At 38.3% G+C, this 72089-nt stretch overlaps 7 protein-coding genes across 7 annotated transcripts; 6 read left to right on the top strand and 1 right to left on the bottom strand.

Annotated features, from left to right (window-relative positions):
• Nucleotides 1-7682: 7682 nt before the first annotated feature.
• LOC131935782 (perlucin-like protein) lies at nucleotides 7683-8563 on the top strand. Its single transcript, XM_059292429.1, has 2 exons — nucleotides 7683-7762; nucleotides 8037-8563. Exons 1-2 carry the CDS (start codon nucleotides 7717-7719, stop codon nucleotides 8474-8476), a joined length of 486 nt encoding a protein of 161 aa, XP_059148412.1. The 5' UTR covers nucleotides 7683-7716; the 3' UTR covers nucleotides 8477-8563.
• Nucleotides 8564-17155: 8592 nt separating this feature from the next.
• On the top strand, nucleotides 17156-18261 carry LOC131935781 (ladderlectin-like). Its single transcript, XM_059292428.1, has 2 exons — nucleotides 17156-17288; nucleotides 17728-18261. The coding sequence occupies exons 1-2, from the start codon at nucleotides 17243-17245 to the stop codon at nucleotides 18165-18167; spliced, it is 486 nt and encodes a 161-aa protein (XP_059148411.1). The 5' UTR covers nucleotides 17156-17242; the 3' UTR covers nucleotides 18168-18261.
• A 10402-nt stretch (nucleotides 18262-28663) lies between these two features.
• Nucleotides 28664-30378, top strand: LOC131935780 (uncharacterized). Its single transcript, XM_059292427.1, has 3 exons — nucleotides 28664-28730; nucleotides 28936-29078; nucleotides 29865-30378. The coding sequence occupies exons 2-3, from the start codon at nucleotides 29033-29035 to the stop codon at nucleotides 30326-30328; spliced, it is 510 nt and encodes a 169-aa protein (XP_059148410.1). The 5' UTR covers nucleotides 28664-28730; nucleotides 28936-29032; the 3' UTR covers nucleotides 30329-30378.
• A 7279-nt stretch (nucleotides 30379-37657) lies between these two features.
• Nucleotides 37658-38962, top strand: LOC131935779 (perlucin). The gene is made up of 2 exons (XM_059292426.1): nucleotides 37658-37790; nucleotides 38449-38962. The coding sequence occupies exons 1-2, from the start codon at nucleotides 37745-37747 to the stop codon at nucleotides 38910-38912; spliced, it is 510 nt and encodes a 169-aa protein (XP_059148409.1). The 5' UTR covers nucleotides 37658-37744; the 3' UTR covers nucleotides 38913-38962.
• Nucleotides 38963-45080: 6118 nt separating this feature from the next.
• On the top strand, nucleotides 45081-46656 carry LOC131935778 (macrophage mannose receptor 1). Its single transcript, XM_059292425.1, has 2 exons — nucleotides 45081-45223; nucleotides 46141-46656. The coding sequence occupies exons 1-2, from the start codon at nucleotides 45178-45180 to the stop codon at nucleotides 46599-46601; spliced, it is 507 nt and encodes a 168-aa protein (XP_059148408.1). The 5' UTR covers nucleotides 45081-45177; the 3' UTR covers nucleotides 46602-46656.
• Nucleotides 46657-52035: 5379 nt separating this feature from the next.
• On the top strand, nucleotides 52036-54741 carry LOC131935770 (ladderlectin-like). The gene is made up of 2 exons (XM_059292418.1): nucleotides 52036-52159; nucleotides 54260-54741. The coding sequence occupies exons 1-2, from the start codon at nucleotides 52114-52116 to the stop codon at nucleotides 54721-54723; spliced, it is 510 nt and encodes a 169-aa protein (XP_059148401.1). The 5' UTR covers nucleotides 52036-52113; the 3' UTR covers nucleotides 54724-54741.
• A 3100-nt stretch (nucleotides 54742-57841) lies between these two features.
• Nucleotides 57842-58708, bottom strand: LOC131935771 (uncharacterized). Its single transcript, XM_059292419.1, has 2 exons — nucleotides 58663-58708; nucleotides 57842-58275 (listed from the first exon to the last, which is right to left on the bottom strand). The coding sequence occupies exons 1-2, from the start codon at nucleotides 58706-58708 to the stop codon at nucleotides 57842-57844; spliced, it is 480 nt and encodes a 159-aa protein (XP_059148402.1).
• Nucleotides 58709-72089: the final 13381 nt, after the last annotated feature.

Below are 72089 nucleotides of genomic sequence, written 5' to 3'. Positions count from 1 at the left end.
CGGGTTATTGTTAGGTGTATCCTAATGGCTGTGTTTGACATGTTGCTATATTTAACGCATCTTGCAGTTGCTTTCAAAATTAAATTAATTTAGAGACACTCACAAGCATACATTAATTCAGGGACCCCATAAGCATAAATTAATCAAGGACTCCCAAATATACATTAATTAAAAACCCAAAAAGCATACATTAATTCAAGACCCTATAAGCATATATCACATCTGAGACCCTACAAGGATACATTAATAAAGAGATCGTACAAGCATACATTAATTCAGGGACCCCCCAAACATACATTAATTCAGAACCCTCCAAGCATATATCAATTCAGGGACCCTACAAGCATACATTAATTCCGAATCCTAAAAGCATACATTAATTAAGGGATTGTACAAACATACATTCGTCAGGTACCCCCAAACATACATTAATTCAAAACCCTACAAGAATACATTAATTTAGGGACACTATAAGCATCCATTAATTCAGGGACCCTACAAGCACATAATACCATAACAACCACCATCGCTGTATTCTACGTTTAGGCCTACAACAATGACGTAATTAATCGTTTTCGCTTTTATGTAGCCTACACTCATAGGTTGATGTCGTGTTTACACAAGATTTAAAATAATGCTTTTGCTTGTGTTTAGTTCTTGTCAACATAGAATTTGAAAGCGATACACTTATTTGTAAAGGCAGCTTTTGTGTCATTTTATTACTTTTATTATCAAAACGAAAGTCCTAAAATAAGGGTTTGTATGCTGGCAACATTGGGTCGAGTAATTCTCGATTTTGTGTTTCTTTCGGTCTGAATAATGAGCAATGCTTCTGTCAGTATAAGCGTATACAAGAGAGAGATTAGCCAATTCACACTATTCTCTAATATGGAGATAGGGTAAAAGTGATAAAATTGGGAGCGAGAGAGTAGCAGTAAGAAATTCTACTTACAACTCTGCACACCGTACTAAAATAAACGCGGACGGCGGAAAAAATGGTCAATATTGCTACGCAGAGTAGCCAGCCCTGACGCTAAGTGGCGACACGTACATACACACACACACACAAGTCAAACAGAACACCACAACACCTTAGAAACGCACCAACGCCTCAAATTGTCTCACCAATCCCCCCCCCTCAGATGTTCTCGCCCTCACGACCAAACCCCTACAACCCCCATGTCCCTATTGGTGTCAAATTTTGTGTATTGTTTAATTACACAGCTTATAAATGTAAGCCTTGCCGTGGGAAGAAATGACTACACTATCTACCGTTCCCTAGAGTACAGCGCAATATGCTGGCATTTTTCAGTCTTATACATTTTATTATATAATCACAAAATGCGAGTACAATCACTTGAAAAGCTATCCAGTAAATTGTACACCGCAATATGATGGCATTTTCAGATATTACGCAATTTATTTGATTTAAAATACACACACGATCTCTTAAACATACTACTTAATAAATATCAGCACACATGTTTGTTTACAAATAGATCTAGAAATACAGTTAAAGTTCTTGTAGGATGTACTCCAGGTGGACTCGTTTCCTACATCTCAGATGTCTATGGAGGCTCAGCATCATATAGACAATTAGTCGAGAGAAGTAGAATTATTGATCTGTGTGAATCAGGGGACTCTATAATGGCAGACAAAGGTTTCAATGTTCAGGATTTATTTGCTAGGAAAGATGTAACTTTAAATATTCCAAGATTCTTTAAAAAAAAAAAAGGCTTCACCCACTAACTGTTATTCGAGATAGGTTCTTTTCAAGCAAAAGGGTTCATGTTGAAAGGATTATTGGCATGGCAATTGTTTACAAAATTTGTAAATAGCCTTTAAATTCAACAGAAAGTAGACTAGCTACTCAAATACTTAAGGTATGGTTTTTTTATGTAACTTCAGGAAGAATATTGTACTTTCCAATGCTTAAACTTAAATTTGTATTTTGTAAAGAACTGCTGTATTATATTAATGAACTACGGTCTCTAATTGCTAGTTTTTATGATTGCATCTGAAATTGTTAGGCGAAAATAGCCTGCATTCCAAATTTCAGATCTCTAGAGCAATCAGAAGTGGGCTAATTTTCGATATCAATTTTAACAACAAACATCCAAACAACCAAACAAACAAACAAATAAACGCGAAGCTGAGTTAAGAAAAACGTGTTAAAAAAACAGGGGATGGGAACTCGGGATATAGACAGGCATTTTAATCCATTTTAAATACTTAAACTTTTTAAATAGAATAAAATCTCGCAGAAAAAAGAATTGCACACCAGTGAACGCCAAATAAAATGTGTATAATAGTGCGCAATATTATTATTACTTTATAAATTTATATGCGTTTTATGAGAAATTTGAAACAGCGTAAATTACTACTTCCGGTCAACGGAAATTACTCAAAATAAGATAGAAGGTAGAGAATTAGATTTTTTACTTACATGTGAAATTTTATTTATCTATCTGAAACAGTACTCAAGTTATAGGCTTTTGAAAAATTCAACGTAAAAGAAGTACCACTTCTGGTTATCGGAAATCGCTCAAAAGTTGATACGGATCTACGATTTTGATAAAATACTTATATATGAAATTTAATCAACCTCGGTGTAACGGTACTCAAGTTATCATGTTGACAGACAGAAACACAGAAATACGGACACAATTCCAAAACTATGTTTTTCGACTCAGGTATGTGTAAAACGTCGAAATTTGTAAAAATCTCGATTTCGATTTTTTGCACGATTACAAACTTCTTCTTTACTCCGTAGACGAGAAAGTAAAAAGAGGAGAACGCTTTTAATAATTACTTAATCCAAAACGATGATGGCTGACATAATTTATTTCACTTCCTTCAGCCAACAGAGCATAAATATAAATTTCTCCACAACCAGCACTTCTACTTCTAAAAACGACTATACATCCTAAACCTCACCACAACTTCAACCACATACATAAACAAAAATAAAAACATAAACCATACATTAGCATCGAGACGGAAAAGGACGCTCTACATTGTAGGTCTTGATGTTGTCTTCTTGTGATGAAACAGATTGCAGATAGTGACGTAACACAACATGATTGAACATAAAAATGTACATCGATAATACAACAGAAAAAGAATATCAAGAAAAATTATAAAAACAAAAGCATGATCAGCTTAAAATGTTTAATCTACCATAGTGACAAGCTATTTCTCTAGGTCAGACAAATATTCAGACCAATTGCTCAGCCACATTTTTCACACATGAACTTGTAACCACCACGGTTTTGATCAAACATGTCATTCATCCTGAAGCTGTAATCGCGGTGGAGTGTTAAGTAATCATTTCCACCATTCCAGTTGTCCGGGTTACTTCCCCACCAGTCAAAAAACTTGACCGGCTCTTTGCTGAACTGGTAGATCCACGTACCCTCAAGTGCTTGGTCAGTTCCAGAAATCAGCAGGCCTGGAGGGTTATCTTACTTGACCAGGTCCTGGACAAACTTGTATTCGGCTGCGTCGTTGACCTCCACCAAATACATGCCGTAGGACAAACACACCTTTTCAGCATGTTCGGGATCCAGGTATTGAAACTTGGAGAGATAATATTTGTGTCCGTTGTAGGTTTCAGGGGGAGAAAACAGGTCACCGATTGGTGTTGGGTATCCATAGTTACAACTTGTAACTGTAGAGAAATAGTAAAATTATGGTTAATAATTTTAAGATTCTTCCGGGATTTTATTCGTAAATCATTAATAAAACAGATGGTCTGTCTACTATAGTGCAAAACTTGTAATTCGTAAACTTTACGACATATGGAACATATCAAAGCCGGAGAAGACCCTAAAACATTACATTTATAACTTGCCAAAGCCTTAGAAGGCCCTAAAACGTTACATTTATAACTTACCAAAGCCGTAGAAGACCCTAAAACATTACATTTATAACTTACCAAAGCTGTAGAAGGCCCTAAAACATTATATTTATAACTTACCAAAGCCGGAGAAGGTCCTAAAACATTACATTTATAACTTGCCAAAGCCTTAGAAGGCTCTAAAATATTACGACATTTATAACTTACCAACGCCGGAGAAGGCCCTAAAACATTACGACATATGGAATTTACCAAAGCCGGAGAAGGCCCTAAAACATTACGACATATGGAATTTACCAAAGCCGGAGAAGGTCCTAAAACATTACGACATATGGAATTTACCAAAGCCGGAGAAGGTCCTAAAACATTACGACATTTATAACTTACCAAACCAGGAGAATGCCCTAAAACATTACGACATCTGGAACTTACTAAAGCTGGAAAAGGCCCTAAAACATTACGACATGTGGAACTTACCAAAGCCGGAGAAGACGTGAAGCAACAGAGCGATGAACAGCAATATGTTGGTCGAATCTCTTCAGGAACAGCCGAGAGGGTGTATCCTAATGGCTGTAAGGGCCGTTTTTTATAGTAATGTAGCAAATTAGCTATGAATTATGCGTACAATTAACATGTGCACCCGGTGTTTATCACTTAGACTATCAATTGTGATAAACAAAATCCAAAAGGGAATGTACCAGACTAGTCTGATCAGAACAATTTTAACCATAGACAATTTAACATACGTGGCAAGCAACATTTTATCATTAGAGAGTAAACTATTTGAAATCACTTTTAACAACGCTAATATTACATATGTTTAAAGTAAAATATCACTTCAGGTAACTGGAAATCAATCAAACGTTACACAAGTTATCGATATTCGTACCCTATTTATATAAGCCCTTACCCATCTTTTCCCCACAACCCAATGCTTTATGCAAATGGAAGTGGCTGCAATTCATCGCTACTACATCAAAAGGAATGAGTAATAATTTAGTGTAGGGAAGCAAGTCCCTTATTAGCGTCCCAATAATTGCTTAACGCTGGATACGTATAGGCCAAACGTTATCAACAGTTATAGCATAGAGGATAATTTACCAAATATCTGTAATATGTGTCATAAATATTGATTATATCTTACCTAACCAAGCGTTATATTTACTACATATTGGTCAAACATTGGTTATTTTGACGTTGATATCTTTGTGGTGTTATTTTTAAATAGGGATTTTGTGGTAGATTTTAAAATTATTAAGACTAATTCTAACAACCAGCAAATAATGCTGAAAAGAAATGAAATTTTTAACAAAATGATCAAGTTATCAAAAATTTAAAACATTGCCTTGTTTGAACCGATTGTGTAGTCAGGTGCTACCAAATGTTGCGTTGACTCATCCCGAAGTTATGTCTCAAGGTCACATATGACTAACACGTTATCTCTTCTTGGCTGGGTAGACCGATGAGCTTAGCATAGGGGTAAGCTTTTCACACAACAACCTTCAAAACATAGCCATTAAACTGTGAGATGGTCTGCTATCTTTAGCATCAGAGTTAACGTGTGGGTAGTATCGTTAACATCAGTGGTAACTGAGACAGTACATGGTGTTCTCTGGTCACTGAGACAGTACATGGTGTTCTCTGGTCACTGAGACAGTACATGGTGTTCTCTGGTCACTGAGACATGGTGTTCTCTGGTCACCGAGACAGTACATGGTGTTCTCTGGTCACTGAGACAGTACATGGTGTTCTCTGGTCACTGGGACAGTACATGGTGTTCTTTGGTCACTGAGACAGTACATGGTGTTCTATTCTCACTGAGACTTGCAGCTAGTGGTAAATGTAGCCCTACTTGTTTTATTGCTACAGCTAGTGGTAAAGGCAGACCAAAAAGTTCCACATGGTACATGTTGTGTGGGAGTTGCTTATATCGTTTCATTGTTGTTCAAAATATATTCTGCATACTAATGTTAAGTTCTAAAAGGCGACTCTTATCTGATTCATCCTTACAATTGTAATTTCTCAACCGTGAAGATACGCGGGATTCTAAATGAAATACGTGCTACACAAGGGATTCACTGTAATATTTTTGCTTAGCGAAAAACATGTAGCGTGTTCGTATATGTGATTTGAAGAATATGATATACAATCAGAAACCTTCGTATAAGATCAAATACTTATATACGAAATTTCACCCACCCAACTGAAATGCTTCTCATGTTATACAGAAAAAGAGTAAAATACCACTTCCGGTAACTGGAAGTCAATCAAAAGTCACTCAAGTTATCGGATATTTGTGCTACTTTTCTATAAGCCCACACTCATCTCCTCCAGACAAACCAAACCGTCAAATTTCTTTTTTTTTTAAATTGCAGGCTCGATTTTTCGCGAGTTTCTAAGGCCCCTCTCAAATCTCTACAGAACAACAAATCACAAAATAATTAAGTATTTAAATTATCTTGTTTAAAAACATTATTTTAAAAACATTTAAAATAATTAAAACACAGACCAGTTCTAACCAACAATTAATTTTTTAGTGAAATACTGAAAAGACATTAAAGTTTCAACAAAATATTTATGTCATCTCTAGACTACTAAAACTTAGGTTTGTTTACATGTTTGAATATTTATTTGTTTTTTGTTTGTCTGATTGACTACTGGAGAAAATCTGATCTATGTGTAAGGCTGTAAAATAGTATGCAGGTAGAGAACACGTTTTGTTTTCAGACAGACTGTTAATCACAAATTTATTTTAAGATGTTAATTAATTTATTGATTTATTAATTGGTAGATTAACCACATTAAATTTAATTTTTTCAAATAATGGCTTTACCTTGACTGAATAGTGACGTCACATGTTTTGTTTACTTTTTAGTACAATAAAAATGGCGACTTCTATCATAGACTTTGTGGTCCATTCAAAAGTTTAACGCGTTCTAAAGCTAATTTTCTGTCGGCCATAACTTTAACATCAGTGTTCAACTGTGGATATTATCTTTAACATCAGTGTTAAAATGTGGATAGTATTTTTAACATCAGTCTTAAATTGAGGATAGTATCTTTAACATCAGTGTTAAATTGTGGATAGTATCTTTAATATCATTGTTAAAATGTTGATAGTATCTTTAACATCAGTGTTAAAATGTAGATATCATCTATAACATCAGTGTTAAATTGTGGATAGTATCTTTAACATCAGTGTTAAACTGTGGGTAGTATCTCTAAAATAGTGGCATTTTTATGCTTGTAATATTCTATGATAGAACTATTAATGAATTTTTTTTATTGTTTTAGTTTTGGTAGGTTTCAAGATAAATGTTCTTAAGCTTTTAATATTAACAAAATATACTTTTCAAATTTAATATTTTCAGATTAACGAAAAACACAACTTCTCCGTTAAATATTTTGTACAATATACTGAAAATGATTATTGTTTGTCAAGTACTACAGTGTCCAAATGCTATTTTATCTTTACAGCAATAATATAGTTTACAATTAACTTGAATGTGTAAGTGAAAACATTTTGGAATTCGTTGATCAAGCCTTTATACTAAATACTTTAAGAAACCGCTTCTTGGCCATTCTGTTAGATTTTATATGGTTAAAGTATTTTCCTTGGCCATCATGTTAATTTTGTTCGATTAAACCTTTTTCTCTTGGCCAAGCAATCTGTTACCTATACGATAGACTGATTTTTAAAGTGTTTCAGTTTTAGTTTAGACACAATGAGAAACCAGCGGTTGCACACGTTAATTGTATGAATAATTCATACTTAATTTGCTACAACGCTATAAAACCCAGCCCTCACAGCCTTTAGGATACACCCTCTCGGCTGTTCCTGAAGAGATTCGACCAACATGCTGCTGTTCACCGCTCTGTTGCTTCACGCCATCTCCGGCTTCGGTAAGTTCCACATGTCGTAATGTTTAAGGGCTTTCTCCAGCTTTGGTAAGTTTCACATGTCGTAATGTTTTAGCGCCTTCTCCGTACTACTACTAGATCACGGAGTCAATTATATCAGCCCTTAATTACTCCAAAGTAAAATTTTGCTTTTAATTTTTCAAAATTAAAATAGATTTTTGTAATTACAAATTATATTTTAATGTGTCCTTATACGCCTCTATGTTTCTTGTATTACTTTATATGCTATTCGATATGTGATCCCCTACTTTTACAGTTTCTGGTTGTGACTATGGATACTCAACTCCAATCGGTGATCTGTTTGACCCCCCTGCAACTTACAACGGACACTCGTATTACCTCTCCAAGTCTTTCTACTTAAACGCTGACCAAGCTCAAAGTGTTTGTTTGTCCTACGGCATGTACTTGGTGGAGGTCAACGACGCAGGCGAATACAAGTTTGTCCAGGACCTTGCCAGAAAAGCTAACCCTGAAGGTCTGCTGATTTCTGGAACTGACATGGCCCAGGAAGGTAAATGGACCTTCCAGTTCAGTAAGGAACCGGTCAAGTTTTTCGACTGGTATAAAGGAAACCCTGACAACTATGGCGGTGGAGAAGATTATCTAACCCTGTATCGGCCCTACAACTACCAAATGAATGATGTCTTTTATGGTAATCGCGGTGGTTATAAATTCTTGTGTGAAAAATGTGGGTGATCAAAACACATGTTGGTCAAAGGACATGGTGGATCAAGATAGATGAAATAAAACATGTTATCCATCATAGGCTCTGATTAAAAAAATGATTTTAAAACATATCTCCGATTTTTATTTGACGTTTTTTTTTTAAAATTTAAAATGTTTACGTTGACGATTTTTAAAATAGTTTTCTTAATGTTTATGATAAGAGTTTTAAAGTTTTATTGAACACGTGTTACTGTTGATAAAATATTTTTGTGACACAATCTTAAAAATAAACGTTACTCCACAGTCTAATTGGTATAGTAAGTATGGTTAGTAACGGTTTGGCTGAAAATGTCGGCGGGCTTTTTAAAAATTAACATTATAGGAAATAAAAACACGTTATAGTAAAATATGTAGGGATTTATCTTTTTCTCATCAGCTTTTTTAAGGAGCAGAAAAATTACTATCACGAAATTTGTGATTGAACTCTGTATTGTTCCTTAAATTGTGCTCTGAATTTTATCACGAATAGACCACTCTAATTCTGGTATATCTAAAACAACGAACAAGAAAAAAAAAACGATAATCTACACGTTTTTATACAGTAGGTAAAGAAAAAAGAAGCTCTAAACAGAACAGCCAACGATAGTTAGAAAATCACAAATCCTCAATTGAGAATCGAAAACATAGTAAACTTTCATAAAACATAGAAGCATTGCCAAGCGGCGCATATATTGAGTTTCATTTTCAGGCAAAACTTAAATGTTTTAGCAAATCCAGTAGAATTTTAAAACCACCACCTATACCGACGTTTATAATTTCTCTGATCTTACCTGACTGTCCGTGGGGCAAGTGAAGTAGAGTTCACCAGATTCTGTGACTACGACATATGTTGAGGAGGGGGGAGTGGGTAGATTTTGCCCAGCCATTCGTCTACAGATGGGACGGTGTGGCCTAACGATAGAGAGCTATACTGCTACCCTAGAAGTCTTGAATTCGAATCCGGGTTCAAGTCAGTAGAATATCCCTTAGTCCACAAATGTGGGAAAACAAAGGTGGCTGGGCATAGTGCTGAATACACTATCCTTTTATTTGACGAGGTAATGTGAAGCAGATTAACTCTACCTTTTTCTGTTCATATGTCTATGGCACGAACGGGGATAATGATGGCGTGACCTTTACTGCAGACAAAGCGAGGGGCACCAAATGGACAATAACAACTAGCCTAGAGCAGTGGCGGAACTAGAAAAAATGGGCCACCCCGCAAAAATTTTTTTTGGGCCCCCCATATATGTATATATATATATATATATATATATATATATATATATATATATATATATATATATATATATATATATATATATATATATATATATATATATATATATATATATATATATATATATACATATACATATATATATATATATATATATATATATATATATATATATATATATATATATATATATATATATATATATATATATATATATATATATATATATATATACACACACAATACGAACATAGGATACTCATTTCTGGCCTGATCGGGTTTTGAAAAAAAAAATCAATTAAATCTAATCATAACAACATGTCATGTGTATGAGTGCATTGGTCTGTTTGAAAATCTCTGTTTTCAATTATGTTTGCCGTAATACTTCTGATCATTTAAGTCGGTCAAAAGTATATAAATCATGAAGCTTTGTATAAGTAATGGTGTCTCGTGTTATGATTATTTTTATGTTTTTTTTTTATTTATATTATTAGTTTTAACTACATTTCATTATTATACTACACCATTCTTTAGCACTTATTTTTAAAAAAAATAATAATTAAGTAATTGCTGTTTAATTTGATTATTACAAATGTATTAAAAGGAGCTTATGAACACCCCTATTTGGCTATTTGAAAAAGGGAAATAATTTATGGAAGTGGTTTGAACGCTTGCCCATCTTTCACACTACAGCTCATGTGTATATTTAAAAAAATTTTTGTTTACACAACAGCATGTCTTAGCTACTATATAATATCACTACTGTCTTATATCTGTTATCTGTTTGTTATTTACAAATTCACTATCAAGGTGCCAGTGACGAAACTAATATATATATATATATATATATATATATATATATATATATATATATATATATATATATATATATATATATATATATATATATATATATATATAACACGCTATCATTCGTGTATTTATTTGAGACGTTTGCCTTGTTTTCTAGAAGAGTGGTTATTAAATGTAAACAATGTCGGCACTTTATTTCTTGGATATCAGTTGTTGGAGCGCTAGTTTGTCAACACTACCACCGATTCGAGCAAGCTTTGTTGTTGGAGCGCTAGTTTGTCTACACTACCACCGGTACGAGCCAGCTTAGTTGTTGAGGCGCTATCTATTCGCTTCTTGTAAGGCTAAGAGCGGGAGGAGAGGTCTGAAAAAGGAACTTAAAAGGGACAACAAAGCACCGATGTGCTTTTATCCATCAGTACCAAATTTGGAATGGTCTCAAAAAGCCGTCTTAATATCTAGCGGCCTCTCGCGAAATGGATGTTTTTTCAAAAAATTTTTGCCGACAACAGCGTGTGTTTGTATGTAGGAAAAAGAATATACAAGAGTAGGGATTGTGTCTATATAATAAAGATACTCCAACCGCAGCTACAGTATTATTTTTTTAAAACAACCATCAGGTCAAAAATGCAAGAAAATTAATTTTAACTTAAAAAAATGATTATGGGCGGCTGTGGGCCCCCTAAACGATTTTACTTGAATACATAAGAACACACAAGTACGTAAATAACTATAAAGAAAAAGCATAAAGAAAATCATTTTTTGCGTGTGCAATATTTCACATAACTGAAAATGTTTGTCGGAAATTTCGACTAAAAATACACCTGTTGAAAATATTTAGGACTTTAATCGAATAAACCGGTAGTGATCTCCCCTAAACTTACTCGAATATTCTTATATAAAACTACAGGGGATGGCAACTAAGAAAATAGACATGATTTTAAATCCATTTTTACTTACTTAAACTTTTAAAAATAAAATAGAATCTCGGTAAAAAAGAATTGCACAAGAATTGAACGCCAAACAATATGTGTATAATACTGCGGAATATTATTAGTTCTTTATAAATCCACATATACTTTTTTGAGAAATCGGAAATAGCGTAAATTACTACTTCCGGTCAACGGATATTACTCACAATTTGAAAGCAATCAGAGAATTAGATCTTTTACTTACAAATGAAATTACAGTTATCTATCTGAAATAGTACTCAACTTATAGGCTTTTGAAAAATTGAAAAAAGAATAAGTTCCATTTCCGGTTACCGGAATTCGATGAAAAGTTGAAACAGAACTGCCAATTTTATATTATACGTATTTGTGAAATTTCATCAACCTTGCTGTAACGGTGCTCAAGTTATCGTGTTCACAGACACACATACACACACATACACATACAGACATATGGACAAGATTGCAAAACTATGTTTTTCCGACTCAGGGAAGTGTATACAAGAAAATAAAAAGAGTATATTTTTGTTCTCTGATTTATATCTGATCAACCAACCAACTGCCGTTTCCTTCAGCCAACAGAGCATAAATATAAATTCTCTCCACAACCAGCACTTCTACTTCTAAAAACGTTATAAATCCTAAAACTCACCACAACTTCAACCACATACATAAACATAAATAAAAACATAAACCATACATAGTGTCAAGACCGAAAATGACGTTCTACATTGTAGGTCTTGTTGTTGTCTTTTTGTGATGAAACACTTTGCAGATAGGTACATACCACAACATGATAGAACAGCAACAATGTACGTCGATAATACAACAGAAAAAGAATATCAAGAAAATTTAAAAAACAAAAGCATGATCAGCTTTGAAATGTTTAATCTACCATAATGACAAGCTATTTCTCTAGGTTAGAAAAATGTTCAGACCAATTGCTCAGCCACATTTTTCACACATGAACTTGTAACCACCACGGTTATGATCAAACATGTCATTCATCCTGAAGCTGTAATCGCGGTGGAGTGTTAAGTAATCATTTCCACCATTCCAGTTGTCCGGGTTACTTCCCCACCAGTCAAAAAACTTGACCGGCTCTTTGCTGAACTGGTAGATCCACGTACCCTCAAGTGCTTGGTCAGTTCCAGAAATCAGCAGGCCTGGAGGGTTATCTTTCTTGACCAGGTCCTGGACAAACTTGTATTCGGCTGCGTCGTTGACCTCCACCAAATACATGCCATAGGACAAACACACCTTTTCAGCATGTTCGGGATCCAGGTATTGAAACTTGGAGAGATAATATTTGTGTCCGTTGTAGGTTTCAGGGGGAGAAAACAGGTCACCGATTGGTGTTGGGTATCCATAGTTACAACTTGTAACTGTAGAGAAATAGTAAAATTATGGTTAATAATTTTAAGATTCTTCCGGGATTTTATTCGTAAATCATTAATAAAACAGATGGTCTGTCTACTATAGTGCAAAACTTGTAATTCGTAAACTTTACGACATATGGAACATATCAAAGCCGGAGAAGGCCCTAAAACATTACATTTATAACTTGCCAAAGCCTTAGAAGGCCCTAAAACGTTACATTTATAGCTTACCAAAGCTGTAGAAGGCCCTAAAACATTATATTTATAACTTGCCAAAGCCTTAGAAGGCCCTAAAATATTACGACATTTATAACTTACCAAAGCCGGAGAAGGCCCTAAAACATTACGACATATGGAATTTACCAAAGCCGTAGAAGGCTCTAAAACATTACGACATATGGAATTTACCAAAGCCGTAGAAGGCTCTAAAACATTACGACATATGGAATTTACCAAAGCCGTAGAAGGCCCTAAAACATTACGACATTTATAACTTACCAAAGCCGTAGAAGGCTCTAAAACATTACGACATATGGAATTTACCAAAGCCGTAGAAGGCTCTAAAACATTACGACATATGGAATTTACCAAAGCCGTAGAAGGCTCTAAAACATTACGACATATGGAATTTACCAAAGCCGTAGAAGGCTCTAAAACATTACGACATATGGAATTTACCAAAGCCGTAGAAGGCTCTAAAACATTACGACATATGGAATTTACCAAAGCCGTAGAAGGCTCTAAAACATTACGACATATGGAATTTACCAAAGCCGGAGAAGGTCCTAAAACATTACGACATATGGAATTTACCAAAGCCGGAGAAGGTCCTAAAACATTACGACATATGGAATTTACCAAAGCCGTAGAAGGTCCTAAAACATTACGACATTTATAACTTACCAAACCAGGAGAATGCCCTAAAACATTACGACATCTGGAACTTACTAAAGCTGGAAAAGGCCCTAAAACATTACGACATGTGGAACTTACCAAAGCCGGAGAAGACGTGAAGCAACAGAGCGATGAACAGCAACATGTTGGTCGAATCTCTTCAGGAACAGCCGAGAGGGTGTATCCTAATGGCTGTAAGGGCCGTTTTTTTATAGTAATGTAGCAAATTAGCTATGAATTATGCGTACAATTAACATGTGCACCCGGTGTTTATCACTTAGACTATCAATTGTGATAAACAAAATCCAAAAGGGAATGGACCAGACTAGTCTGATCAGAACAATTTTAACCATAGACAATTTAACATACGTGGCAAGCAACATTTTATCATTAGAGAGTAAACTATTTGAAATCACTTTTAACAACGCTAATATTACATATGTTTAAAGTAAAATATCACTTCAGGTAACTGGAAATCAATCAAACGTTACACAAGTTATCGATATTCGTACCCTATTTATATAAGCCCTTACCCATCTTTTCCCCACAACCCAATGCTTTATGCAAATGGAAGTGGCTGCAATTCAAAGCTACTACATCAAAAGGAATGAGTAATAATTTAGTGTAGGGAAGCAAGTCCCTTATTAGCGTCCCAATAATTGCTTAACGCTGGATACGTATAGGCCAAACGTTATCAACAGTTATAGCATAGAGGATAATTTACCAAATATCTGTAATATGTGTCATAAATATTGATTATATCTTACCTAACCAAGCGTTATATTTACTACATTTTGGTCAAACATTGGTTATTTTGACGTTGATATCTTTGTGGTGTTATTTTTAAATAGGGGTTTTGTGGTAGATTTTAAAATTATTAAGACTAATTCTAACAACCAGCAAATAATGCTGAAAAGAAATGAAATTTTTAACAAAATGATCAAGTTATCAAAAATTTAAAACATTGCCTTGTTTGAACCGATTGTGTAGTCAGGTGCTACCAAATGTTGCGTTGACTCATCCCGAAGTTATGTCTCTAGGTCACATATTACTAACACGTTATCTCTTCTTGGCTCGGTAGACCGATGAGCTTAGCATAGGGGTAAGCTTTTCACACAACAACCTTCAAAACATAGCCATTAAACTGTGAGATGGTCTGCTATCTTTAGCATCAGAGTTAACGTGTGGGTAGTATCGTTAACATCAGTGGTAACTGAGACAGTACATGGTGTTCTCTGGTCACTGAGACAGTACATGGTGCTCTCTGGTCACTGAGACAGTACATGGTGTTCTCTGGTCACTGAGACATGGTGTTCTCTGGTCACCGAGACAGTACATGGTGCTCTCTGGTCACTGAGACAGTACATGGTGTTCTCTGGTCACTGGGACAGTATATGGTGTTCTTTGGTCACTGAGACAGTACATGGTGTTCTATTCTCACTGAGACTTGCAGCTAGTGGTAAATGTAGCCCTACTTGTTTTATTGCTACAGCTAGTGGTAAAGGCAGACCAAAACGTTCCACATGGTACATGTTGTGTGGGAGTTGCTTATACCGTTTCATTGTTGTTCAAAATATATCCTGCATACTAATGTTAAGTTCTAAAAGGCGACTCTTATCTGATTCATCCTTACAATTGTAATTTCTCAACCGTGAAGATACGCGGGATTCTAAATGAAATACGTGCTACACAAGGGATTCACTGTAATATTTTTGCTTAGCGAAAAACATGTAGCGTTTTCGTATATGTGATTTGAAGAATATGATATACAATCAGAAACCTTCGTATAAGATCAAATACTTATATACGAAATTTCACCCACCCAACTGAAATGCTTCTCATGTTATACAGAAAAAGAGTAAAATACCACTTCCGGTAACTGGAAGTCAATCAAAAGTCACTCAAGTTATCGGATATTTGTGCTACTTTTCTATAAGCCCACACTCATCTCCTCCAGACAAACCAAACCGTCAAATTTCTTTTTTTTTTAAATTGCAGGCTCGATTTTTCGCGAGTTTCTAAGGCCCCTCTCAAATCTCTACAGAACAACAAATCACAAAATAATTAAGTATTTAAATTATCTTGTTTAAAAACATTATTTTAAAAACATTTAAAATAATTAAAACACAGACCAGTTCTAACCAACAATTAATTTTTTATTGAAATACTGAAAAGACATTAAAGTTTCAACAAAATATTTATGTCATCTCTAGACTACTAAAACTTAGGTTTGTTTACATGTTTGAATATTTATTTGTTTTTTGTTTGTCTGATTGACTACTGGAGAAAATCTGATCTATGTGTAAGGCTGTAAAATAGTATGCAGGTAGAGAACAAGTTTTGTTTTCAGACAGACTGTTAATCACAAATTTATTTAAAGATGTTAATTAATTTATTGATTTATTAATTGGTAGATTAACCACATTAAATTTAATTTTTTCAAATAATGGCTTTACCTTGACTGAATAGTGACGTCACATGTTTTGTTTACTTTTTAGTACAATAAAAATGGCGACTTCTATCATAGACTTTGTGGTCCATTCAAAAGTTTAACGCGTTCTAAAGCTAATTTTCTGTCGGCCATAACTTTAACATCAGTGTTCAACTGTGGATATTATCTTTAACATCAGTGTTAAAATGTGGATAGTATTTTTAACATCAGTCTTAAATTGAGGATAGTATCTTTAACATCAGTGTTAAATTGTGGATAGTATCTTTAATATCATTGTTAAAATGTTGATAGTATCTTTAACATCAGTGTTAAAATGTAGATATCATCTATAACATCAGTGTTAAATTGTGGATAGTATCTTTAACATCAGTGTTAAACTGTGGGTAGTATCTCTAAAATAGTGGCATTTTTATGCTTGTAATATTCTATGATAGAACTATTAATGAATTTTTTTTATTGTTTTAGTTTTGGTAGATTTCAAGATAAATGTTCTTAAGCTTTTAATATTAACAAAATATACTTTTCAAATTTAATATTTTCAGATTAACGAAAAACACAACTTCTCCGTTAAATATTTTGTACAATATACTGCAAAATGATTATTGTTTGTCAAGTACTACAGTGTCCAAATGCTATTTTATCTTTACAGCAATAATATAGTTTACAATTAACTTGAATGTGTAAGTGAAAACATTTTGGAATTCGTTGATCAAGCCTTTATACTAAATACTTTAAGAAACCGCTTCTTGGCCATTCTGTTAGATTTTATATGGTTAGAGTATTTTCCTTGGCCATCATGTTAATTTTGTTCGATTAAACCTTTTTCTCTTGGCCAAGCAATCTGTTACCTATACGGTAGACTGATTTTTAAAGTGTTTCAGTTTTAGTTTAGACACAATGAGAAACCAGCGGTTGCACACGTTAATTGTATGAATAATTCATACTTAATTTGCTACAACGCTATAAAACCCAGCCCTCACAGCCTTTAGGATACACCCTCTCGGCTGTTCCTGAAGAGATTCGACCAACATGCTGCTGTTCACCGCTCTGTTACTTCACGCTATATCCGGCTTTGGTAAGTTCCAGATGTCGTAATGTTTTAGGACCTTCTCCGGCTTTGGTAGTTCAACATGTCGTAATGTTTTAGAACCTTCTCCGGCTTTGGTAAGTTCAACATGTCGTAATGTTTTAGCGCGTTCTCTGGCTTTGGTAAGTTCAACATGTCGAAATGTTTTAGGGCCGTCTCTCTGGTAAGTTCCAGAGGTCGTAATGATTTAGAACGACATAACCCACCCATACTCCATGATGATAGTGAGCGCGCGTACTACTACTAGATCACGGAGTCAATTATATCAGCCCTTAATTACTCCAAAGTAAAATTTTGCTTTTATTTTTTCAAAATTAAAATAGATTTTTATAATTACAAATTATATTTTAATATGTGTACTTATACGCCTATATGTTCCTTGTATTACTTTCTATGCTATTCGATATGTGATCCCCTACTTTTACAGTTTCTGGTTGTGACTATGGATACTCAACTCCAATCGGTGATCTGTTTGACCCCCCTGCAACTTACAACGGACACACGTATTACCTCTCCAAGTCTTTCTACTTAAACGCTGACCAAGCTCAAAGTGTTTGTTTGTCCTACGGCATGTACTTGGTGGAGGTCAACGACGCAGGCGAATACAAGTTTGTCCAGGACCTTGCCAGAAAAGCTAACCCTGAAGGTCTGCTGATTTCTGGAACTGACATGGCCCAGGAAGGTACATGGACCTTCCAGTTCAGTAAGGAACCGGTCAAGTTTTTAGACTGGTATAAAGGAAACCCTGACAACTATGGCGGGGGAGAAGATTATCTAACCCTGTATCGGCCCTACAACTACCAAATGAATGATGTATTTTATGGTAATCGCGGTGGTTATAAATTCTTGTGTGAAAAATGTGGTTGATCAAAACACATGTTTGTCAAAGGACGTGGTGGATCAAGATAGATGAAATAAAACATGTTATCCATCATAGGCTCTGATTAAAAAAATGATTTTAAAACATATCTCCGATTTTTATTTGACGTTTTTTTTTTAAATTTAAAATGTTTACGTTGACGATTTTTAAAATAGTTTTCTTAATGTTTATGATGAAGAGTTTTAAAGTTTTATTGAACACGTGTTACTGTAGATAAAATATTCTTGAGACACAATCTTAAAAATAAACGTTACTCTACTGTCTAATCGGTATAGTAAGTATGGTTAGTAACGGTTTGGCTGAAAATATCGGCAGTTTTTTTTGTCAATTAAAATTATAGGAATTAAAACACTATTTAGTGAAATATGAAGGGATTTCTCTCATCGGCTTTTTTAAGGAGTCGAAAAATTACTATCATGAAAATTGTGATTGAGATTTACTTTCTCGGTGACCATTAAGTCTTGATACATTAATCCTCGCTATATTAAGTCTCGCTGTATCTTTTCTCGCCATATTAACCCTTTATATACGGAATTAAGTTACGAATGAATTTTTTTTAAACAATTTGTTATTAAGTTGCTTTTGACACACTTATTTGGCACAATTTATTTTTATAAATTTTTAATGGTCCAAATATATATTGGTACTTATAAGTACCGTCAACAATGTAGGACATTTTTCCAAAAAAATAAAAAGTGTATAAAACATGAATAAACTGTAAAATTTATTAACTAATAACATCGCAACAATTATAAAATCATATTTGCAGTTTTCAAACATAAACACAAGACAAAAGTATATTTTTAGTATGATTATTGACTGGATTTTCTATGAATACTCTAAGTAGAACTATTTGGTAATGAATTGAAAGGGAACAATTTTTGTATTTTACTACTATTTGTCGTACTACTACTATCCCGCACTATTATACGCGCATTATCATGATCATTTGGTGCGCAATAGTTTTTAATCATGCAACTATATTGTAAAGAAAAAAAATAAACCGGGAGTGATCTCCCCTAAACTTTCTCGAATATTCTTATATGAAACAACAGGGGATGGCAACTCGGGATATAGACATGATTTTTAATCCATTTTAAATACTAAGACTTAAACTTTTTAAAATTGAATAAAATCTCGTAGAAAAAAAGAATTGCACACCAAGTGAACGCCAAATAAAATGTGCACAATAGTGAGGAATATTATTAGTACCTTATAAATTCACATGCGTTTTTTTCGAGAAATCGGAAATAGCGCAAATCACTACTTCCAGTCGACGGAAATACTCAAAATTTGATAGAAGGCAGAGAATTAGATTTTTAATTTACATGTGAAATTTCATTCCTCTATCTGAAATAGTACTCAAGTTATAGGCTTTTGAATAGTTGAAAGTAGAAAAAGTTCCACTTCCGGTTATCGGAAATCGATAAAACGTTGATACGGATCTACGATTTCGAAAAAAAATACTTATATATAAAATTTCATCAACATAGCTGTAACGGTACTCAAGTTATCGTGTTTACAGACACACACAGACACACGGACAGAATTGGATAATCCAGTTTTTCCAACTCCATTACGCATAAAACGCCAAAATGTTGATAAATCTGGATTTATAATTTTTGCCCGGTCAAAATAAGCCCTCTATATCCCGGATGTGATGAAGGACTGAGGAGTAAAACGGTGAAAACTGTCAAAATTTCATGTGATTTTTTTGCACTATTTCAAGACTTTCTCTATACTCTGTATACGAGAAAGTAATTAAAGTACTGAAAACAAAATGCATAAAAAAGTTTTAATAACAAGCATTTATGTAATTTTCGGATATAAACCACGAGAAGCGGCCATTTCGCACAATGGCAAGTCAATGCAAGCATTGGTGTATATATATATATATATATATATATATATATATATATATATATATATATATATATATATATATATATATATATATATATATATGCTAAAACTCAAGTTTGTTTACATGTTTGAATATTTATGTTTTTTTTTTGTTTGTCTGATTGACTACTGCGCTATGTGCAGAGCTGTAAAATAGTATGTAGGTAGAGAACATTTTTTTTTCGTGACGTCACATGATGTGTTTACTTTTTAGTACAATTTAATGGCGACTTCAATGCAAGATTTAATTGCCGATTCAGATGTTTAACTCGTTCTTAAACTAATTTTCTGTCGGCTATAGTTTTAATGTTACGTCCGTTTGCTGTTTTTATTACGTTCCAACATTTATATAAATTTTCAACTGTCTTTTTCATTTAGTTTTACAATAAATTTCTCTAGCTCTACAATCTGTCCAAGAAAGTTATTTATAGATCTAGATCTAGAATCTAGGTCAAACCAAAGATTTATTAGTTAAAAATACAATCCAAAAAAAAAAAAAAAACTAGACTTAAGCAAACCAGTCGTAGATCTAGAATATAGATAATTCTATCTAGATTTAGATAATAATGAGTTTCTATATACTAAACTATTTTAGACCTTTATTATTTTATATAAATCTTTGTTTGTTTTGCTATGGAATATGTTAATTTGGAAATGCTGAATCTAGGTCCTATTTGCGTAACTTAAGATTCATACGCGGATTCTATACCGCTAATTTTGCAAAAATAGACTTAAATAGACGTAAATTCTAGATCTAGCTCGATGTAAACTATTTCAGGCCTTAATATTTTACTCCATATAAATCTTTGTTTGTTTAGCTATGGAATAGGCTAATTTGGGATAATATTAAATTTGAAATGCACGATCTTGGGCCTATTTGCATAACTAAAGTTTCATACAAGGATTCTATACCGCTAAATTTGCTTAAAATTTATTTATATATCTAAATTTCAGGTGGCCTAGAAAGTTATTTATAGATCTAGACCTAGAATCTAGGTCAAACCAAAGATTAATTATATACAAACCAAAGATTAATTAGATAAAAATACAATCCATTTTATAATCATAATACATTTTTTAGTCCTTAAATACCTGATATAAATCTTTGTGATTTATCTATCTAGATCTGGATCTATCTAGCTAGAATAGGTCTAATGATTAGATCTAGATCTAGCAAGAGTCACGCAAAAACTAGACTTAAGAGACTTAAGCAAACAGTCGTAGAATCTAGATATAGATAATTCTATCTAGATCTAGATAATTTCAGACCTTCATTAATTTATATAAATCTTTGTTTGTTTAGCTATGTAATTGGCTAATATAAGATAAAATTTAATTTAAAAGTTATTACTACTAGACTTAGATCTAGATCTATGCGCGTAAATCAAGTTGCATAAGGAGACTCAAAGTATTAAACTATACTATAAAAACAAGAAATGACGTCACGAGTTAAATAGCTAAGTTGTTAGTGTAATCGGCTTTCATGCGGGTAGCACGGGTTCTAGACACGTCACTTTTTTTTTTGAGATGTGAATGATAAAGTTGCCTATCTGAACCTTGGCGGGATACCAAGCAGAGTTGATCTGTTTCTTTGTCCTAAGCATATGAAGGGTAAGAGACATGCTCGGCTGGAATAGTTTTTTTAAACGATAAAAACATGTTGTCTGAGAATTGGCGGGACACTGGGCAGGTGAAGTAGAGTTGAGTAGGTCACCTGTGACGTCAGTATATGAAGGGATAGTCCGAAATCGGTGTTTTTGGTGTTTTTAAAAGATAAAAACATCTTTTTGAATGTGGGGTCTAGTTTTTTGTGACGATAAGTGACAGACGTGATTTTTTTTATGGATGACCCCTGAACCCCACAGTTATCCAAGGGATGACGGGTAGTCTAGTATATATATATATATATATATATATATATATATATATATATATATATATATATATATATATATATATATATAACAGGCATACTGCCTAGCTTCGCTTAGGTTTTCAAAGGCATTTGAGAATTTGAATACTTAATTATTTAGTGATTGCTGATGTGAGGAGTGCTTAAACTTAAACATTAATGCTAATTTCATAGAAATTGTTGTTGTTGTTTGTTGTTTATAGTCCGTTAGTCCGTTAAGACTATATATATATATTATATGGATATATGCGTGCACGTCCAAGCGCTTTGCCGCTGGTGTAGAAGAAAGTCTAATGAAATATATTAGGACTGTTTCATCGATGCGTAACCTATCGTATATTCTTATACGCGCGCGTGACTTTGTTTTCTAAAACTGAGTTATTTAAGTGTATGTAATGCCTGCGCTTGGATCAGATTCATGAAGGCACGTGTATTCACGTGTAACAGTGCGGTAGAGCACACTTCGGCGACCGGACAGATGCTAGAGACGTAGTGCGGTGCTCACACAGCCCCCGATTATACTACCGCAGGGGCCGGCCATTGTGCCTACTATATTAAAACTCATAAACAGCATTTGCGAGACGATATTGTATAAAGCACAAAAAAGAATATGGATAATTCCTAGCAATAGCCCGTACTTGTTTACCCAAATCTCAACCCACGTTGAATCTTTTTGTTCACGGAACAATTTACCTTTTTGAACAACAAAAAATTACGTGTTTGCGTAGAAGCTTAACAGTATCATACACACAGTTTAATTTTAGAATCAACTTGATCTTCTGCGGGCCATTTAACAACAGAGATGTACCGTACCCGCATGTATTTGCTTAAAGGGTTGGAGTCTTATTTTAGAGTAAAATAAGTGGCATAAGTGGAGCAGTGGCAGATTCAGAAGGTGCTATATAGAGATATACATATACACATACGCTAACTCGTATACACATGCTTGGGTTTTTTTATCGTGTGTATACTGGATGATATCTTTGATTAGGTGATATATATATATATATATATATATATATATATATATATATATATATATATATATATATATATATATATGATCTCAGGACAAATGATCTCAGTACAAATGATTTCAAGGACATATGATCTCACGGACAAAAGATACCTGGACAAAATATACCAGGACAAATAATAACATGGAAAAATGATCTCAGACAAAATATCTCAGACAAAATATCTCACAGCAAAATTTTAATAGTGGATGATTTGAGTGGATATATATATATATATATATATATATACATATATATATATATATATATATATATATATATTTATATATATATATATATATATATATATATATATATATATATATATATATGTATATATGTATTTTCTTAAGCGTATGTGTAGGCATATATGTTTGCACAAACTTTTACAACACCTTTAATTTCTCATTATCACACTTTGCTACATCAAATATGCCACGTTTATAACAACGCCATTACATCCCCGCATACTTTTTCAATATGCTTTGTGGAGTATTTAGGTGCTTATCTCTAGGATGAGACTCCAATTCTATTTGCACATACATGAGGGCATCAATGAATCATTTCAGTTCTTTTATTGCCAGCGGGAGATACAAATAAAATTTTTCCACACTGAAACGTATTTGTCTAGAAGGTCAAATATACGTTAAAAAACAAGATATCATACAGGTGGAGATTTGTACAAACAACAATAAAACGGATTATCGCTAGGAATACAATCAGATGCTTAATCTTTTGGTTTTAAACAAATTACTGTCAGGATAATCCTTCAAAAGTTGTTTGCGAAGCGCGATAAAATAGGTGCAAAGGCGTTACGGACTATTTCGGCCCTCGTTTAGATTTGTAAAATTGTCATCCCAATTATATCTTTTGCTTTCTATGTAATGTATAGTCTTGTCTAGATGGCTCCAGCTAAGACATTTATGTTTAATTTTGTTATTATTTTGTAATCGTTTCACGCCCCGTTTTAATAACTCGACAGTGGCTTTGCCATTGGTTTCGCCTACTATCTGAATCACAGAAACACCACATATATTTGTACAAAAATACTTTTAAATTGTATGTAATTTTTAGTCTTGTTTAGATGGCTTAAACAAAGACATTTATATTTGATGTTCTAATCATTTTTCGCCCCATTCGCCTTGTTATAATTCCATATAGGATACGCCATTGACTTTGACTACTATTTGTGCAAAACATTGCCAGGAATTCCAAAACTGAAAATCTTCTGCTGTCTGGGTCTGACGCGATTAAGGACGGCAATTGGGTCTTCCCAGACAATAAACCGGTCAAGTTTTTTGAATGGGGGAGTGGTGAACCAAACAACTCTGGAGGTACAGAAAATCGCATAGCTATTCATCGGCCTAGCGGCTATAAAGTGAATGACATTTTGTCTCCACCAAGTACAATTTTCAACTTTCTTTGTGAAAGGGAGATTAACTCTGATGATCCGCTTGACCAGGTTAAATAAAATTGTAACTTGGGGTCAATCAACAGAGTTCTAAATTAAACATTGATTTCAAAGCTTTCTGAACATTGTTTGATGTGTTATTATTAGTCGCAATGAACAATTTTTGTTGTGTGTCTGTATGTTTTTGTTATTGTTTGTTTTGTTGATATTTTGTGTCAGTGTGTTTGTTGTTGCTTTGGTGGTTATTATACAAACGTTTATTTATTTCAAGAGAAAAAATGGCAAACAAGATTTGAAGCATCCATAGCAAACCCATTATTTTTCAAACTTGAAATTTTGTGAGAGAGTGATAGCGTGGTGGCTTAGTATTAGATTCCAGAGATAACGTGCATTATCTTCATACCAATATGCTAACGAAAAACTGCAACCTGGACCTAGAACTAATTCTTTTGAAACGAACGTTTCAATTGTTTGAAAGGTTTAAAAAATAACTTGAATTATTTTAGAAAATTGCCGCGGTAACTGCCTCCCCCCTTTCCCGCATTTTTGTTTTCGGTTTTGCGTTTGCGTTTATTTTTATGTTTGTATTTGTATTTGTGAGATTGTTTGGTTCTGATTGGGGTTTTTGTGTGGTTAGGGTTAATAAATTTATTTGGAAAAGTAATATATTGCCTTAACCTGGGCATTGTTTTAGGGTCTGCTTCGGTAAGTTCCACATGTCGTAAAACATTACGACATGTGTAATACAGTATCATACATGCTATGTGAGGAAGCCAACTCTTGTGTTATGTTGATGTCTTCACAATAAACACAAGAAGTTCAGAGGTGGAACGGCTGTCCAGCGACTGATCCATTGTAATTGAAAAATAGCGAAACTTGCTTGCATTTTTCGCTATTTGAGTCTTATTGTTTTCATCCAATGTCTGCAACACGGTTTGTAACTGTAGTTGCACCCAACGCTACAATTTTCAAATTGTTTTAAATTTTCTGGACAAAGTTTCTCAGCCCCCTACAAGAAATATTTTTTTCTGAGGACAAATCGGCGGGCCGGATGAAAGGACCTCGTGGGCCGCATCCGGCCGCATCCGGTCCGCGGGCCGTAGATCGGAGACCCCTGATGTAGAACAAGGAGGCAAACTACAGAAAAAAAACTACAGAGGATACAGAAAAAGGATAATGTCAGACATTGCACTTAAACTTCCTTGTGCCAGTTGGAATGCTAGATATGGATGTTGGCAAAATAAGGGTAGGAAAAGCGGAAGAAAGATAGTCAAATGAAACACACGGAGAAGGCGACGAACTGGACGTCAAGGTGGTCCCAACCCGACTACTCCGACCCGAGGCAACGCCTTTCGTGCCAAAAGTGGTCGCCCGGGAAGTGCAGGAACAGGTGGTTGTCAGACCAGTCCCACACCTGTCCAGGTGATTGTCAGGCCAGCCCCACACCTGGACCAAGTGATTGTCAGGTCAGCCCTACACCTGGACCATGTGATTGTCAGGTCAGCCCTACACTTGGCCAGGTGATTGTCAGGCCAGCCCCACACCTGGACCCTGTGATTGTCAGGCCAGCCCCACACCTGGACCAGGTGATTGTCAGGCCAGCCCCACACCTGGCCAGGTGATTGTCAGGCTAGCCCCACACCTGGACCATGTGATTGTCAGGCCAGCCCCACACCTGTCCAGGTGATTGTCAGGCCAGCCCCACACCTGGACCATGTGATTGTCAGGCCAGCCCCACACCTGGACCATGTGATTGTCAGGTCAGCCCCACACCTGGACCATGTGATTGTCAGGTCAGCCCCACACCTGGACCCTGTGATTGTCAGGCCAGCCCCACACCTGGACCAGGTGATTGTCAGGTCAGTCCTACACCTGGACCATGTGATTGTCAGGTCAGCCCTACACCTGACCAGGTGATTGTCAGGCCAGCCCCACACCTGGACCCTGTGATTGTCAGGCCAGCCCCACACCTGGACGAGATGGATGCGGAGGACGACGCATCGGACGCGTATGACTCATTGATGAACCCAGAACCACCAGAGCAGCTGCGGAGGTCAACCCGTCTGCGACGACCAGTGGAGCGACTCAACCTGGCGCATCAAGTGGTGACCAGTGCCAACACAAGAGCTTCTACCATTTTATATGGAGAAATGTTTGAGTGTTCAGAACTATAATGTATGTACTACTGTACTGTAATTGTTAAAGTACTACTATTTATGATTATTGTGAGTTGTAAATGTAAATGTTTAAGTATACCCATTATTCATTTATTTGTGAGGAGAGCTTTGTAACACATACCATGGGTTACCAGTCAGGGGGTATGATTTGTAATTTATTTGGTTGCGGTTCATGTGGGATCGCATTTGTTGATGTATTTTTTATGCTTTTCTGTGAGCAAAGTTCCCCGTATTCCCATTTTATGTGACCTCTGGGACTCTGGGTAGTTGTAAGTGTATCCGCGACATTCAAACCCCAAGCTGCGGATGACAAGGACCGTTCAGTTATGTAGCGACTGTTGTTTGTCTGGTTTGGTATCAAACCGAAAAAAAAGAACACTTGAAAATGATTTCAAACAAAAGTTTAACACGCTGAGCAAGAACTTATCAAAGCCGGAGAAGGTCCTAAAACATTACGACATGTGGAACTTACCAAAGCCGGAGAAGACGTGAAGCAACAGAGCGATGAAAAGCAACCAGTGTTCCTTCAAGATTTTTTCCACGGGGGGGGGGGGGGGGGGGAAGCACTTAATATTTTCGAGGGGTGGAGGGGTCTACATTTCCGGGGAGCGTACACTAGTAAAAGTATATGTTGACTATATAAATCCTTTCTCGTTCGGGGGGGGGGGGGGCGGTAGACTTCCTTTGATGGGGAAAGAGATGCCTGGAAGAAATTCTGACAGCAACATGTTTGTCGAATCTCTTCAGGAACAGCCGAGAGGGTGTATTCTAATGGCTGTGTTGGCTGGGTTTTATAGTATTGTTGTACAAATATATGTGATGCGAGGACTTGTTCTGTAATTTCAAAATTGATCCAAAATTAATAATATATGAGACAAAGTAGCCGAAGACAAGGGCTGATATTAGTTTGAGTCTCTGGTAGAGGAGGGACTGGGGTGTCAAAGATTTCCTTAAATACGCACACACTCACAGTCTTATAGTACACAGTCACCGCCTTATGTTCTAAGGACCATTTTTCTCTAAGTCGCATCTCATATAGAATGCTATACAGACACAAGCCGAGCATTACATTACTCACAGTGAAAAAGCAGCCAGAATTATTAAAACTCCATCACAGCGTAGACTAAATCTTAGTCAGGGCGTCCAGGCCTATGCGCGCTTTAGCCTACCAATGTACAAAAAGTCTGTCAGGTAAAAACTCTTTGTACATAACCCACGAGAAGCGGCCAACTCGCACAAAGGCCAATCAATGCACGCATGGATCGCACTTTGGTCTTTATTTGAAACACAAACACATACACACACACACACACACACACACACACATATATATATATATATATATATATATATATATATATATATATATATATATATATATATATATATATATATATATATATATATATATATTAGCTTGTCCGATTTTCTGCAAAACATACTAGAAATAGACTGAGGCATACTAAACTTTCTGCAACTGCTATCATCTTTTTTGTTATACGTCTACTATATATATATATATATATATATATATATATATATATATATATATATATATATATATATATATTTATATATATATATATATGTATGTGTGTGTGTGTGTGTGTATTTTCTTAAGGGTATATGACGGCATATATGTGTGAACAATCTTTTACAACACGTTTAAATTATTATTTTTATACTTTTCTACAACAAATATGCCACGTATTACTCCTTAACAACGCCATTACATCGCCACATACTCTTTCAATAGGCTCCGTATGGGTATCTGCTTATCTCTAGGATGAGACTCCAATTCTATTTGCAAATACATGAAGGAATCAATGAGTTATTTCAGTTCTTAAATTGTCAGCGGCAGATCAATGCAGCTATCCTAAATTTGTACTTGTTTGAATTTTAAAGCCTTCATACTGAAATGTGCTGGTTGAGAAGCTCGAAACAAGATATCATACGGGTGTAGATTTGTTACAAACAGCGATAAAACGGATTATAGCTAGGAATACCATCAGATTCATAATCCTTTGGTTTTAAAGAAATTACTGTCAGGATAATCCTTCAAAAGTTATTTGCGAAACTCGATAAAATAGGTGCAAAGGCGTTACGGACTATTTCTTCACTCGTTTAGATTTGTAAAACTGTCAATCCATTTATATCTTTTACTTTCTATATAATATAGTCTTGTCTAGATTGCTCCAACTAAGACATTTATATTTAATTTTGTAATCTTTTTTTGCACCCTTTATGTTTTTAATAACTTCATATGGGCTTCGCCATTGACTTCGCCTATTATTTTTATATACATATTTTTAAAAAAAACCGTTTTCTAAATCACAGAAAGACCACACATATTTGTATAACAAAACAATAAAACACGGTACACACAGCCATTAGGATACACCCTCTCGGCTGTTCCTGAAGAGATTCGACCAACATGTTGCTGTTCACCGCTCTGTTGCTTCACGCCTTCTCCGGCTTTGGTAAGTTCCACATGTCGTAATGTTTTAGGACTTTCTCCGGCCTTGGTAAGTTACACATGTCGTAATGCTTTAGTCCCTCTTCCGGCTTTGGTAAGTTCCCGAATGGGACAAAAGTCCCAAAGCCACTATCAAGTGTCCGTTCGGGAAACTACCTTGGGACACCCGCGTTCTTTCAAGTATAGCGAAAACGTCCTGTTCCTCTGGTATCACTTAGGTTTACAACAGAATTTCACCCCCCCCTCTCATAGACATAGCAAGCATCACAGTATACGGAGGTAGTTCTGTTATGAGACAACCTAAGGTCTTGAGTGCATGTTTCATTATTGGAGGGGTTGGATGGAGGGGGGATCACACTCGTACACAGTCGCTTAAGCAATGGTTATCATAAATAGACTGGAAAAAATGGAAGAATTGGCTAATGCATGTTGCCAGCAGCCAGAAACAGACATTTGTTTCCTCCCCTTGATTGTAGTGCGCCATCTGGAAATGTGGAAGGTGGGGGGGGGCGGGGAGCTCGAGTAGGCCACAACCTACAGTAAAGAGTTACTTTACTCGTGACTTTCCGTTAGAAAGCTCCAGTTTTACCCCTAGAATACACCGTAGACAGACATTGACAGTATTTCTCTGAACAAGCTTGTTCGATATTTTAATCACTTTTAACTTCTTTAAAGTCTATAAATTGGAAATAATGGTATAATTCTAAATTTTACAAACGAATACGACTGAGTACTTTTAGTCATGTGTTATTTTAACAGTGTTTTCTATAATATCTATATTCTTACACAGCTTCTACTAGTGATTCTGGAGAGCCATCTATGTGTTCAATGCTGGAATATATGGGGCCTCACAATGAAAGCAAGTATTTTCTCTCCAAATTTTACTACGTAAACGCACAACAAGCTCTAAATATATGTTCAATATGCGGCATGTACCTAGTAGAGGTCAATGACGAAAGTGAGTTCAAGTTTGTGCAAGACATTGCCAGGAATTCCAAAACTGAATATCTTCTGCTTTCTGGATCTGACGCGATTACGGAAAACAATTGGGTCTTCCCAAACAATGAACCGGTCAAGTATAAAGCGTGGTCAAGCGAAAATCCAGACAACCATCTAGGTGTTGAAGATTATCTATCCATTGCTAAGGTGTACGGCTATAGAATGAATGACATGCCAGATCCACCAAATAATAATTACAAGTTCCTTTGTGAAAGAGCGATTAACTCTGATGATCCGCTTGACCAGGTTAAATAAAATTGTAACTTGTTATTAATCAACAGAGTTTTAAATTAAACATTGATTTCAAAGCTTTCAGATTGTTTTCTTGTATATTATTATTAGTCCCGATGAACTTTTTATTTATTTTAAGCCTTTTTAGTAGCTTTAAACTTCTTTATATCATTGGAGAAAGCTTGCGAAATGCACAAGAGAATGTATCTGCAGATGTGATATAAACATATCAAATTTAGCTTTACATGACTTTACAGAACTTATCATTTCAGCTAAGCTTTTGTCTTTACCCTGCAACTCCAAATTTAAAGAATTCAATTTTTCCATGATGTCTGTGAGAAATCCCAAATCAATCAGCCAGCCAGAGCCAGCTAGTTCATCATAATTTTCCTTTCTATCGTTAATAAATGTTTTTATTTCTTCAATTAAACTCACAAATCTTGTAAGAACATTTCCTTTACTGAGCCAACGTACTTCAGTATGCAGAATAAGATCATGTTCTTTATCTTCAGTACCTTCTATCAGGGCCTTGAAAAGTCGGTGTTGCAAAGGGGCTGCTCGAATAGATTGATTATTTTTGTAACTATTTTCATGACGTGTTTAAAAATTTTACAACACAGAGCTTCCTGGTGGATAATACAATGGTAGAACATGAAGTTTGAAAATGAATCATCCTTCATGCAGAGGGCAATAAATCCTTTGTTTTTACCCATCATTACTGGCGCCCCATCAGTGGTTATTGCAGACAGCTTGTGCAAAGGCATATTTATTGACTTGGCGTATGTTTTGAATGTATTATAAATATCCTCACCCATTGTCTGTCCTTTCATAGGTAATATTTGTAACATATCCTCTTTTACTGTGAAGTTATTAAACACCATTCTCACCATAACTGCTAACTGTGCGGTGTCTAATATATCTGTTGACTCATCAAATTGTAGCGAGAACTAATCACATATTTCAAAGTCAGTTTTTAACTGAGTTTGTATGTCTGTTGAATTTGCATGTATTTTTCTTGTGACTGTGTTATTTGACAACTGTAAGTCTTGTATTGCTGAGACAATCTCACGTTTGTCAGAAAATCCATCAATCAAACAATCGGCACCAGTCAAAAATAGTTCCTTAAACAACTCACCATCAATGAAAGGTTTCTTCTTTTTTGCGAGCATGTGAGATATTTTGAAAGAAGCAATAGTGGCCTTTTTAGAATTTTCCACATGTCTAGTAAAAACAGTCTGTTGTGCTGTTAGACTTAATTTTAGATTACAATTGTTTTTCTTTCTTACTTCAGATTTAAGAGGATAATTCACATTAAAAGTGCCATGATTTGTCTGAAAGTGTCGTTCACCGTTTTGTTTTTTCGGCACTGCAATGCTACTAACACACAACAAACAAACGCATTTATTTTTCAAATTATCGAAACAATATGATTCCTCCCAGTCAGTGTTAAAAGTTCCTATGTAACTGTCGCGACCCGAACAGGGCAGCAATCACAATGACAACAACGCGGTTCCAGGCGGGGAATGCTTTTTGCACATCACTCCATGTACACGCGGAAAACCTTACGTGAGCCGATGATCGCCGAAGCAATCAGAGTTATGTGCCTTGTGATTTGGCGCCTTCGGCGTTTATCGGATCAGTTCGTTCCATTCGTTCACTTCGGGTTTTCTGCGTGTACAAGGTGTGATGTGCAAATGGCACTAGCCGTTTAAGACTAGCGTAAATAGTGCAGTCTGGCTCGCCGCTAGACAAGTTAGGACAAGTATCGTACATATTTAATAAACCTAGGCAGTAAAAAAATTAAAACTGTAACAAATGAATTAAAATAAATCATATTTTAAAATGTTTATGAAAAAAATTCTGTCTCTGTCGAATAGTGAGAGGCGGGCACATACGAATCGTTCAGCAGGCGCCATGGCGCCCGCGGGCACAGGGTTGGGGGCCCCTGATGTAGAACAAGGAGGCAAGTGAGAACTGTCAGCAGACAGTACACCAGATGAAAGAGCATTTAACAGGGAATAAAAGAAACGAGTAATGAAAGATGGGATCTAATATTCAAAGTAGTAGATGATGAATTAGGAAGTAGATTTCAACTAGTTATCCCTAGGTAACATCGGAAAAAAGCAATGCAAGGGGTATATGAAGTCGTATTTAACACCCAACTAGACCATGCGATTAAATATGCTCGTATGCGGTTCTACTGGCCACATCTGTTTCGAGACCTTGAAAGAAAATCAAGACACGTGGGGGATGTCTAAGGAGGGATGCACCAGCCCAAAAAGCAGACAATAACCACTTTGTTTCCGTTAGAACTGCTGTCAATAGACTATTTAACTCTTGAAGCAGAAGGTCACAAACAAAATGTTCTAGTGATGCTAGACTATTTCACGTAGTTTTGCCGTGGAGGTGTGCACCAAAGACCAGACAGCGAAAACTGTAGCTAGGACACTGAGTTTTTCAGGACGTGCCAGTGTACACCGTGCAGGAGGATACAGGAAAAGGGCAATGGCGGACATTGCATAGAACCTCCCTTGTGCAAGTTGGAATGTCAGTGAAGGGGGAGAAGACAAGAAAAGGCAATGTCGGAAATCGCACTGAAACTTCATTGTGCCAGTTGGAATGCTGGCAAAATATTGATAGGAACAACGGAGGAAAGATAGGTCAAATGAACCAGACGGAGAAGGCGACTGGACGTCAAGGTGGTCCCAACCCGACTACTCCTTTCGTGCCAGAAGTGGTCGCCTGGCAAGTGCAGCAACAGGTGATTTTCAGGCCAGCCCTATACCTGGACCAGGTGATTGTCAGGCCAGCCCCACAACGCATCAGACGCGGATGACTCATTCATGAACCCAGAACCACCAGAGCAGCTGCGGAGGTCAACCCGTCTGCTACGACCAGTGGAGCGACTCAACCTCGCGCATCAAGTGGTGACCAGTGTCAACATCAGAGCTTCTACCATTTTATATTGAGAAATATTTGAGTGTTCAGAACTATAATGTATGTACTACTGTACTGTAATTGTTAAAGTACTACTATTTATGATTATTGTGAGTTGTAAATGTAAATGTTTAATTATACCCATTTTACATTTATTTTTGAGGAGGGCTATAGGCCTATAACATATACCATGGGTTACCAGTCATAAGGTATGATTTGTAATTTATTTGGTTGCGGCTCATGTGGGACCGCAAATGTTGATGTATTTTTTATTGCTCTTCTGTGAGCAATGTCTCCGTGTTCCCATGTCATGTGACCTCTGGGACTCTGGGTAGTTGTACCTGTGTCCGCGGCATTCAAACCCCAAGCTGCGGATGACATGGACCGTTCAGTTGTTTAACTTGGTTATGTAGACCTAATGAAATATTTATGTTTTATTATCAGACTAGTGCCGCATGTTGCGGACTAGTTAGTATATATATTTATAATACTTGTTGACTGTATTGAATACTGGCCGAAAACATTCTATTGTATGACACCCGTATATTTATGCTATAGCCCACATGTGGTGGTGTATTCAGAAATGAAACTTATTGTTTGTTTACATTTGTTGTAGGGCTATATACTGTACATTACTGTACAACTACTGTAAATGGATTTGCCGTATACGGATTTGCCGTATATGCAGTAAAGTCAGGATCTATCAACAAAAGCGTCATTGATCGTTTGTGTATTATCTCTTAGGGTAATCCCTTAAAAACACTACACCTAAGTGGGTGACATCACACCACATCCCCGCTGAGCCGGTGTTACACTACGATTTATTTTTTAATTTGTTGCGTGAATTTCAATGAAGCTGAGGATAAATATTAGGTTTTTTTAAATTTCCAGGTCCTCTTGGACAGAGCTAGACCAGCCCTGATTAGATGTTTTATAGATATACATTCAATGAACGTGTGCGACTGTTGTTTGTCTGGTTTGGTATCAAACAAAAACAAACACTTGAAAATTATTTCAAACAAAAGTTTAACACGCTGAGCAAGATAAAAGTTTCAAGTTGATAAAACTTCACAAACATTCCAAAATAAAAGTTTCAACCTTAAACATCTTCACAAACATTCGAAAATAATAACCTCACTATTAGGGCAAACTATTTTAACCATGGACAATTTCTCATTAAGGCTCAGAGAAATATTTTAGATTTAGAAAGTAACATTACTTGATTCCTCCCACTTAGAGTAAGAAAAGTCTTCTTCACTTCACTTCAGAACTTTATTCATCACACTAGACGACACGTCTTGTCTCCAGCTACATTCTAAGTTACCTTGATACTCACTTGGCACACACACACTAAGAGACTGAACATTCAAGGGACATTACTACGATATATAATATACAACGGATGTAACAATAACTAATAAGACATAACGTAACATAATGCACTTGAGAGCCTTGTCTACAAAATATTTTAAATATAAAAAATTCAAAAGCTTTCACACACATTTTTAAAATATAAATTATTTAAAAGAATTTTACACAAAATACCTTAAATAATAAACACTTTGAAGACTGTCAAACATAACAATATAGAGACTCAGCAGTCTGCAAAAATGCTTAAACCAATATAATATTAAACCTTTTTAACCTGGTTAAAACAAATTTCCTAGAAAACTCATTTAGTCTCGGCCGTATTTTTCAACGTTCACCAAATTTTAAAATTGGGAAAAAAATTACTGTAGTATTTTAACATTATTTTCAGCCTTTTTTTAAGGCTTTGTACACAAGACATTTTAAATTAAACAGGAAAAAAGTTGACTCATGTCATGTAAACCTCATTCAGGACTATTCTCATCAGCTCACCAAAGTTGGCGTTTGGATGAACGGTGTCTAACCACATCCGACTATTATTTTTTATATACTGTAAATAGAGAACAATCGAACCGCGAGCTGTCGGGATGCCAACCTTCTATTCGCACAAACTTCCCCAGGAGTATTCTCAACAATTTCCCAAAGTTTCATTACGGTCGGATGAAAGATGTAGTAATGATTGAAAGACAAACAGAAAAACATAATATATTGCTTTATTATTTATGGTATATATATATATATATATATATATATATATATATATATATATATATATATATATATATATATATATTCAAATATATATTCAAATATATTTTTAAAATAAAATTAAAATATTAAGCTGATGGACAAAATTGACAGCCCCACATTGGCGCCGAAAGAAACTCTTACAAACATCATTTACGTGACCTTATCTTGAGTCAGTGGCGTAGCGAGGTCGGGTGTCACGTTGCCACCCACCAGTAAGAAATATATATATATATATATATATATATATATATATATATATATATATATATATATATATATATATATATATATATATATATATATATATATATTTGTATGTGTATATGTATTCAAATATTTTTCTCCTAGCTGTATTTAATTTTTACCTCTCCCCCACCCCATACACCGATTTTCATAGGTTATTACGATTCTTAACCAAACCGTTTTTCTCAGGCATATATATTGCAACGTTGAATTGATGTAATTCTCTCCCCCCTCCCCCGTCACGCCCCCCCCACCCCCCCCCCCCTGGATTGCTTGAAACTGTGCTCAGACAATACTAACGATATGTATCTATATTCGGTTATAAATTCAGCTGGATGTTGCACGTTTTCTTTATCATTAGCAGGTTTAGCTCATGGGGTTACCCCCTCCACTTGTCCATTTTGCTCTTAAAAGACTATTTAATTCACTCTAATTGATCATTTAATTAAGCGGAACTATCATTCTTCTGTATATATTTTGCTATTTTTTTTGCCTTGGTGTCACCCTCCCCATATATAGTGTCACCCGGTGCGGTCCGCCCCCCCGCCCCCCCCGCAACCAGAGTTTCTTCCAGGTATCTCTTCGGGGGGGGGGTCGAAGCCCCCCGAATCCTTTTAACCGCCCCCCCCCCCCCCCCGAACGAAATGAAATTTATATAACTTATATAGAAAATAAATACTTTTAACAGTGTCCGCCCCGCCCCCCCAAAGAAAGTCGCCCCCCCCCCGAAAATTTCAAGTGCCCCCCCCCCCCCCCCCGGAGAAAAAAGTCTGGAAGAAACACTGCCACTAACTCTTGCTACGCCTCTGTCTTGTGCAAAACATAAAAAAGATATAACCCGTACTTGTTTATCCTAATCTCAAACGGGTAGAATATTTTTGTGTTCACAAAAATATAGTTTTTGAACAACAAAAAATTACATGTTTGCGTAGAAGCTTAACAGTAGCATACAAAAAGTTTAATTTTAGATTCATCTTGATCTTCTACGGGCCATTTAACAACATGGATGTTCCGTACCCGCATGTATTTGCTTAAAGGATTGAAGTCTTATTCTAGAGATAATCACAGCCTTGACAATGTACTGAACATAGTTCACTTGTATGAGGGTGAAGCGACGGCGACGGCATAAGCGAAGCAATAGCAGATTAGAAGGTGCTATATAGAGATATACATATACACACACTCTTACTCGTATACGTATGCTTGGTTTTTTTTATCGCTTGTATACTGGATGATATCTTTGATTAGGTTATGAATATATATATATATATATATATATATATATATATATATATATATATATATATATATATATATATATATATATATACTTTTACAAAACCTCTAAAATCTCATTCTCACACTTTGCTACATCAAATATGCCACGTATCACTACTTAACAACGCCATTACATCACCGCATACTTTTTCAATATGCTCTGTGGAGTATTTAGGTGCTTATCTCTAGGATGAGACTCCAATTCTATTTGCAAATACACGAGGGCATCAATGAGTCATTTCAGTTCTTAAATTGCCAGTGGCAGATCGATGAAGCGACCCTAAAATTGAATTTGTCTGAAATTTTAAAGCTTCCGCACTGGAACTTACAGGTTAAGAAGCTCGAATGACCGTTAAAAACAATATATCATATGGGTGGGGATTTGTAAAGAAAACAATAAAACAGATTATCGCTAGCAATGCCATCAGATTCATAAACTTTTTGTTTTAAACAAATTACTGTCAGGATAATCCTTCAATAGGGGTTTGCGAAATCCGATAAAATTGGTGCAAAGGCGTAACGGATCATTTCGGCCCTTGTATAGAGCTGTAAAACTGTCATCCAATTTTTTATCTTTTATATTATTTATTTGTATTTGTCTAGATGGTTCCAACTAAGACATTCATATTTAATCTTGTTATCATTTTGTAATCATTTTTCGCCCCATTCACTTTTTAATAACTCCATATCGGCTACGCCATTGTCTGCGACTTTTATTTTTATATTAAAAAAAATTTTTTTTTGGAATCACAGAAACACACATGACCCCCGCACCACATAAATTTGTACAACAATACTATAAAACTTGCTCATGTAGCTATTAGGATACATCCTCTCGGCTGTTCCTGAAGAGATTCGACCAACATGTTGCTGTTCATCGCTCTGTTGCTTCACGTCTTCTCCGGCGTTGGTAAGTTCTACATGTTTTAATGTTTTAGTGCCTTGTCCGGCATTCCTAAGTTCCCAAACTGGACAAATTTCCCAACGCCACTATCAAGTGTCCGTTCAGGAAACTACCTTGGGACACCCGGCGTTCTTGCAAGTATCGGGAAAACCTCCTGTTCCTCTGCTAGACACGTAGGTTTACAACAGACTTTCACTTCCCCCCTCCCAATAGGCAAAGCAAGCATCACAGTATACGGAGGTAGTTCTGTTCTTAGACAACCTAAGGTCTTGAGTGCATGTTTCATTATTGGAGGGGTTGAATGTGGGGGGAGTATGTAATTATCTTAAGCACGTTGCCAGCAGCCAGAAACAGACATTTGTTTCCTTCCCTCGGTTGTAGTACACAGCTTGGAAATGGGAAGGGTTAGAGAAGGCCACAACCTACAGTACAGAGCCCGATTACTTTACTCGTAACTGCCCGTTAGAAAGCGCGAGTTTTACTCCTAAGTAAACACCGGCCACCGACATCAGAAAAATGGCATTTTTCTGAACATGCTTGTTTAATATTTTAATCTCTTTTCATTTCTTTCAAGTCTATACATTTTTCAAGCGACCACTAATGTTAATTTTTCGTCATGTGTCATTTTAACAGTGATTTCTATAATGTCTATATTCTTCCACAGCTTCTAGTAGTGATTCTGGAGAGCCATCTATCTGTTCTATTTTGAATTATTCGGGAGCTCACAATGGAAGCAAGTATTTTCTCTCCAACTTTTACTACATGTACATACAACAAGCTCTAGATGTATGTTCATCATGCGGCATGTACCTGGTAGAAGTCAATGACGAAAGTGAGTTCAGGTTTGTGCAAAAAATTGCCAGGGATTCCAAAACCGAAAGTCTTCTGCTTTCTGGTTCTGACAAGATTAAAGAAGGGAAATGGGTCTTCCCAAACAATGAACCGGTCAATTTTAAAGAGTGGACAAACGGTGCCCCAGACGACGCTGGCACTGTAGAAGATTATTTAGCCATTAATCGGCCTAACGGCTATAAAATGAATGACGTGAAAGATGAACCAGCTTATATTTACAGGTTCCTTTGTGAAAGAGCGATTAACTCTGAAGATGTGCTTGACCAGGTTAAATAAAATTGTAACTTTTTGTCAATCAACAGAGATTTAAATTAAACATTGATTTTAAAGTTTTCTGGACGTTTTTTTTATGTTATTATTAGTCCCGATGAACTTTTTTGTTGTGTGTTTGTCTTGTTTTTGTATTTTTTGTGTGTTAATTTTTTTGTTTTGATGTTTGTTGATATTTTGTCAATGTGTGTGTTGTTGCTTTGCTGGTGAGTTTACAAAACTTTTTTATTTCAAGTCTTTTTATAAGCTTTATGTTATTAAAGAAAGATTGCAAACAAGATTTGAAGCACCAATACCAAACCGATTATTTTTCAAACTTGAAAATGAGTGAGTGCGTGATGGCGTGGTGGCTTAGTATTAGCTTCCGGAGACTACATGCATCATTTTCATACCAATATGAAAACAATATGCAATCCAGAATTAGCTGATAGCAAAGACCGTGCTGATATTTAAACCGCAGCTCCCAAAGAAGTTAGGTTTGAATCCGGTCTTAGTAAACTACTTGAAAACATTAGAGCGTAGAACAGTTTCATTTCCTTTCTTCATTATTCATTACATAAAACACATTTCAAAATCCTGATTCTAATTTCAACTCTAGACCTATATATTACCTTAGTCCTAATCAAAAGACAAAGACGAAAAACCCAGGAAATCACCTCACCCTAAAATTAACCCAAAACCAAAAACAACACTACACATTCATTTAAGCCTAACCCTGATCCTAACAATAGTCCTAGCCCTAGCCTTTACCCTAGCCCTAGCCCTAGTCCTAGCGCTAGTCCTAGCCCTTGCCCTATATATATATATATATATATATATATATATATATATATATATATATATATATATATATATATATATATACATACACATATATATATATACATACATATATATATATATATATATATATATATATATATATATATATATATATATATATATATATATATATATATATATATATATATATATATTTATATTTATATATATATATATATATATATATATATATATATATATATATATATATATATATATATATATATATATATATATATATATATATATATATATATATATATATATATATATATATATATTACAGATAGATTTTGTATTTAAACAAAAAGCTTTTTAATTAATCGTGGGATCTTACATTTTAGAAGACACTACTTTCTTGTAGGTTAAGAAAATTTAAATGACTAGTTATGTTTGCAGCAGAGGCCAATTTCTATACTTTTCATCAGACACTGGGGTCGGCGTGGTCGAGTCGGTAAAGCTCATGGTTGCTAAACCGAAAAGTCTCGAGTTCGAACCCCGGGTAGATGCGGCTCGTTAGCTGGGGACAGCCACTCTTCTAGGAGAGACAACTCCAAAATTAAACTGCCTTGTAGTTTGTTCTTGGTTGGACAAAGGCTATGGAAGCAAATCCAAAAAGAAAAGCAGGCTGAAATCGGAGTCAATGGCCTCAATGGCGCATAACCAGTTGACACGTAACGCTTAATTGTGTTGAGAACTTTCTCACAACTTAGTCATCGTAGTGGTAAATCTTGCGCTTCTGTGTTTGTAACTTTCAACATGTCTCTTAACTATATACCAGGGTTGGAACTACAGGACGGCCTGAGGTGTTCTAAAAACCATTTTTCTTTTTGTCGCATTTCATATAGAAAGCTATACAGCCACAAGCTGAGTAATACTCACAATAAAACCGCAGCAGGAATTATTAAAACTCCATCTTACCGTAGACTAAATCTTACATTACCAGGGCGTCCAGGCCAATGTACAAAAAAGCCCTTTCAGGTAAAAGTTCTTTGTACATAACCCACGAGAAGCGGCCAACTCGCACAAAGGCCAGTCAATGCACGCATGGATCGCACTTCGGGCTTTATTTGTAACACACACACACACACACACACACACACACACACGCACGCACGCACGCACGCACGCACGCACGCACGCACGCACGCACGCACGCACGCACACACACACACACACACACACACATATATATATATATATATATATATATATATATATATATATATATATATATATATATATATATATATATATATATTATGTAGGTAGAGAACAAATTTTCTTTTCAGACAGACTGTTAATCACAAATTTATTTAAAGACGTTAATTAATTAATTTATTTATTCAACGTCTGATGTGGCAAATATGCTCTAGCGAGTCGCACATAAATAGTTATAGCCGCAGCTACAGAATGACCTGTTTAGTCTAGGGTTTGTCTCGTTGGACAAGAGGTCCCTTAATAGTTAATATTGCGTTTATTAAAGTTATGTTATTATTATTGACGGACTATCGATATTGGGTGCAGTGCAAAGGTTTAAAATTATAACTAAGTAATTAACTCAGTTTCACAATCATTTAACTTTTAATACATGAATTATTGGCATAGGAATAATGATACAACTTAGAGTAGCCTGGAATGGGCGACTGGTCTTCAGGGCGGAGTGGTCACACTTGCTCACACAGACCTCTGTACTGTCTAAGTTGTTTTAGCCCCAAGCTGGCCGGCTGTAAAATACATGTGACAAACTTCCTAACATCTGTGTGATATACACATTCATTCAGACGCATAAGATAATACATTTACATAAGGCCTACAATAAACATTGCTAGAAAATATTATTTCATTCATACATTATTTTATACTCATTCCATACTTATTAATTAATATTATAACAGTACAGCTAATAAAAGTAAGAGTAAATTACCTTCCAATGAGGCCACACAATCCTTTACACACGTTGCCAAACGTACGTTTAATTTCTCCGAGGAGAACAAGTGCCGTAGCACCAAAATAAGTATGATATGTTATGTTGGCTAGTGCCTTAGCACCAAAAAAAACGTGTACCTCCGAAGAGGGGAGAAGGTAGAGTGACCGGACTGTAGCGTCCCTACCCTACAGGTCACATGACTCAGGCCCCGCCCCCATGACCGCAGTCTGAGGTCGAGGCCAGGTCAGCCTTACGATACCGCTGGACTCAGGTCCAGGTGTGTACCGTTACCTGTGGGGTAGCAAGAAGGGGGGAGAGGTGGAGACACCATGATAGATATTTATAATGTATCATAACATCTGAGATCATTTGTCCTGAGATCATTTGTCATGGAACCGTTTCTAAGCATATGAAGGGATAGCGTGGTCAGAGACATGCTCGGCTGGAATCGTTTTCTTAAACGATAAAAACATGTTGTCTGAGACTTGGTGGGATACTGGGCAGGTGAAGTAGAGTTGAGTAGGTCACCTGTGACGTCAGTATATGAAGGTCCGATGTTTTCGGTGTTTTTAAAAGATAAAAAAACATCTTTTTGAATGTGGGGTCTTTTTTTGTGAAGATAAGTGACAGACGTGATGTTTTTTTTATGGATGACCCCCGAAACCCACAGTTATCCAAGGGATGACGGGTAGTCTAGTATACTACTAAAACTCTAGTTTACATGTTTAATAACTCATTTTTTTTGTTTTTTTGTTTGTCTGATTTGTTATTGGGGAGAATCTTCATTATGTGTAGAGCTGTAAAATAGGATTTTAGGTGGAGAACATTGTCCTTTCTTAAACACACTGTTAATTACAAACTAATTTAAAGACTTTTTTTTTAATTTATTGATATATTCATTGGTAGATTAACCACATTAATTATAAAAGCTTAGAACAATAATTTTACTAATAGTAAATAAGATTTATTTTCTTAATACAACAATGTTTTGTATATATATATATATATAAAATCCATATACACTTGTATGTGTATTCGTATTTTTCTTCTAGATGTATTTAATTTTTACTCCAACCCCCCCCCCCACCACATACACGGATTTTCATAGGTTATTACGATTCTCAACCAAACCGTTTTTCTCAGGCATATATATTGCAACGTTGAGTTGATGTAACTCCCCCCCCCCGGGTCACCCCTCTCCCCGGTTATTGCTTTAAACTGTGCTCAGACAATACTAACTATTTGTATCTATATTCGGTTATAAATTCAGCTGGATGTTGCACGTTTTCTTTATAATTAGCATGTTTAGGTCATGGTGTCACCCACCTCCACTTGTCCACTGTTAAAAGACTATTTAATTCAATCTTTTAATTAATCATTTAATTAAGTGATATCATTTTTCAGTATATATTTCGCTATGTTTTTTTTTGTCACCCGGTGCGGTTCGCACCCCCCCCCCAATCTCTTGCTACGCCTCTGTCTTGTGTAAAACATAAAAAAAGATTATAATAGATATTATAATATATATAACCCGTACTTGTTTATCCTAATCTCAAACGGGTAGAAGCTTAAAAGTATCAAACAAAAAGTTTAATTTTAGCTTCTGCGGGCAATTTAATAACAGAGATGTTCCGTACCCGCATGTATTTGCTTAAAGGATTGAAGTCTTATTCTAGAGATAATCGCAGCTTTGACAATGTACTGAACATAGTTCACTTGTATGAGGGTGAAGCGATGGCGACGGCATAAGCGAAGCAATAGCAGATTAGAAGGTGCTATATAGAAATATCAAATTACATACACTCTTACTCGTATAAGCACGCTTGTTTATTTATCGTTTGTATACTGGATGATATCTTTGATTAGGTTATATATATGTATATATATATATATATATATATATATATATATATATATATATATATATATATATATATATATATATATATACTTGTAGTCGCAGTGAGAACTAGTTGCTTATCGAAGCTAAAACTAAAAAGTAAAATTGTGGTCATTATCTAGGTTTGCATATTATTCAAACGCTTTTTATGCATTTTTACGTTTAAATAAGCTTTATTTGCCTGTAATACACATTCAGTGTTGGTCATCACATTCACGTAGTGTATGACTCAGATTACATAATACAATATGCCTTTGTACTAGTTTATGTGTTGATACCATATTGTCACTTCGTGCTGTATATTCTTGAATCGAAAATAAATAGTCAATAATCGTGTATATCGTAATCATTTTGAAATATATACGCTTCTGTTTACTATATTGAATATATTCTATTACATTAAAACTTATTAATTTATGGAAATTAATATATATATATATATATATATATATATATATATATATATATATATATATATATATATATATATATATATATATATATATATATATGTATATATATATATATATATATATATATATATATATATATATATATATATATATATATATATATACATATATATATATCCGTATTTTCCTAAGTATATGTGTAGGCATATATGCGTGCACAAGCTTTTACACCTTTAAATTCTCATTTTCACACTTTGCTACATAAAATATGCCACGAATCACTCCTTAACAACGCTATTACATCAACGCATACTTTTTCAATATACTCAGTGGAGTATTTAGGTGCTTATCTCTAGGATGAGACTCCAATTCTATTTGCAAATACATGAGGGAATCAATGAGTCATTTCAGTTCTTAAACTGTCAGTGATAGATCAATGCAGCGATCCTAAAATTGAATTTGTATGAAATTTTAAAGCTTACATACCGAAACTTTCTGGTTAAGAAGCTCGAATGTCCGTTAAAAACAAAATAGCGTACGGGTGGAGATTTAAACAAACAACAATAAAACGGATTATCGACAGGAATACCATCAGATTCATATTTCATTTATATAAACATATAACTGTCTGGATAATCCTTCAATAACGGTTTGCGAAACCCGATATAATAGGTGCAAAGGCGTAACGGAACATTTCGGCCCTCGTTTAGATTTGTAAGATTGTCATCCCATTTATATCTTTTACTTTCTATGTAATTTATAGTCTTATCTAGAAGTCTTATCTTAAGACATGTATATTTAAATTTTTTATGATTTTGTAATCGTTGTACACCTCGTTTTAATAATTCGACATTGGCTTTGCCATTGGTTTCGCCTACTATCTGAATCACAGAACACCACATATATTTGTACAACAATACTTTTACATTGTGTGTAGTTTTAAGTCTTGTTTAGATGGCTTAAACAAAGACATTTATATTTAATATTCTAATCATTTTTCGCCCCATTCACCTTGTTATAACTCCATATAGGATACGCCATTGACTTCGACTACTATTTTTGTATCAAAATGTTTTTTTTTTCGGAATAGCAGAAACAGCACGTGTCCCAGAATACACTCATATTTGTACAACAATACTATAAAACCCGGCCCTCACAGCCTTTAGGATACATCCTCTCGGCTGTTCCTGAAGAGATTCGACCAACATGTTGCTGTTCATCGCTCTGTTGCTTCACGTCTTCTCCGGCTTTGGTAAGTTCCACTTGTCGTAATGTTTTAGGACCTTCTCCGGCTTTGGTAAGTTCCACATGTAATGTTTTAGGACCTTCTCTGGCTTTGGTAAGTTCCACATGTGGTAATGATTTAGGACCTTCTCCGGCTTTGGTAAGTTCCATATGTCGTAATGTTTTAGGACCTTCTCCGGCTTTGGTAAGTTCCACATGTTGTAATGTTTTAGGACCTTCTCCGGCTTTGGTAAGTTCCACATGTAATGTTTTAGCGCCTTCTCCGGCTTTGGTAAGTTCCCGAACTGGACAAATGTCCCAAAGCCACATGCAAGTGTCCGTTAGGGAAACTACCTTGGGACACCCGGCGTTCTTGCAAGTATCGGGAAAACCTCCTGTTCCTCTGGTAGAAACGTAGGTTTACAACAGAATTTCACTTCCCACCCCCCCCCCCCCCATAGGCAAAACAAGCTTCATGGGATAAAGAGGTAGTTTTTCCTGGGACAACCTAAGATCTAACGAGCATGCTTTATTGTTGGAGGGTTCGAATGGGGGGGGGGGGGGGGGGTCGCTCAAGCAATGGTCATCACCCTGGTAGACAGGAAAACAATAAAGAATCGGCAAAACAGACATTTTTTTCCTCCCCTTGATTGAAGTGCACCATCTGGAAATGGGGAACTGGGGGGGGGGGGGGAGTTCGAGTAGGACACAACCTACAGTATAGAACCCGATTACTTTACTCGTATTAAAAAGCGCGGGTTTTACCCCTAGACTACACCGTCCACGGACATCCGAAGAAAAAGTATTTTCGTCTCTTCTCATTTCTTTAGCCTATAAATTGGAAATGATGACATAATTCTAAATTTTTGAAACAAATACGAATGGTTTTTTTTCGTCCTCTGTCATTTTAAAAGTGTTTCCTATAATATCTATATTCTTCCACAGCTTCTAGTAGCTATTCGGAAGAACCATCTATGTGTTCAATGTTGACTTATACGGGAGCTTACAATGGACACAAGTATTTTATCTCCAACTTTTACTACATAAATGCACAACAAGCTCTCGATGTATGCTCATCATGCGGCATGTACCTGGTAGAGGTCAATGATAAATTTGAGTACAATTTTGTGGTAAACGTTTCCAAGTCTTACAAAATTTATGATCTTCTGCTTTCTGGATCTGACGCGATTAAACAGAAGACTTGGGTCTTCCCAAACAATGCACCGGTCATATTTTTCGAATGGGGGTCGGGTGACCCGAGCAACGGCGGAGGTGAAGATTATCTGGCCATTAGTAATCGTAATGGCTATAAAATGCATGACATGAGAGATCCACCAACTACAATTTGCAGATTTCTTTGTGAAAGGGCGACTAACCCTGATGATCCGCTTGACTTGGTTAAATAAAATTGTAACTTGTTGTCAATCAACAGAGTTCTAAATTAAACACTGATTTCAAAGCTTTTAGGTCGATTTTTTATGTTATTATTAGTCCGGATGAACTATTTGTTGTGTGTTTGTATGTTTTTGTAATGTTTTTCTTAATTACTTGAAAACTCACTAGGCACACTCACTAAGAGATTGAACATTTAAGGGACATTACTACGATGTATAAAATATAAGGGACATAACAATAACTAACAAGACATAAAGTAAAATAATGCACTTGAGAGCTTTGTGTACAAAATATTTAAAATATAAAACAATCAAAGGTTTTCACACACATCTTTAAAATATAAAACATTCAAAAGAATTTCACTTTAAATATTTTAAATATAACACACTTTAAAGACTTCCACATCATTATATTTTGTGCATAAAAAAACCATCAATTTTTTTTATTCCAACAGTCAATAATTAAATCAACAACTTACATTAGACAATTAGCAACTTTTTATAGTAGTAAACTCAAACCAATAAAAGTATCTAAATACTTTATGACAATGGAACATTCGACATTTAGGCTGAGAGACATATTTTAGATTTAGAATGTTACATTACTTGATTCCTCCCACTTAGATTAAGAATAGTCTTCGGTTCGTTCATAAATGACGTCACACTCGTAGGGGGGAGGAGGGTGCGTAATTTTGTAACGGAGTGTTGGTAGGGGGCACTTGGTGTGACGTCATACATTTGCATTATAAAAAAGCAATATTAGAAACGAATTTTAGCCGATATTTCGCGTTTTAGAATACTGTTTTAATAAACTGTAATAAGGCATGTTTAAAATACTCAATGTTGGCAGAGTTTAGAGAAGATTTGGAAAAAAAATCGTATTTTAAGAAAAAGTCGAATGCGATTTTGAGGGGGGATTTTAGGCTGTGGTGAAAATATCGCTATATCTCCTGGAACAGTGCAGTTCTAGGCTAATTTGTGCTATGATTTTTTTTAATTTGTCCCGTGAATTTCAATTAAGCTGAGGATAATCATTAGGTTTTGATTGGGGGTGGAAATCCTCGGATTGGGGTTGTTTTTTAAATTTCCCGGATCCCTTAGACAGAGCTAGACCAGCCCTGCTTAGAGGTATCATAGATGTACATTCAATTAACGTGTGCGACTGTTGTTTGTCCGGTTGGGAATCAAACAAAAACAAACACTTGAAAATGGTTTCATACAAAAGTTTCAGAACTTTTGTCATCACACCAGACAGCCTAGACGACACGTCTTGTCTCCAGTTACATTCTAAGTTACCTTGATACTCACTTGGCACACACACACTAAGAGACTGAACATTCAAGGGACATTACTACGATATATAATATACAACGGATGTAACATTAACTAACAAGACATAACGTAACATAGTGCACTTGAGAGCCTTGTCTACAAAATATTTTAAATATAAATCATTCAAAGGCTTTTACACACAGCTGGAGAAGGTCATGAAAAATATTACAACATGCGGAACTTACCAAAGCCGGAGAAGGTCTTAAAACATTACGACATGTGGAACTTACCAAAGCCGGAGAAGGTCCTAAAACATTACGACATGTGGAACTTACCAAAGCCGGAGAAGGTCTTAAAACATTACGACATGTGGAACTTACCAAAGCCGGAGAAGACGTGAAGCAACAGAGCGATGAACAGCAACATGTTGGTCGAATCTCTTCAGCAACAGCCGAGAGGGTGTATTCTATAGGCTTTTCTCGGGGGGGGGGGGGGGGTGATAGAATTTTTTTTTGTGGGGGGGGGGGGGGGGGGGGGACTTACTAAAATTTCCAGGGGGTGAGGGCGGTCACTAATAAAATTATATTTTTTCAATATAAATTATATTTCGTTCGGAAGGTAAAGGGGGGGGGGGGCGTACACTGTTAGATTTGCTAACCCCCCCCCCCTCCCGACTCTACCAAGGGATACTTGGAAGAAACTCTGCTCACGGTGCACACTTTAGAGCTATCACTCTGTGGTGGTGGGACACGAACCGCATAATTTACTGGGGAGGTAAGGTTTTGATGAATATTTGTAATAAGGTAATCAATAATCGAGTGTGGGGGTGACACCATCTGTAATAATTTACTCTGAAACTAGTGCTTGTTTCCGCTTAAATTAAAAGGTGGATTAATATAATGTGTGCAATAATTAACGACATTCGGCACAATGGGAGGGGTGACACCAACTGTAACCGTATATAGAGGGCTATATACGCCAAAATCCCATCCTTCCGGAAATCGCCAGTGTAAATTTAAAAAATTCACTCAGAAACCTTCTCGGTAGTATTTTCATCAACTCCCCAAAGTTTTTTAGCACTCGGATATACGGTGTCGAACCGAATCCGACTTTCATTTTTTTAGAATACCGTATATAAATAAGAATCGAACCATTCCGGGGCACCACCCTTGCGAATTTTTAATTATTTTTTCGTAGGAACGTCCCTCGGAGTAGTAATGCATAAATTCTTAAAGATAGACAAACACACACACACACAAACATTGCTTTATATATATATATATATATATATATATATATATATATATATATATATATATATATATATATATATATATATTCAAATAAAATTTTAAAATAAAATTAAAATGTAAAACAAATGGATAAAATTGACAGCCCACATTGAGGCCGAAAGAGCAAGCCTTTGTGCCTATTGAAACTCACAAACAGCATTTGCGAGACTGTATCTATATATATATAATTCTCTTCTTGGAGACGCTAGAAAACAAGCTGTAAGCGCGCTCCCTACCACCCCACCCCTACATGGTCTGGTGAGCTATGGTTCACGCTAAATGTTTACATTCGTGGAGCCGGGTTTAGTGACGGCTACTAGGGGCAGATAATTTAGTTTGAAACCATTTTAAACTTAGGGGAGGTAACTAAGAGGAGGCTGCTTTCACGGGGGGGGGGGGGGGGGGGGTTGTAGGGTAGGGGTTGGGGGATAGGAGTGTGGGGGTAGTATCGTCCTTAACGACCTACTGATAGTGTTTTTAAGCAAATATTTTCAGTGGCAGCATTGGTACTGTCGAATTCACAAACTATGAATTACTGAAAGGTAGAAAATAAAACAACTAAAAAGCGGCATATGATATGCCGCGGATCGGCTCGTCTAGTATAAAACACAAAAAAAGATTATCGATAATTTCATAAACAATAACCCGTACTTGTTTATCCAAATCTCAACCCACGTAGAATTTTTTTGTTCACGGAACAATTTACCTTTTTGAACAACAAAAAATTACGTGTTTGCGTAGAAGCTTGACAGTATCATACAAAAAGTTCAATTTTAGAATCACTTGATCTTCTGCGGGCCATTTAAGAATAGAGATGTTCCGTACCCGCATGTATTTGCTTAAAGGATTGAAGTCTTATTCTAGAGATAATCGCAGCTTTGACAATGTACTGAACGTAGTTCACCTGTATGAGGGCGATATGATGGGAACAGGAAAATAAGTGGCATAAGTGTCAGATTCAGAAGGCGCTTTATAGAAATATATAGAGATATATAGAGATATACTTGTACACATACTCTTACTCGTATACACATGCTTTGGTTTAGTTTATCGTGTGTATACTGGATGATATTTTTGATAACGTGATATATATATATATATATATATATATATATATATATATATATATATATATATATATATATATATATATATATATATATATATATATATATAAACTTTTACAACGCCTTTAAAATCTCGTTCTCACACTTTGCAAATATGCCACGTATTAACAAAGCCATTACATCGCCGCATACTTTTTTTACTTTCTCGTATATACGAAGTATAGAGAAAGTCTTGAAATCGTAAAAAAAATCGAGATTTTTTATCAAATCTAGACGGTTTACATCTCCCTGAGTCGGAAAAACATAATTTTGCAATCTTGTCCGCATGTATGTGTATGCAGGGGCTAAGCGAGGGGGGGGGGGGCGGGGGTGCGGACTGCACCGGGTGACACCATTTAGGGGGATGACACCAAGGCAAAAAAAGCAAAATATATAGAGAAAAACTTGAGGGCGGGGTGCAAATCGAAAGTTTGAGGGGGGGGGGGGGGGGTTGCAAATCGAAAACTTGAAAGTTTGTCCCCGGGAAGGGTCGCTACGCCTCTGGGGGGTGACACCATTAAGTGCCGCACCGGGTGACACCCGACCTCGCTACGCCACTGTGTGTATGTGTATGTGTGTGTGTGTGTGTGTCTGTGTGTGTGTAAGTGTGTGTAAGTGTGTGTGTATAAATACGATAACTTGAGTACTGTTACAACTAGGTTGATGAAATTTCATATGTAAGTATTATATCAAAATCGTAGATCCATATCAACTTCTGAGTTTTTTCCGATAACCGGAAATGGAACCTTTTCTTCTCTGAATTTTCAAAAGCCTATAACTTGAGTACAATTTCAGATAGATTAATTAAATTTCACATGTTCACATGTTAGTGAAAGATCTAATTCTCTGCCTTCTGTCAAATTTTGAGTAATTTTCGTTGACCGGAAGTAGTAATTTTCGCTATTTCCAATTTCTCAAAAAACCCATGTGAACTTATAAAGCTCTAATAATATTCCCCACTATTATACACATTTTATTTGGCGTTCACTCGGTTTTCAACTATTTTTTCTACGAGATTTTATTCTATTTAAAGTATTTAGTATTTAAAATGGATTTAAAATCATGCCTATATCCCGAGTTGCCATCCCCTGTTGTTTTATATAAGAATATTCGAGAAAGTTTAGGGGAGATCACTTCCTGTTTATTCAATATGCTCTAAAAAGTATCTAATCTTATCTCTAGGATGATACTCCAATTTTATCTGCAAATACATGAGGGAATCAATGAGTCATTTCAGTTCTTAAATTGTCAGCGGCAGATCGATGAAGCGACCCTAAAATTGAATTTGTATGAAATTTTAAAGCTTCCACACTGAAACGTACTGGTTAAGAAACTGGAATGTCCGATAAAAAAACGTGGGGGGGGGGGGGAGATGTGTACAATCAACAATAAAACGGAATATCGCTAGCAATACCCATCAGATGCTTAATCTTTTGGTTTTAAACAAATAACTGTCAGGATAATCCTTCAACAGTGGTTTGCGGAACCCGATAAAAGAGGTGCAAAAGCGTTACGGACTATTTCGTCCCTCGTATAGAACTGAAAAACTGTCATCCCATTTATGTCTTTTACTTTGTATGTAATTTATCGACTTGTCTAGATGGCTCCAACTAAGACAATTATATTTAATTTCGTTATTAATTGGTAATCATTTTCGCCCATATAATAATAACTCCATATAGGCTACGCCATTGACTTCGACTACTATTTTTATATTTTAAAATATTTTCGGAATCACAGAAACAGCACGTGTCCCCGATAAAAACTCATATTTGTACAACAATACTATAAAACCAGGCCCACACAGCCATTAGGATAAACCCTCTCGGTTGTTCCTGAAGAGATTCGACCAAAATGTTGCTGTTCATCGCTCTGTTGCTTCACGCCTTCTCCGGCTTTGGTAAGTTCCAGATGTCGTAATGTTTTAGGACCTTCTCCGGCTTTGGTAAGCTATATATGTCGTATTGTTGGTCCTAGGTGGTTTGACCATAGGGGGTTTAACCATAGGGGGTTTGACCATAGGGGGTTTGACCATAGAGGCTTTGACCACAGGGGGTTTGACCATAGGGGGTTTGACCATAGGGGGTTTAACCATAGGGGGTTTAACCATAGGGGGTTTGACCATAGGGGGTTTGACCATAGAGGCTTTGACCACAGGGGGTTTGACCATAGGGGGTTTGACCATAGGGGGTTTGACCATAGAGGCTTTGACCACAGGGGGTTTAACCATAGGGGGTTTGACCATAGGGGGTTTAACCATAGGGGGTTTGACCATAGGGGGTTTGACCATAGAGGCTTTGACCACAGGGGGTTTGACCATAGGGGGTTTGACCATAGGGGGTTTGACCACAGGGGGTTTGACCATAGGGGGTTTGATAACAGGGGGTTTGAGCAAAGGGGGTTTGACCATAGGGGTTTGACCATAGGGGGTTTGACCATAGGGGGTTTGACGATAGGGGGTTTGACCATTGGAGGTTTGACCATAGGGGGTTTGACCATAGGGGGTTTGACCATAGGGGGTTTGACGATAGGGGGTTTGACCATAGAGGGTTTGACCACAGGGGGTTTGACTATAGGGGTTTTGACAATAGGGGGTTCGACCATAGGGGGTTTGACCATAGGGGGTTTGACCATAGGGGGTTTGACCATAGAGGGTTTGACCATAGGGGGTTTGACCATAGGGGGTTTGACTATAGAGGGTTTGGCCATAGGGCTTTGGCCACAGCGTGGCTTTGACCACATTGGGGTGGGGGGTTAACTATAATGTGTAGATTTTAAAATAGACATTATAAACTGTTATTTGATGTAAATTTATGATACAATTAATACGATTTTAAAATATTTCCTGAGAGTACATTAATAGAATTTAACATGTACTTAAAAAAAGTCAATAACGATATTTTAGTCTCCACATAAAGGCTGGTGCTAGGCCTCAAAGATTTATTTTAAATATAAATGGAACATAAATAATGAGACATAAAAAGATTCACACATTAATAATGAAGATGTAGCCTACTTGAAAATACATAGCATACATAAAGGATAAAACAGCATGCCAACAGTATTGTCAAAGAAGTAACACTTGTCCCCCATTACCCAACTTTTAATAGTATACCTTACCATACATGGACAAAGCGCTTGTTATCGAACGCCCTCATTGGACAAACCACCTGTGATCAAAGACCCTCTGTTGTGAGAACATCCGTGATCAAACCCCCTATGGTCAAAGCCCCTCAGTGGTCAAAGCACATGAGGTCAAACGTCCGTGCACCGTATTGTTTAAGGACCTTATCCGGCTTTAGTAAGTTCCCGAACGGGACAAATGTCCTAAAGCCAAATGCAAGTGTCCGTTCGGGAAACTACCTTGGGACACCCGGCGTTCTTGCAAGTATCGGGAAAACGTCATGTTCCTCTGCTAGACACGTAGGTTTACAACAGAATTTCATTTTCTCCCCCATAGATAAAGCAAGCATCACAGTATACAACGGTAGTTCTGTTAAGAAACAACCTAAGGTCTTTAGTGCATGTTTCATTATTGGAGGGGTTGGATGGATGGGGGATCACTCTCGTACACAGTCGCTCAAGCAATGGTTATCATAAATAGACTGGAAATAAGGGAAGAAACTTATGCATGTTGCCAGCAGTCAGACACAGACATTTGTTTCCTCCCCTTGATTGTAGTGCACCACATGGAAATGGGGAGGGGGGCTCGAGAAAGTCACAACCCACAGTACATAGACCGAATACTTTACTCGTGACTTCCCGTTAGAAAGCGCGAGTTTTACCCCTAGACTACACCGTCGACAGACCTGAGAAAAAAAACAACGGTATTTCTTTTAACATGCTTGGTTTGATATTTTAATCTATTTTCATTTCATAAAAGAATATAAATTGGAAATGATGGTATATGATTCTAAATTTTTCAAACGAATACGGCTGAGAATTTTTCGTCATGTGCCATTTTAACAGTGTTTTCTTTAATATCTATATTCTTCTACAGCTTATACTAGTGATTCTGGAGAGCAATCTATGTGTTCAATGTTTGAATATATGGGACATCACAATGGTAGCAAATATTTTCTCTCCGACTTTTACTACATGAATGTGGAAAAAGCTTTAAAAGCATGTTCATTAAACGGTATGTACCTAGTAGAGGTCAATGACGAAAGTGAGTTCAGGTTTGTGCAAGGCATTGCCAGGAATTCCAAAACTGAACATCTTCTGCTTTCTGGATCTGACGCGATAAAAGAAAACAGTTGGGTCTTCCCAAACAACGAACCGGTCAAGTTTAAAGAGTGGAAAAGTGGTAACCCGGACAACTATGAAGGTAAAGAACATTATATAATCATTAGTCAGAGTAACGAATACAAAATGAATGACATGCCAGATCCACCAACTAAATTTACCAGGTTTCTTTGTGAAAGAGCGACTAACCCTGATGATGCGCTTGACCAGGTTAAATAAAATTGTATCTTGTTGTCAATAAACCGAGTTTTAAATTAAACATTGATTTCAAAACTTTTCAAAGGTCCGTTTTTTTGTGTTATTATTAGTCCAGATGAACTATTTTTATTTTGTTTGTATGTTGTTGTTATGTTTTTTTTTCGATTTTTTTTTATTTTGTGTATTTTTGTTTTTTTGTTTGTCAGTGTGTTTGTTGTTGCTTTGCTGGTGAGTTTACAGAGATTTATTTATTGCAAGCCTTTTTGTTAGCTATAAACCTCGTTATGCCATTTTAGAAAACTTGAAAACAAGATAGACGCAGCTATACCAAACTTGAAAATTTGTGAGTGGGTTAGTATTAGCTTCCTGACACTACATGCATTATCTTTATACCAATATGAAAACCAAAAACCTCAACCAGATCCTAGAACTAATTGTTTTTAAACTTATGTTTCAATTGTTTGAAAGGTTTAAAATTTTAAACAAAATACTTTGAATTATTTTTAAAAATTGCAACGGTCATTATCCCTTCTCCGCGTTTTTTTTTGTTTTCGTTTGCGTTAGCGTTTACTATTGTGTTTGCGATTGTTTATGTTTGCATTTGTATTTGCGTTAGGGTTATGTGTATTTTCTCAAATGACCATATTTGCATATAGACATTTAATTGGAAAAAGTAATATATTTCCTTAACCCGGTCATGCCAGGTATATACTGCTTTATACAAAACGCGCTTAAATTATTTGTTGGAGATTACAATTTATAAGAAACTAATTTTATGCGGTTTATTAAAGTAGGTTTTGTCAAAATTTTACAGTACATGAGATTTTTTTTCGAAAGCCCAATTCAAGTAACCAGAGAACACCAAATACTGCTCAGTGACCAGTGAACACCATGTACTGTCTCAGTGGCCAGTGAACACCATGTACTGTCTCAGTGGCCAGTGAACACCATGTACTGTCTCAGTGGCCAGAGAACACCATGTACTGTCTCAGTGGCCAGTGAACACCATGTACTGTCTCAGTGACCAGAGAACATTATGTCTCAGTGACCAGAGAACACCATGTACTGTCTTAGTGACCAGAGAACACCATGTACTGTCTCAGTGACCAGAGAACACCATGTACTGTCTCAGTGACCAGAGAACACCATGTACTGTCTCAGTGACCAGAGAACACCATGTACTGTCTCAGTGACCAGTGAACACCATGTACTGTCTCAGTGGCCAGTGAACACCATGTACTGTCTCAGTGACCAGAGAACATTATGTCTCAGTGACCAGAGAACACCATGTACTGTCTTAGTGACCAGAGAACACCATGTACTGTCTCAGTGACCAGAGAACACCATGTACTGTCTCAGTGACCAGAGAACACCATGTACTGTCTCAGTGACCAGTGAACACCATGTACTGTCTCAGTGACCAGAGAACACCATGTACTGTCTCAGTGACCAGAGAACACGAAATACTGCTCAGTGACCAGAGAACACCATGTACTGTCTCAGTGACCAGAGAACACCATGTACTGTCTCAGGGCCTTCTCCTGTTTTGATAATTTCCAAAAGTCGTATTGTTTTAGAATCTTCTCCTTCTTGTATGTTCCACCAATAATATTTAAGAAATTATCTTGTTTTGTTAATTTCTATATTTAAGATTGAAGGGCCGGCGTCAGTTGCGGTAAATATTTTGTATATGGCTTTCTCATTCTCTCCACAAATCTTTATTTCGGGATCTTCGTATAGTGTGGTAAATTATATATATATATATATATATATATATATATATATATATATATATATATATATATATATATATATATATATATATATATATATATATATATATTTATATATATATATATATATATATATATATATATATATATATATATATATATATATATATATATATATATATATATATGGTGACAGGACAAATGATCTCAGACAAAATATCTCACGGATAAATTATCTCAGGACAAATTATCTCAAGGACAAATGATCTCACGGACAAAAGATACCGTGACAAAATATATCAGGACAAATGATACCATGGACAATATATATATATATATATATATATATATATATATATATATATATATATATATATATATATATATATATATATATAAGCTTTCCTACTGTGTTACTAGTCTTGAGTGGTTGTTGATGGTAGTTTTTTTTTTATAAACCTCCCTTGTGAATTAACTAAGTCTATATAAAATAGTTCTTTATTGAAAGAGTGATAGCGCAGGGACACTGTGTTTCTCTCGATTAAACAAACTATGTTTCCTCAATGTAGTCAGAAGTTGGAGGCAGTTACAAAGCGCCCCGAGACGCCCCTGACACTTGGCCGGCGACCGTGTAATGTTGTACCTTACCCTTGAAGAGGATAATCAACGTGCACTCAATGTTTTCATCCTGCACGCCCCTGGAGCATGTCGGCAATAGTGAGGACAAACCAGCATCTGTCCAATTTTAGCTCCGACCATAAATTAAGCTCTTGCAACATCACTAAATGTTATTCCTGTAAAAACTACCTTCTAGCTGTTCTTTCAGCTCCTGACTAAGCTCTTTGCACACGCGTAACTGCTATATTTAACTTCAACTAAAATATTTTTCCGCATGCGGTAATCTTATTTACAAGTTACATTTTCCTGCGCTGATTAGTCTACAGTCAAAATAACATTGGTAAAATATTTAAAGAGCCATTTTTTAAGAATAAATTTTGTCCGATCCTTAAATCAACAAAATTATCAACAAAAACATCAACAAAAACATCAACACAAACATCAACACAAACATCAACAAAAACATCAACAAAAACATCAACAAAAACATCAAAAAAAGCATCAACAAAAATATCAACGAAAACATCAACAAAAACATCAACAAAATCATCGACCCTCTATTAAACAAAAACAGTCACCAAACGTCAACATAAGTAGAATGAAGTACAAAACAAAATAAAGCAAACATTAACCTAAGCATAATCAATTGATGAACGACCACTCAAACTAATGTCAAAAGTAAAAAAAAAAATCTTTCAGAAATCTTTTAAAGCATTGTTTAATCAAAAAATAATTATGATTTACTAAAATAACTTGAACAACCAAATTTTCAGACCAAATCTTATTTATCAGCCACTTTTTTCACACAGGAACTTATAAGTTCCGGGCTGCAGATAAGAATAATCATTCATTTTGAAGGCACTATTTAGTGATAGATAATCTTCTCCACCCTGATAGTTGTCGGGATTTGGTCCATACCAATCAAAAAACTTGACGGGTTCCTTACTGAACTGGAAGATCCATGTACCTTCCTGGGCCTTGTCAGTTCCAGAAATCAGCAGACCGCTAGTCCTAGCTTGCCGAGCAATGTCCTGGACAAACTTGTATTCGCCTGCGTCGTTGATTTCTACCAAGTACATGCCGTAGGACAAACATACACTTTCAGCTTGATCCACGTTTGAGTAGTAAAACTTGGAGAGATAATACTTGTTTCCCTTGTACTTTTCAGCTGAATCAAACAGATTACCGATGGGTGTTGGGTACCCATAATCACAGCTTGAAACTAGAGAATAATAGAAAAATTACAACAAACATTATTAAAATTAATGGAATAAAATTAAAAAAAACTAGCGAATATCTTTACTTTGTATTTTATTTAAATTAGAATTTTTCTTTTTTTTTTTATAATTTACTACAACCGGAACAAGCCCTAATATATTACATATAGAATTCAATAAAACGATAGAGCATACCAAATATTATTAGTGGAACATTGAAAAGCCGAGGAATGCCATAAAATATTACGATATGTGAAACTTACCAAAGCCGGAGAAGACCCTGAAACATTACGACAACTGGAGCTTACCAAACCAGGAGAAGGCCCGAAAACATTACATGTGGAACTTACCAAGGCCGGAGAAGGTCCTAAAACATTACATGTGGAACTTACCAAAGCCGGAGAAGACGTGAAGCAACAGAGTGATGAACAGCAACATGTTGGTCGAATCTCTTCAGGAACAGCCGAGAGGGTGTATCCTAATGGCTGTTGCAGTCGGGTTTTTTAGTATTGTAACAAATTAAAATGCATTATGCAAACAATTTATGTCTTCAACCGCTGTTTATCTGATGATTACAAATTCAAATAGAACCCATTCAAAATAGTTTAACCGCAGAACATTAAACCTATTTGGTTGGCCAAGAAAAATGTGGTAACCAAACAGAATTAAAATCTAGTTGGCCAGGACAGCATTTGGCCAAAATAGAATTGAAAACTCTGGTTGGCTTAGAAAAAACTGGACCATTAGTGTATGCTTTATTATCCCAATTACAGCTGGGTCTGTTTTCATTTGACGAGCGTTCTTTAAACTAAGACTGTAATGTTTGAGTACAAAACATTGAACAGACTAGCCGGTCACTTATTAAATATATGCATAAACAGGATTTTAAAATCTGTGGGCTTAAAGTACAGTCACTAGTTAAGTAGGAGATTCTAGAAAGTGGGTTTAAATTTGAGAGAAAATACGGTATTAACATTTAGACAAGTGTGAATGCCACAGGAAAACTTGGTGTGAGGTTGAATTATTAAGTGTTGGAGAAAATCCAACTTGAAATTGATTGCATCATGTTCCGCGCGCATCATATTCCGCGCGCATCATGTTCCGCGCGCATCATGTTCCGCGCGCATCATGTTCCGCGCGCATCATGTTCCGCGCGCATCATGTTCCGCGCGCATCATGTTCCGCGCGCATCATGTTCCGCGCGCATCATGTTCCGCGCGCATCATGTTCCGCGCGCATCATGTTCCGCGCGCATCATGTTCCGCGCGCATCATGTTCCGCGCGCATCATGTTCCGCGCGCATCATGTTCCGCGCGCATCATGTTCCGCGCGCATCATGTTCCGCGCGCATCATGTTCCGCGCGCATCATGTTCCGCGCGCATCATGTTCCGCGCGCATCATGTTCCGCGCGCATCATGTTCCGCGCGCATCATGTTCCGCGCGCATCATGTTTCGCGCGCATCATGTTTCGCGCGCATCATGTTTCGCGCGCATCATGTTTCGCGCGCATCATGTTTCGCGCGCATCATGTTTCGCGCGCATCATGTTTCGCGCGCATCATGTTTCGCGCGCATCATGTTTCGCGCGCATCATGTTTCGGGGGCATCATGTTTCGGGCGCATCATGTTTCTTGCGCATCATGTTTCGGGCGCATCATGTTTCGGGCGCATCATGTTTCGGGCGCATCATGTTTCGTGCGCATCATGTTTCGTGCGCATCATGTTTCGTGCGCATCATGTTTCGTGCGCATCATGTTTCGTGCGCTTCATGTTTCGTGCGCATCATGTTTCGTGCGCAGCATGTTTCGTGCGGAGCATAATTCGTGCGGAGCATGTTTCGTGCGCAGCGTGTTTCGTGCGCAGCGTGTTTCGTGCGCAGCGTGTTTCGTGCGCAGCGTGTTTCGTGCGCAGCGTGTTTCGTGCGCAGCGTGTTTCGTGCGCAGCGTGTTTCGTGCGCAGCGTGTTTCGTGCGCAGCGTGTTTCGTGCGCAGCGTGTTTCGTGCGCAGCGTGTTTCGTGCGCAGCGTGTTTCGTGCGCAGCGTGTTTCGTGCGCAGCGTGTTTCGTGCGCAGCGTGTTTCGTGCGCAGCGTGTTTCGTGCGCAGCGTGTTTCGTGCGCAGCGTGTTTCGTGCGCAGCGTGTTTCGTGCGCAGCGTGTTTCGTGCGCAGCGTGTTTCGTGCGCAGCGTGTTTCGTGCGCAGCGTGTTTCGTGCGCAGCGTGTTTCGTGCGCAGCGTGTTTCGTGCGCAGCGTGTTTCGTGCGCAGCGTGTTTCGTGCGCAGCGTGTTTCGTGCGCAGCGTGTTTCGTGCGCAGCGTGTTTCGTGCGCAGCGTGTTTCGTGCGCAGCGTGTTTCGTGCGCAGCGTGTTTCGTGCGCAGCGTGTTTCGTGCGCAGCGTGTTTCGTGCGCATCGTGTTTCGTGCGCATCGTGTTTCGTGCGCAGCGTGTTTCGTGCGCAGCGTGTTTCGTGCGCAGCGTGTTTCGTGCGCAGCGTGTTTCGTGCGCAGCGTGTTTCGTGCGCAGCGTGTTTCGTGCGCAGCGTGTTTCGTGCGCAGCGTGTTTCGTGCGCATCGTGTTTCGTGCGCATCGTGTTTCGTGCGCATCGTGTTTCGTGCGCATCGTGTTTCGTGCGCATCGTGTTTCGTGCGCAGCATGTTTCGTGCGCAGCATGTTTCGTGCGCAGCATGTTTCGTGCGCAGCATGTTTCGTGCGCAGCATGTTTCGTGCGCAGCATGTTTCGTGCGCAGCATGTTTCGTGCTTAACGTCTAGGGGAAACACTCGATGAACTCCTGATGCCAACAACACATTTAATCCATATATAACTTTTAATATGTGTACAAATTCAAGGTAAGACTCTAGCTTTATACAGAATACAATGAATGAGTAGAATATCAAAAAACCCAACTTACAATTTGAGGAAAAAACACTATTTTACACTATCACAGGATATGGCACGTTTCGTGTGTGTGTGTGTCACGTTTCGTGTGTGTGTGTGTCACGTTTCGTGTGTGTGTGTCACGCTTCGTGTGTGTGTGTCACGTTTCGTGTGTGTGTGTGTGTGTGTGTCACGTTTCGTGTGTGTGTGTATATGTCACGTTTCGTGTGTGTGTGTCACGTTTCGTGTGTGTGTGTCAGGTTTCGTGTGTGTGTGTGTGTATGTCACGTTTCGTGTGTGTGTGTGTCACGTTTCGTGTGTGTGTGTGTGACGTTTCGTGTGTGTGTGTGTGTGTGTGACGTTTCGTGTGTGTGTGTGTGTGTGACGTTTCGTGTGTGTGTGTATGTGTCACGTTTCGTGTGTGTGTGTGTGTGTGTCACGTTTCGTGTGTGTGTTTGTGTGTCACGTTTCGTGTGTGTGTGTGACGTTTCGTGTGTGTGTGTATGTCACGTTTCGTGTGTGTGTGTGTGTGTCACGTTTCGTGTGTGTGTTTGTCGCGTTTCGTGTGTGTGTGTGTCACGTTTCGTGTGTGTGTGTCACGTTTCGTGTGTGTGTGTGTGACGTTTCGTGTGTTTGTGTGTGTGACGTTTCGTGTGTGTGTGTGTGTATGTCACGTTTCGTGTGTGTGTGTGTGTTTGTGTCACGTTTCGTGTGTGTGTGTGTGTGTCACGTTTCGTGTGTGTGTGTGTGTGTGTCACGTTTCGTGTGTGTGTGTGTGTGTGTGACGTTTCGTGTGTGTGTGTGACGTTTCGTGTGTGTGTGTGTCTGTCACGTTTCGTGTGTGTGTGTCACGTTTCGTGTGTTTGTGTGTCACGTTTCGTGTGTGTGTGTCACGTTTCGTGTGTGTCTGTCACGTTGTGTGTGTGTGTGTGTGTCACGTTTCGTGTGCGTGTGTGTCACGTTTCGTGTATGTGTGTGTCACATTTCGTGTGTGTGTGTGTCACGTTTCGTGTGTGTGTGTGTCACGTTTCGTGTGTGTGTGTGACGTTTCGTGTGTGTGTGTGACGTTTCGTTTGTGTGTGTGTCTGTCACGTTTCGTGTGTGTGTGTGTCACGTTTCGTGTGTGTGTGTGTCACGTTTCGTGTGTGTGTGTGTGTGTGTGTGTGTGTGTGTGTCACGTTTCGTGTGTGTGTGTGTCACGTTTCGTGTGTGTGTGTCACGTTTCGTGTGTGTGTGTCACGTTTCGTGTGTGTGTGTGTGTCACGTTTCGTGTGTGTGTGTATATGTCACGTTTCGTGTGTGTGTGTTACGTTTCGTGTGTGTGTCAGGTTTCGTGTGTGTGTGTGTGTGTGTATGTCACGTTTCGTGTGTATGTGTCACGTTTCGTGTGTGTGTGTGTGTGTGTGTGTGTGTGACGTTTCGTGTGTGTGTGTGTGTTAGACGTTTCGTGTGTGTGTGTGTGTGTGACGTTTCGTGTGTGTGTGTATGTGTCACGTTTCGTGTGTGTGTGTATGTGTCACGTTTCGTGTGTGTGTGTGTCACGTTTCGTGTGTGTGTGTGTGTGTGTAACGTTTCGTGTGTGTGTGTCACGTTTCGTGTGTGTGTGTGTGTCACGTTTCGTGCGTGTGTGTGTCACGTTTCGTGCGTGTGTGTCACGTTTTGTGCGTGTGTGTCACGTTTCATGTGTGTGTCACGTTTTGTGTGTGTTTGTCACGTTTCGTGTGTGTGTATGTCACGTTTCGTGTGTGTGTGTCACGTTTCGTGTGTGTGTGTGTGTGTCACGTTTCGTGTGTGTGTGTGTGTCACGTTTCGTGTGTGTGTCACGTTTCGTGTGTGTGTGTCACGTTTCGTGTGTGTGTGTCACGTTTCGCGTGTGTGTGTGTGTGTGTGTGTGTGTGTGTGTCACGTTTCGTGTGTGTGTGTATATGTCACGTTTCGTGTGTGTGTCACGTTTCGTGTGTGTGTGTGTCAGGTTTCGTGTGTGTGTGTGTGTGTATGTCACGTTTCGTGTGTGTGTGTGTCACGTTTCGTGTGTGTGTGTGAGTGTGTGTGACGTTTCGTGTGTGTGTGTGTGTGACGTTTCGTGTGTGTGTGTGTGTGACGTTTCGTGTGTGTGTGTGACGTTTCGTGTGTGTGTGTGTCTGTCACGTTTCGTGTGTGTGTGTGTCACGTTTCATGTGTTTGTGTGTCACGTTTCGTGTGTGTGTGTGTCACGTTTCGTGTGTGTCTGTCACGTTTCGTGTGTGTGTGTGTCACGTTTCGTGTGTGTGTGTGTCACGTTTCGTGTGTGTGTGTGACGTTTCGTGTGTGTGTGTGTCACGTTTCGTGTGTGTGTGTGTGTGTGTGTGTGTGTGTGTGTGTGTCACGTTTCGTGTGTGTGTGTGTCACGTTTCGTGTGTGTGTGTCACGTTTCGTGTGTGTCTGTCACGTTTCGTGTGTGTGTGTGTCACGTTTCGTGCGTGTGTGTGTCACGTTGTGTGTGTGTGTGTGTATATGTCACGTTTCGTGTGTATTGTGTCACGTTTCGTGTGTGTGTGTGTGTCACGTTTCGTGTGTGTGTGTGTGTCACGTTTCGTGTGTGTGTGTGTCACGTTTCGTGTGTGTGTCACGTTTCGTGTGTGTGTGTCACGTTTCGTGTGTGTGTGTCACGTTTCGCGTGTGTGTGTGTGTGTGTGTCACGTTTCGTGTGTGTGTGTATATGTCACGTTTCGTGTGTGTGTCACGTTTCGTGTGTGTGTGTGTCAGGTTTCGTGTGTGTGTGTGTGTATGTCACGTTTCGTGTGCGTGTGTGTCACGTTTCGTGTGTGTGTGTGAGTGTGTGTGACGTTTCGTGTGTGTGTGTGTGTGACGTTTCGTGTGTGTGTGTGTGACGTTTCGTGTGTGTGTGTGACGTTTCGTGTGTGTGTGTGTCACGTTTCGTGTGTTTGTGTGTCAAGTTTCGTGTGTGTGTGTGTCACGTTTCTTGTGTGTCTGTCACGTTTCGTGTGTGTGTGTGTGTCACGTTTCGTGTGTGTGTGTCACGTTTCGTGTGTGTGTGTGACGTTTCGTGTGTGTGTGTGTCACGTTTCGTGTGTGTGTGTGTGTGTGTGTGTGTGTGTGTGTCACGTTTCGTGTGTGTGTGTCACGTTTCGTGTGTGTGTGTCACGTTTCGTGTGTGTCTGTCACGTTTCGTGTGTGTGTGTGTCACGTTTCGTGCGTGTGTGTGTCACGTTTCGTGTGTGTGTGTGTGTCACGTTTCGTGTGTGTGTGTGTGTGTTTGACGTTTCGTGTGTGTGTGTGTCACGTTTCGTGTGTGTGTGTGTGTGTGTCACGTTTCGTGTGTGTGTGTATGTGTGTGTGACGTTTCGTGTGTGTGTGTGTGTGTGTGACGTTTCGAGTGCGTGTGTGTGACGTTTCGTGTGTGTGTGTGTGTGTGTGTGTGACGTTTCGTGTGTGTGTGTGAGTCACGTTTCGTGTGTGTGTGTATGTGTCACGTTTCGTGTGTGTGTTTGTGTGTCACGTTTCGTGTGTGTGTGTCACGTTTCGTGTGTGTGTGTGTGTGTGTGTAACGTTTCGTGTGTGTGTGTGTCACGTTTCGTGTGTGTGTGTGTCACGTTTCGTGTGTGTGTGTCACGTTTCGTGTGTGTGTGTGTCACGTTTCGTGTGTGTGTGTGTGTGTGTAACGTTTCGTGTGTGTGTGTGTCACGTTTCGTGTGTGTGTGTGTCACGTTTCGTGTGTGTGTGTGTGTGTGTCACGTTTCGTGTGTGTGTGTGTCACGTTTCGTGTGTGTGTGTGTCACGTTTCGTGTGTGTGTGTCACGTTTCGTGTGTGTGTGTCACGTTTCGTGTGTGTGTGTCACGTTTCGTGTGTGTGTGTCACGTTTCGTGTGTGTGTGTCACGTTTCGTGTGTGTGTGTCACGTTTCGTGTGTGTGTGTCACGTTTCGTGTGTGTGTGTGTGTGTGTGTGTGTGTGTGTGTGTGTGTGTCACGTTTCGTGTGTGTGTGTCACGTTTTGTGTGTGTGTGTGTGTGTATATATGTCACGTTTCGTGTGTGTGTCACGTTTCGTGTGTGTGTGTCACGTTTCGTGTGTGTGTGTCACGTTTCGTGTGTGTGTGTGTGTCACGTTTCGTGTGTGTGTCACGTTTCGTGTGTGTGTGTGTCACGTTTCGTGTGTGTGTGTCACGTTTCGTGTGTGTGTGTGTCACGTTTCGTGTGTGTGTGTGCGTGTGTGTATGTCACGTTTCGTGTGTGTGTGTGTGTGTCACGTTTCGTGTGTGTGTTTGTCACGTTTCGTGTGTGTGTGTGTGTGTGTGTGTCACGTTTCGTGTGTGTGTGTCACGTTTCGTGTGTGTGTGTGTCACGTTTCGTGTGTGTGTGTGTGTGTGTGTGACGTTTCGTGTGTTTGTGTGTGTCACGTTTCGTGTGTGTGTGTGTGTGTGTGTGTGTGTGTGTGTCACGTTTCGTGTGTGTGTATGTGTGTGTGACGTTTCGTGTGTGTGTGTCACGTTTCGTGTGTGTGTGTGTCACGTTTCGTGTGTGTGTGTGTGTGTCACGTTTCGTGTGTGTGTGTCACGTTTCGTGTGTGTGTGTCACGTTTCGTGTGTGTGTGTCACGTTTCGCGTGTGTGTGTGTGTGTCACGGTTCGTGTGTGTGTCACGTTTCGTGTGTGTGTGTGTGTGTCACGTTTCGTGTGTGTGTGTGTGTATGTCACGTTTCGTGTGTGTGTGTCACGTTTCGTGTGTGTGTGTCACGTTTAGTGTGTGTGTGTATGTCACGTTTCGTGTGTGTGTGTGTGTCACGTTTCGTGTGTGTGTTTGTCACGTTTCGTGTGTGTGTGTGTGTGTGTCACGTTTCGTGTGTGTGTGTCACGTTTCGTGTGTGTGTGTCACGTTTCGTGTGTGTGTGTGTGTGTGACGTTTCGTGTGTTTGTGTGTGTCACGTTTCGTGTGTGTGTGTGTGTGTGTGTGTGTGTGACGTTTCGTGTGTGTGTATGTGTGTGTGACGTTTCGTGTGTGTGTCACGTTTCGTGTGTGTGTGTGTCACGTTTCGTGTGTGTGTGTGTGTTTGTGTGTGTGTCACGTTTCGTGTGTGTGTGTGTCACGTTTCGTGTGTGTGTGTCACGTTTCGTGTGTGTGTGTGTCACGTTTCGTGTGTGTGTGTGTGTCACGTTTCGTGTGTGTGTGTGTGTGTGTCACGTTTCGTGTGAGTGTGCGTCACGTTTCGTGTGTGTGTGTGTCACGTTTCGTGTGTGTGTGTGTGTGTGTGTGTGTGTGTGTCACGTTTCGTGTGTGTGTGTGTCACGTTTCGTGTGTGTGTGTGTGTGTGTGTGTGTGTGTGTGTGTGTGTGTGTCACGTTTCGTGTGTGTGTGTGTGTGTGTCACGTTTCGTGTGTGTGTGTGTGTGTAACGTTTCGTGTGTGTGTGTGTCACGTTTCGTGTGTGTGTGTGACGTTTCGTGTGTGTGTGTCACGTTTCGTGTGTGTGTGTGTGTGTGTGTGTGTGTCACGTTTCGTGTGTGTGTGTCACGTTTCGTGTGTGTCTGTCACGTTTCGTGTGTGTGTGTGTCACGTTTCGTGCGTGTGTGTGTCACGTTTCGTGTGTGTGTGTGTCACGTTTCGTGTGTGTGTGTGTGTTTGACGTTTCGTGTGTGTGTGTGTCACGTTTCGTGTGTGTGTGTGTGTGTGTCACGTTTCGTGTGTGTGTGTATGTGTGTGTGACGTTTCGTGTGTGTGTGTGTGTGTGTGACGTTTCGAGTGCGTGTGTGTGACGTTTCGTGTGTGTGTGTGTGTGTGTGACGTTTCGTGTGTGTGTGTGAGTCACGTTTCGTGTGTGTGTGTATGTGTCACGTTTCGTGTGTGTGTTTGTGTGTCACGTTTCGTGTGTGTGTGTCACGTTTCGTGTGTGTGTGTGTGTGTGTGTAACGTTTCGTGTGTGTGTGTGTCACGTTTCGTGTGTGTGTGTGTCACGTTTCGTGTGTGTGTGTGTCACGTTTCGTGTGTGTGTGTGTCACGTTTCGTGTGTGTGTGTCACGTTTCGTGTGTGTGTGTCACGTTTCGTGTGTGTGTGTCACGTTTCGTGTGTGTGTGTGTCACGTTTCGTGTGTGTGTGTCACGTTTCGTGTGTGTGTGTCACGTTTCGTGTGTGTGTGTCACGTTTCGTGTGTGTGTGTCACGTTTCGTGTGTGTGTGTCACGTTTCGTGTGTGTGTGTGTGTGTGTGTGTGTGTGTGTGTCACGTTTCGTGTTTGTGTGTCACGTTTTGTGTGTGTGTGTGTGTGTGTGTATATGTCACGTTTCGTGTGTGTGTGTCACGTTTCGTGTGTGTGTGTCACGTTTCGTGTGTGTGTGTCACGTTTCGTGTGTGTGTGTCACGTTTCGTGTGTGTGTGTCACGTTTCGTGTGTGTGTCACGTTTCGTGTGTGTGTGTGTCAAGTTTCGTGTGTGTGTGTCACGTTTCGTGTGTGTGTGTGTCACGTTTCGTGTGTGTGTGTGTGTATGTCACGTTTCGTGTGTGTGTGTCACGTTTCGTGTGTGTGTGTCACGTTTCGTGTGTGTGTGTATGTCACGTTTCGTGTGTGTGTGTGTGTGTCACGTTTCGTGTGTGTGTTTGTCACGTTTCGTGTGTGTGTGTGTGTGTGTGTGTGTGTGTGTGTCACGTTTCGTGTGTGTGTGTCACGTTTCGTGTGTGTGTGTCACGTTTCGTGTGTGTGTGTGTGTGTGTGTGACGTTTCGTGTGTTTGTGTGTGTCACGTTTCGTGTGTGTGTGTGTGTGTGTGTGTGTGTGTGTCACGTTTCGTGTGTGTGTATGTGTGTGTGACGTTTCGTGTGTGTGTGTCACGTTTCGTGTGTGTGTGTGTCACGTTTCGTGTGTGTGTGTGTGTCACGTTTCGTGTGTGTGTGTGTCACGTTTCGTGTGTGTGTCACGTTTCGTGTGTGTGTGTCACGTTTCGTGTGTGTGTGTGTGTGTGTCACGGTTCGTGTGTGTGTCACGTTTCGTGTGTGTGTGTGTGTGTCACGTTTCGTGTGTGTGTGTGTGTATGTCACGTTTCGTGTGTGTGTGTGTGTCACGTTTCGTGTGTGTGTTTGTCACGTTTCGTGTGTGTGTGTGTGTGTCACGTTTCGTGTGTGTGTGTCACGTTTCGTGTGTGTGTGTCACGTTTCGTGTGTGTGTGTGTGTGTGTGACGTTTCGTGTGTTTGTGTGTGTCACGTTTCGTGTGTGTGTGTGTGTGTGTGTGTGTGTCACGTTTCGTGTGTGTGTATGTGTGTGTGACGTTTCGTGTGTGTGTCACGTTTCGTGTGTGTGTGTGTCACGTTTCGTGTGTGTGTGTGTGTCACGTTTCGTGTGTGTGTGTGTGTCACGTTTCGTGTGTGTGTGTGTGTGTCACGTTTCGTGCGTGTGTGTGTCACGTTTCGTGCGTGTGTGTCACGTTTCGTGTGTGTGTGTGTGTGTGTCACGTTTCGTGTGTGTGTGTATGTGTGTGTGACGTTTCGTGTGTGTGTGTGTGTGTGTGACGTTTCGAGTGCGTGTGTGTGACGTTTCGTGTGTGTGTGTGTGTGTGTGTGACGTTTCGTGTGTGTGTGTGAGTCACGTTTCGTGTGTGTGTGTATGTGTCACGTTTCGTGTGTGTGTTTGTGTGTCACGTTTCGTGTGTGTGTGTCACGTTTCGTGTGTGTGTGTGTGTGTGTGTAACGTTTCGTGTGTGTGTGTGTCACGTTTCGTGTGTGTGTGTGTCACGTTTCGTGTGTGTGTGTGTCACGTTTCGTGTGTGTGTGTGTCACGTTTCGTGTGTGTGTGTCACGTTTCGTGTGTGTGTGTCACGTTTCGTGTGTGTGTGTCACGTTTCGTGTGTGTGTGTGTCACGTTTCGTGTGTGTGTGTCACGTTTCGTGTGTGTGTGTCACGTTTCGTGTGTGTGTGTCACGTTTCGTGTGTGTGTGTCACGTTTCGTGTGTGTGTGTCACGTTTCGTGTGTGTGTGTGTGTGTGTGTGTGTGTGTGTGTGTGTGTCACGTTTCGTGTTTGTGTGTCACGTTTTGTGTGTGTGTGTGTGTGTATATATGTCACGTTTCGTGTGTGTGTGTCACGTTTCGTGTGTGTGTGTCACGTTTCGTGTGTGTGTGTCACGTTTCGTGTGTGTGTGTCACGTTTCGTGTGTGTGTGTCACGTTTCGTGTGTGTGTCACGTTTCGTGTGTGTGTGTGTCAAGTTTCGTGTGTGTGTGTCACGTTTCGTGTGTGTGTGTGTCACGTTTCGTGTGTGTGTGTGTGTATGTCACGTTTCGTGTGTGTGTCACGTTTCGTGTGTGTGTGTCACGTTTCGTGTGTGTGTGTATGTCACGTTTCGTGTGTGTGTGTGTGTGTGTCACGTTTCGTGTGTGTGTTTGTCACGTTTCGTGTGTGTGTGTGTGTGTGTGTGTGTGTGTGTGTGTGTGTCACGTTTCGTGTGTGTGTGTCACGTTTCGTGTGTGTGTGTCACGTTTCGTGTGTGTGTGTGTGTGTGTGTGACGTTTCGTGTGTTTGTGTGTGTCACGTTTCGTGTGTGTGTGTGTGTGTGTGTGTGTGTGTGTGTCACGTTTCGTGTGTGTGTATGTGTGTGTGACGTTTCGTGTGTGTGTGTCACGTTTCGTGTGTGTGTGTGTCACGTTTCGTGTGTGTGTGTGTGTCACGTTTCGTGTGTGTGTGTGTCACGTTTCGTGTGTGTGTGTCACGTTTCGTGTGTGTGTGTCACGTTTCGTGTGTGTGTGTGTGTGTCACGGTTCGTGTGTGTGTCACGTTTCGTGTGTGTGTGTGTGTCACGTTTCGTGTGTGTGTGTGTGTATGTCACGTTTCGTGTGTGTGTGTGTGTCACGTTTCGTGTGTGTGTTTGTCACGTTTCGTGTGTGTGTGTGTGTGTGTCACGTTTCGTGTGTGTGTGTCACGTTTCGTGTGTGTGTGTGACGTTTCGTGTGTGTGTGTGTCACGTTTCGTGTGTGTGTGTGTGTGTGTGTGTGTGTGTGTGTGTGTCACGTTTCGTGTGTGTGTGTGTCACGTTTCGTGTGTGTGTGTCACGTTTCGTGTGTGTCTGTCACGTTTCGTGTGTGTGTGTGTCACGTTTCGTGCGTGTGTGTGTCACGTTTTGTGTGTGTGTGTGTGTATATGTCACGTTTCGTGTGTATTGTGTCACGTTTCGTGTGTGTGTGTGTGTCACGTTTCGTGTGTGTGTGTGTCACGTTTCGTGTGTGTGTGTGTGTCACGTTTCGTGTGTGTGTCACGTTTCGTGTGTGTGTGTCACGTTTCGTGTGTGTGTGTCACGTTTCGCGTGTGTGTGTGTGTGTGTGTCACGTTTCGTGTGTGTGTGTATATGTCACGTTTCGTGTGTGTGTCACGTTTCGTGTGTGTGTGTGTCAGGTTTCGTGTGTGTGTGTGTGTATGTCACGTTTCGTGTGCGTGTGTGTCACGTTTCGTGTGTGTGTGTGAGTGTGTGTGACGTTTCGTGTGTGTGTGTGTGTGACGTTTCGTGTGTGTGTGTGTGACGTTTCGTGTGTGTGTGTGACGTTTCGTGTGTGTGTGTGTCACGTTTCGTGTGTTTGTGTGTCACGTTTCGTGTGTGTGTGTGTCACGTTTCTTGTGTGTCTGTCACGTTTCGTGTGTGTGTGTGTGTCACGTTTCGTGTGTGTGTGTCACGTTTCGTGTGTGTGTGTGACGTTTCGTGTGTGTGTGTGTCACGTTTCGTGTGTGTGTGTGTGTGTGTGTGTGTGTGTGTGTGTGTGTCACGTTTCGTGTGTGTGTGTCACGTTTCGTGTGTGTGTGTCACGTTTCGTGTGTGTCTGTCACGTTTCGTGTGTGTGTGTGTCACGTTTCGTGCGTGTGTGTGTCACGTTTCGTGTGTGTGTGTGTGTCACGTTTCGTGTGTGTGTGTGTGTTTGACGTTTCGTGTGTGTGTGTGTCACGTTTCGTGTGTGTGTGTGTGTGTGTCACGTTTCGTGTGTGTGTGTATGTGTGTGTGACGTTTCGTGTGTGTGTGTGTGTGTGTGACGTTTCGAGTGCGTGTGTGTGACGTTTCGTGTGTGTGTGTGTGTGTGTGTGACGTTTCGTGTGTGTGTGTGAGTCACGTTTCGTGTGTGTGTGTATGTGTCACGTTTCGTGTGTGTGTTTGTGTGTCACGTTTCGTGTGTGTGTGTCACGTTTCGTGTGTGTGTGTGTGTGTGTGTAACGTTTCGTGTGTGTGTGTGTCACGTTTCGTGTGTGTGTGTGTCACGTTTCGTGTGTGTGTGTCACGTTTCGTGTGTGTGTGTGTGTCACGTTTCGTGTGTGTGTGTGTGTGTGTAACGTTTCGTGTGTGTGTGTGTCACGTTTCGTGTGTGTGTGTGTCACGTTTCGTGTGTGTGTGTGTGTGTGTCACGTTTCGTGTGTGTGTGTGTGTCACGTTTCGTGTGTGTGTGTGTCACGTTTCGTGTGTGTGTGTCACGTTTCGTGTGTGTGTGTCACGTTTCGTGTGTGTGTGTGTCACGTTTCGTGTGTGTGTGTCACGTTTCGTGTGTGTGTGTCACGTTTCGTGTGTGTGTGTCACGTTTCGTGTGTGTGTGTCACGTTTCGTGTGTGTGTGTGTGTGTGTGTGTGTGTGTGTGTGTGTGTGTGTGTCACGTTTCGTGTGTGTGTGTCACGTTTTGTGTGTGTGTGTGTGTGTATATATGTCACGTTTCGTGTGTGTGTCACGTTTCGTGTGTGTGTGTCACGTTTCGTGTGTGTGTGTCACGTTTCGTGTGTGTGTGTGTGTCACGTTTCGTGTGTGTGTCACGTTTCGTGTGTGTGTGTGTCACGTTTCGTGTGTGTGTGTGTCACGTTTCGTGTGTGTGTGTGTCACGTTTCGTGTGTGTGTGTGCGTGTGTGTATGTCACGTTTCGTGTGTGTGTGTGTGTGTCACGTTTCGTGTGTGTGTTTGTCACGTTTCGTGTGTGTGTGTGTGTGTGTCACGTTTCGTGTGTGTGTGT

This window comes from Physella acuta, unplaced genomic scaffold, assembly GCF_028476545.2.
Source record: "Physella acuta isolate Inbredline_101_S28 unplaced genomic scaffold, ASM2847654v3 ptg000158l, whole genome shotgun sequence".
Taxonomy (NCBI): Eukaryota; Metazoa; Mollusca; class Gastropoda; family Physidae; genus Physella; species Physella acuta.
Note: the sequence above shows the minus strand (reverse complement) of the source record. Positions and strands in the feature narration are given on the sequence as shown.

Coding starts and splice junctions, on each gene's coding strand:
- LOC131935782 (XM_059292429.1), top strand. CDS start 7,717: ATGCTGCTGTTCACCGCTCTGTTGCTTCACGCCATCTCCGGCTTCG. Junction 7,763..8,036: donor TCACGCCATCTCCGGCTTCG/GTAAGTTCCACA, acceptor CTACTTTTACAG/TTTCTGGTTGTGACTATGGA.
- LOC131935781 (XM_059292428.1), top strand. CDS start 17,243: ATGCTGCTGTTCACCGCTCTGTTACTTCACGCTATATCCGGCTTTG. Junction 17,289..17,727: donor TCACGCTATATCCGGCTTTG/GTAAGTTCCAGA, acceptor CTACTTTTACAG/TTTCTGGTTGTGACTATGGA.
- LOC131935780 (XM_059292427.1), top strand. CDS start 29,033: ATGTTGCTGTTCACCGCTCTGTTGCTTCACGCCTTCTCCGGCTTTG. Junction 29,079..29,864: donor TCACGCCTTCTCCGGCTTTG/GTAAGTTCCACA, acceptor ATTCTTACACAG/CTTCTACTAGTGATTCTGGA.
- LOC131935779 (XM_059292426.1), top strand. CDS start 37,745: ATGTTGCTGTTCATCGCTCTGTTGCTTCACGTCTTCTCCGGCGTTG. Junction 37,791..38,448: donor TCACGTCTTCTCCGGCGTTG/GTAAGTTCTACA, acceptor ATTCTTCCACAG/CTTCTAGTAGTGATTCTGGA.
- LOC131935778 (XM_059292425.1), top strand. CDS start 45,178: ATGTTGCTGTTCATCGCTCTGTTGCTTCACGTCTTCTCCGGCTTTG. Junction 45,224..46,140: donor TCACGTCTTCTCCGGCTTTG/GTAAGTTCCACT, acceptor ATTCTTCCACAG/CTTCTAGTAGCTATTCGGAA.
- LOC131935770 (XM_059292418.1), top strand. CDS start 52,114: ATGTTGCTGTTCATCGCTCTGTTGCTTCACGCCTTCTCCGGCTTTG. Junction 52,160..54,259: donor TCACGCCTTCTCCGGCTTTG/GTAAGTTCCAGA, acceptor ATTCTTCTACAG/CTTATACTAGTGATTCTGGA.
- LOC131935771 (XM_059292419.1), bottom strand. CDS start 58,708: ATGTTGCTGTTCATCACTCTGTTGCTTCACGTCTTCTCCGGCTTTG. Junction 58,276..58,662: donor TCACGTCTTCTCCGGCTTTG/GTAAGTTCCACA, acceptor ATTATTCTCTAG/TTTCAAGCTGTGATTATGGG.